Raw genomic sequence first — 72089 nt, 5'->3', positions numbered from 1 at the left:
CTAGGGTGTGGTGAGGGGGATATAGGGGGTAGGGATGAGGGGACTAGTTTGTGGATGATGGGACGAGGGGGCAAAGATAAGGTGGAGATGAAGGCACTAGGGGTGGGGATGAAGGGACTAGGGGTGGGTATGATGGGACTATGGGCAAAGATGAGGTGTAGATGAGGGCACTAGGGGGTGGGGATGAGGGACTAGGGGTGGGTATGAGGGACTAGGGTGGGTATGAAGGGACTAGGAGTGGGTATGAAGAGAGACTAGGGGTGGGTATGAAGAGACTATGAGAAGAGACTAGGGGTGGGTATGAGAGAGGACTAGGGGTGGAGTATGGGAAGAGACTAGGGGTGGGTATGAGGGGACTAGGGGTGGGTATGGGGGACTAGGGGTGGGTATGAAGAGACTAGGGGTGGGTATGAAGAGACTAGGGGGTGGGTATATGGAGGGACTAGGGGTGGGTATGAATAGACTAGAGGGGTGGGTATGGGGGACTAGGGGTGGGTATGAAGAGACTAGGGGTGGGTATGAAGAGACTAGGGGTGGGTATGAAGAGACTAGGGGTGGGAATGAAGAGACTAGGGGTGGGTATGGGGGACTATGGGCAAAGATGAGGTGTAGATGATGGCACTAGGGGTGGGGATGAAGAGACTAGGGGTGGGTATGAAGAGACTAGGGGGTGGGTATGAGGGGACTAGGGATGGGGATGAAGAGACTAGGGGTGGGTATGATGAGACTAGGGGTGGGTATGAGGGGACTAGGATGGGTATGAAGAGACTAGGGGTGGGTATGAAGAGACTAGGGGGTGGGGATGAGGGCACTAGGGGTGGGGATGAATAGACTAGGGGTGGGGATGAGGGGACTAGGGGTGGGTATGATGGGACTAATGGGCAAAGATGAGGGTAGATGAGGGCACTAGGGGTGGGGATGAAGAGACTAGGGTGGGGATGAAGGGACTAGGGGTGGGGATGAAGGGACTGTTGGGAGGGACTAGGGGTGGGGATGAGGGGACTGGGGTGGGGATGAGGGGACAAAGAGTTGGGATGAGGGACTAGGGTGGGGATGAGGGAACAAAGGGTGGGGAGGGGAACAAAGGGTGGGGATGAGGGGTACTAAGGGTGGGGATGAGGGACTAGGGGTGGGGATGAGGGAAACTAGGGGTGGGGATGAGGGGAACTAGGGGTGGGGATGAGGGAAACTAGGGGTGGGGATGAGGGAGACTAGGGTGGGGATGAGCGGAACTAGGGGGAGGGGGAAGGGCAGGGAGGAGGTTGCTGGGAGTGTTGATGATGGAAGGGGTGAGTGTTGTACATGGGAAAGTGACCTGTATAACAGTGAGAAGGAACAAGGAAGATATGACAACACCTGCAGACAAACACAAACCCGGGTGTGACCCAACCCGTCCCTTGCGCCGAGTGGCACCCTGGTGTGGTCAACATCCCCCTACCTGTGTATCTCCATCTCAACCGTGGACTCCTCTTGGTGGGGACATGCATCTGTATCTGTGCTGTAGCTACCTTCATGCTCCCAGGTTACTGTCACTACACACAGGGGATGCTGCAGTGATCACTTACAGATGAAGTCAAGGGGAGCAGGTCACATCACTGTGTCAAGTTTGTCATGTGTCTCCGGAGACAGATAGTATGTTGCAACATTCACTGTCACTGTTAATCTAATATTGCTGTATTTGAAATTGATTCAATTCCACCACAACACAGCAACTGCTGAGACACTTATACAAACTTCTCTCTGTGAAGAGCTTGAGGAAAAGAGTGGGATGACAAGTGAAAGACCCGGACTTGTACAGCAAGGATGTAGACACCAATGACCTCACCTTGACTGCACCCTTCTCATAATAGTGACAGAAACATCCCTTCAAATTCCCACAACATTCATAAAGCAGCTCAGAAACCAGAACACAAAGCCATGCCCTGGAGTTTCAATGCACACTGGAGTCCATTGAACTGCATCTCTGATTCAATGATGGAATAAGTCGGACTGAACGTTTCAAAAGACTGCTTTTCACATTTCTGTAGCTGATGTGATGAAGCTGTACCCTATCATCTTTCCTTTAAAAAAAGTCAGCTTGTAAAGTGACGTTCTCACCTTGGTTTATCTATTCAGAGAACAGTGCATCATACATATCCCATTTCAACGTCAGTTCATCCAGCTGTGTCTACAATGTCACAATGTCTGTTGTCCTCTGTATATTACACAAGTTTTTTTAGTTTTTTGTTTTCAATATTTCATCAGATCCACCCTAGTCCACATATAATAAGGCTTTCATCATCTCTTTCACCAAATGATCCATACATCCACAGTTTGAATCCCATCAACTCAGTTCCCCTTCTTCAACCGGTGTGTAATCTACAGTAAGAGGCATGTTTCTCCTGATCCACAGTTTGAATCCCGTCAACTCAGTTCCCCTTCTTCAACCGGTGTGTAATCTACAGCATGTTTCTCCTGATCACACCTGGAAGCACAAATGTCCAGTTTCTCAATCTTCCATCATTCTGCATCCCAGCAAGTCCCCTCCTAGTTCTTGTACAAACTTCCAGTTTATCTAATGAGAACAGTCCATACTGTATCTACAGTAAGCATCGACCTTCTTGTTCCGTTTCAAGTGTCCAGTTTCTCCAATCGGGCAATCTTCCTTCAACTGAATCTACTCTCCTCCTCTGGTACATATGTTCAATCTGTACACTATCTGACCCTCTGTCCTTTCCTCTGAGGATCTACACCCTGTCTGTGTCACCACCTAAAGTGCCCCGAGCCATCTACACTTCTCCTCTCATCACTCCCGACATCCTCACGCATCAGACGCCTGCTGGCAGCTCCAGGCTGAAGGCAGACATCATAAACTGTTATCAGTCTGACAGCAGCAGAAGCAGCAGATTCATATCCCTGACTCCAGTGACTTCCTTCACCCGACCAGAAGCTGCCTCAGGGTGTACTGTCATGATGCGTGCGCTCCCCCTAGCTGCCTTGGCCTCATCATCCTAATTCATCATCTTCCCTCCTCGTGCAACACCGACAACTTGGGCCGCTGCGTCTAGATTATCACCGGTACTCTGTGTACAAGCACTTCCTGCCTCTGACACGTAGTTCATACCCTCAGCATCGTAAACCCTACATCAGCTAACATACATTGCTGTCTGCAACACCAAACTGTCGCTTGCGTGTTTTGCCATGTCTGCTTTGAAACTTCCGTCAGGAGATGCATGCATCATGCTTCTAAATGCACATACCACGATAAAACACATCCTCCTGCATGAGCTCATCTCATTCAGCTGCTCACTTGGACATGGCTTTGGAGACAATGAATGTGTCACAAACTATAAAAGCCCCATTGTCGTCTTCAACTAATATGTAATTGCATTTTCATACATCTAATTTATTAAAATAAACCTGGTTGGCCACTTTTTCAGGGGAATGGAGGGGTGGGGGAGGAATGTCTCTGGAAGTAAAGAAGTTTGAATTTGCTGGATGACCATGTACAATTTTTTTCATGACCCTTCCTGAAAAGACATAATACAAAATCACTTTGTTTTGAATAAAATGTCCACTTTAACAGAACCCTCCACAAATATGGGAGTAATCTTTCATGTCCCTTACCAAGAGACCCATATTTTGTAGGGATCCTTCAAATTCCATCTGATCCCTTCACACAGTTATATAACTAGTCCTTAGTTTTTCCTACTACTGATTTGTCAAGACTATTTTCCTTCGCCTACTTCATATGGTAGTCTTTCTAAATGAACCTTTTCTTCAATTAGTCACACACTATGAAATATGTGAATATATTCTTTAAGGTTTTTGCTACATGCATCAGTAGGCTTAGGGCAAGTAGTCTCTTCACTGATTGTGTGAGGAATAGTTTTCTTAAGCTATCCCAGAGTTCAAACACTATTGAGCACTGATCATGTTGACAATTAACATGTGTGATGGTTTTGTGAGCATGCATTAATTAAACATACCTGTTATTGTATCAAGTATGTTAAGTCTCTTCCTTTACACACCAGTTACCAAGACCGAAACCACCCCTGAAGATGTATTGATTCGACCTGTTGGATAATGAATACTGTCTCAACTGTCTCGATGCTTGCTTGAAACATACCATGAAACACACCACAGAGCTACAGATAACTTTGAGTTATGAACTTGCCTGTGTTCATCTCAGTTGGGTATCCTAATTTTCTTTTGAGTAACCAAATACATTATACCCACGTCAATCTTTCTCTGTCTCTGTTTCTAATAATTGCTTGTGATGTAATTAGTTATTGTCAATATCTTACGAGAGGGGTTTCATAAGTTGTCAGAACTTGTCCCCGATCCTTTTCACATTGTGAATAAAATATGTTTAAACTAAACTCAAACTCAATTTGGTATTTTGCCATTTTCCATTAATTGTAAAAATATAATAAAGTATAAATGTTGGTTTATGCGTTTGTTATTTATATTTGATCTGTAATATGAGAAAGGTTAAGAAAGACTGCAAGTTGCCAAGTTCAGGTGCTGAAATGGACCTCTCAATATACCTCAGTTATTTTATCTATTTCAGGATGTCATCTTGCGGAAATATAAGCTAATAGTAACCATATCATCAGACACACCTAAGCATATATACTGCTTGTCAAATATCTGTTTTTTTGTGCGGATTTTCGTTTGTTGATAGATCAGTGTCAGCGGGGAAGAGAAAATCAATTTTGTAAGTCCCGCCAAACCCTAAATAGTAGCTGTTGTCTGATTGGTTAAATCCGTTTGGCAGTCTCACGTTTGATTGGACGGTCATAGGTCGCTCAAAGGTTAGCTGACATGACCTTCTACTAGGGTTTGTTAAGACTCAGTATAGCAGTGTAACGAATAATACTGAGCCTAAGTTTATTTAGAATGGTGGTCAGGCACACTGACTACATGGTCAATGCATTTCAACATATCCTACTGCATTGATCATGATGTCAATCACTGGATTGTCTGGTCCAGATTTGGTAATTTACAGACCGATGTCACAAAGATGGAATTTAGCTGTCTGTGGGGTTAAACAATCAATCATAACATGAATTTATACAATCATGAGGGTTCAATGTCTGAAAATTGGCTCAGATATGCACTGCATGAATTGTACCGAACTTCAGACTGAAGCCAAGGTAGGCTGCAGATGAGGCCATTCCCCTGGGCAATCAGAAAACTGAAAGCAGGGTTGCAAACATCTTGAGCACCACCAAATATAAGCTGTGAGCATTACGCAATACTAAGTAACATGTTGAGTACATGAGACAAGGAACAGTCACTAATGTTGTTTCTATATACCATTCAAACATTGAAGAAATTAATCGTAAATCCATGAAATGAACAACACAGCCATGCATGTGCCTGATCCATTTGTTTCTTCACGGTGACACATGTCGATATCAATCATGCTTAATACCTAGCTGTCTTAAAAACAAACGATCTTCACCATTCTCCTTCCGTGTAAACTCATCACATTAACTTATTAATAAACAATGAATCAATTCATCACTGGATTCGTAAATACGATACTGGTTCCTGGAATGGCTCTTTATGTACATTCAGTAAGTCAGTTGAATCAAGGAAGTTAAACACTTATTGTCTAATCTTATCTTGCTGATCGCCAAGCTGTGATCAGCTGACCACACTCATTACCCTGAGGTGACCAGCATTACCACATTGTTATGATTTCTTGTACGCCTTGAGGGTATCACAAGGGAAGACAATCTCCATGGCTAAACAAATGAGTGCAAAATATACTACTTTAAAGAAGCTACAAACACCTGATTTTTTCATATTTCTATTGTTTTTCTGTCATGTCATGGCAGATTATCTATAGTCAGATGAAATAAACGAGTTCTTCAATGTTTTTTGAGTAGAGTACAGAACATCCAGACGTCAGATATTTGTATATCGCTGAAGTTCAGTGATGCATCCTGAAACAGTACTTCCTGTTATGCCACACTCAAATCAAATGTAAATCAACTTTGATGTAGATTTCATCTCGACTGACTGCCTGACATAATCCATTCATGAAATGTTTAATCTTTAATCCTGCATCCCTACATTCATGTGGTGTTTGGAGGCGCCAGGCATATCATTATTGTTGTCCAGTCCCCTCTCCCCAACATCTCCCTCATTACCCACACACCCCATTACAGACACCCCCTCTTTCCCCCATTACCCCCTCTCCCCAACATCTCCCTCATTACCCACACATCCCATTACAGAAACCCCCTCTTTTCCCCATTACCCCCTCCCCTCTACCCTTCTCATTACCCACCCTCTCTCCCCTCCACCCTTCTCTCCCCACTCTCCATCTCCCCTATTACCACCCCTATCTCCTCCTCTCTCTCATTAACTATTACTACATCCCTATCATTACCCACCCCTCTCTTCTCACTACATCACCCCTACATCCCTTTTCATTACCACCCCTCTCCCCCACATCTCCTTTTCAGTAACCAAACATCCCCTTATTACCCACCCCTCTCCTTCTCTCTCAGTACCAAACCCCCTTATTACCCATCTCTTTCTTCTCTACCCACCCCTACATCTACTCACCCTGTCCCACCTCTCCCTTCTCATTACCCACCCTCTCCCTCAGTACCCACCAACCCTTATTACCCACCTCCTTCTTATTACCCACCCTGCATCTCCCTCCAATCCCTTTCTCCAACTACCCCTCTCATTATCCACATCCACCCTCTCCCCACCACTTCCCCCACCATTACCAATCCCTCTCCCCACCATTACCAATCCCTCTCCCCACCATTACCAATCCCTCTCCCCACCACAACCCTTCCCCACCATTACCAATCCCTCTCCCCACCACTTCCCCACCATTACCAATCCCTCCCCCCACCACCATTACCAATCCCTCTCCCACCATTACCAATCCCTCTCCCCACCATTACCACCATTACCAGTCCCTCTCCCCACCCATCCTCTCCCCACCATTACCATTACTAACCCTCTCCCCACCATTACCAATCCCTCTCCTCTCCCTTCACCACCATTACCAATCCTCTCCTCCCACCACCTTCCCCACCATTACTTAAATCCCTCTCCCCACCATTCTTCCCTCACCATTACCAATCCCTCTCCCCACCACTTCCCCACCATTACCAATCCTCTCCCCACCACTTCCCCACCATTACTAACTCTCTCCCCACCTCTCCCCACCATTACCAATCCCTCTCCCCACCACTTCCCACCACCATTACCAATCTCCTCTCCCCTCCATTACCCACCACTCTCCCCACCATTACCAATCCCTCTCCCCACCCACTTCCCCACCATTACCAATCCCTCTCCCCACCATTACCAATCCCTCTCCCCACCCAATCCCTCTCCCCACCATTACCAATCCCTCTCTCACCCTTCCCCACCATTACCAATCCTCTCCCCACCATTACCAATCCTCTCCCCACCATTACCAATCCTCCACATTACCAATCCCCTCTCCCCCACCACATTCAATCACCTCTACCAATCCTCTCCCCACCATTACCAATCCTCTCTCCCCACCATTACCATTCCCTCTCCCCACCTCTCCCCACCATTACCAATCCCCTCTCCCACCATTACCAATCCCCTCTCCCTCTCCCCACCACTTCCCCACCACCAATCCCTCTCCCCACCACCACCAATCCCTCTCCCCACCATTACCAATCCCTCTCCCCACCACTTCCCCACCATTACCAATCCCTCTCCCCACCATTACCAATCCCTCTCCCCACCACTTCCCCACCATTACCAATCCCTCTCCCCACCATTACCAATCCCTCCCCCCCACCATTACCAATCCCTCTCCCCACCCCAACCCCTCTCCCCACCATTACCAATCCTCTCCCCACCCACCCTTCCCCACCATTACCAATCCCTCTCCCAACCACTTCCCCACCATTACCAATCCCTCTCCCCACCATTACCAATCCCTCTCCCCACCACTTCCCCTTCAGATTTTACAAGTAATCGACCAGTAAGAACAGTTTCCTGAAACTTGATATTTCCTCAATGACGGTTACTGCATGTGATGCTCACCTTTGACCATAGCACATGCATTTCTACAATCATTGTATGGTGCACATGTGTATAGTATGTCAACAGTTCTATCAACCTTCAAAGTTACAGACCCAAACATACAAACATTGAGTTTCATTCCTATCTCCATGTTTCAGCTCTAGCAGCTATACACATCCCATCTCAGCTCTAAGAGCCTATACTCATCTGGGCACCTGCTGATATACTTTATATCTGAAGGTTCATGGAGGGTAGGGGCACCTGTTGATATACTATATATACTGAGGGAAACAAGTAAAAGATCAGATGAAAAGACAAGTGTTCCTTTAATTTTCTCAAAGGTTTCTTCACAAGCTTTGTATCGCATAGCTTGTGAAGAAACCTGGAAAAATATAAGGGAACACTTGTGCTTTCATGTGATCCCTATTTTTTCCCCTCAGTATATGTGAAGGTTCATGGAGGGTAGGGGCACCTGCTGATATACTATATATCTGAAGGTTCATGGAGGGTAGGGGCACCTGCTGATATACTATATATGTGAAGGTTCATGGAGGGTAGGGGCACCTGCTGATATACTATATATCTGAAGGTTCATGGAGGGTAGGGGCACCTGCTGATGATATACTATATATCTGAAGGTTCATGGAGGGTAGGGGCACCTGCTGATATACTATATATCTGAAGGTTCATGGAGGGTAGGGGCACCTGCTGATATACTATATATCTGAAGGTTCATGGAGGGTAGGGGCACCTGCTGATATACTATATATCTGAAGGTTCATGGAGAGTAGGGGCACCTGCTGATATACTATATATCTGAAGGTTCATGGAGGGTAGGGGCACCTGCTGATATACTATATATCTAAAGGTTTATGGAGGGTAGGGGCACCTGCTGATATACTATATACAGACACCCCTAGCAGTCCATACACATCTTCTTTTCACCTCTACTCATCACCTCTTCAGCTCTTGTAGCCATACTCTTCCCCTCTTCTGCTCCTTGAATTAAGAGACACTTAAGTGTTCCCTAATACCTTAGGGCTCCTTCTCACAATTATTTGTGTTCAACCTTATTTATGTGTAAGTTTATTTCCGGACAATATGTTAGTCTTACATAGCTGTTGCTGTAACAATTCACCGCTCTCATCCCAACATCACACCTATTCAGATCATCTCTCCTCCATTCAAAACTACCAAGACGTGTACCAGCCCGAACTGAAAAACTCACAGAGCGTGGGTCACTGCTCTTCTAGACTGTCAAGAGGATTAAGATGTCTGTGCGGAGCTAGACCCAGTGTCGTTAGTATTAAGTCATAACTTCCACACACCATCTCAGGCCTGAACGTTCAGCACTGTTTAAAATGTGGGGCCAATTTTAAAGCTTAGGACTTGGTGTAAATATAGCCTTGTCTGCAACTAGATAATTAATTGTCAGGTAGAGATACATTGTAGAGTTTGTGTTAGCTGTTGAATTCACCAATCTTAAACAACTTCAAATCAGCTGAGACTGCCACTTTGCTCAGCGTACTCTGTTGCAACAATGACACCACAAAATGCCTTTGTTGAACAGTGAACAAGAAAGGTTAAACCAGGTTCTTCCATTACTCATATTTTAAAATATGACTCTATTAGAGCCAAAACTGTCCACAAGTCCATCCAAGCAGGCCTGTATGTAGCAGTTGACAGCCTCCCATCACTTCATGCAGAAGCATCCAAGTGCAGAATCTACCCCAGCCCAGACTGCCTAAAGGCCTATCTGACCAGGAGATAGTTGAGCAAGACCTGTCTCACCCCCCTCCCCATCTATCCATCCATCTTCATTTGTCGTGTCTAGTCTCGCCTGAGCAGCCACCAGGTGGCAGGGTGCATCTCCACCATCTTGTAACTCACACTTGAGATGCTAACGGAGAAGGGCACACCAAGAGAAGCAAGATGTCTCCTCTGCCTCCATGCTGCACGCAAACAAAGATCAGAATCTCGGCACCCTGGACCTCCCAGGGTGGCTATTTGTCAAGACGGGGAATATATAATTCCTCTCTGTTGAATTATAGATTGAACTAGTGCATGCGCTTGTATGGATCAGAAAGTCATTAACCTTACCATCTGTGTGTGACGGTGGTAATGAAAATTTAAAGCTTCTACAAAACTGAAATAACAGTCTATACACATATTCATGTGTATCTTTGCAAAAAACATCTTCTTAATTTCATGTAAGTGGAAGCAGCACACGGAACACAGAAATCTCTTACAACATACAGGACAAAATTCAATAAAGTATAATCTCATCATTCATGTTCAGTGAATATAAGATCATGTTACAGAAAATAATTGTTCAGGCAAATCATGGTCAAAATGAAACCACTTTCAAACAAAATTAAGAATTTTTTTTTCCTTTATTTAAAAATCAACATGTCTAAAATTCCTCATATTCATGTTCTCATATCTTTCATTGCACAATAATAAAAGTAAGAACTTATAATAAGCCTACATAAATAAGCTCTACCGTGACAGAGAGGCAGCCAGGACAGCTGACAAGATGACAAAATTACACTCTGCTGTAAAATGGCATAGTTTTGTTTGTATACTCCTTCTGACAAGACCATTTCAACCCAAAGCAAGATATTTGACATTCTGTCTGTCCGCTTCATAATTTTAAAAAACCGACGCTCCATTGTCTCATTTCTACTTTTCAATCCTTGATCCATTCAATAATGACAAGAACGCAGCTGAATGCTTAAAACAAACCGCACACCCACCTCAATTGAAACTCAACCTTTGAAATATGGCTGAGGTTTTTTACTGAAGAAATCATCCTGAAGATAAGGACATAATTGCTGTCAGGCATGACAGGAGGGACGTACAGATAGCATGATACAAGTTAAATAATACGCAGGGATTTGTGATTTACTGATAACAAACAACTCCAGACCACCTTGATTAAAATGGGATTCATGAAACATCTAACTGTGACTCGAAAACCCATCTTTTTGTCGATGTGTACACAGCTCTGGCAGTAAAAACTTTATTCACCAGGCTGCGCTTTATATGAAAAGTCCCGTTACTTTTGTCAATGGGGAAATAAACCGCGAAGAAAACATCTTTGTTGTGGCGGTATTTATAGTGATTTCATGTTGAGGCTGGCTTTCTCATCGATGTAACTGCTACCCGGTTAACGGATCGCATTGTGCTCGCTGAAGCAAAACCGGCTTCCGTGGCCATGGAAAGATTATCTGCCCTGGGTAGAATGCAGCTCCCAGGCCTAATTGCCGTCATCATGGCTCGTCTGGGTGCTAGTATACACCACACATGCATGTGTATGCGATGAACCCGACCACGGCTTTGTTCCACCATACAACTGCCTCCTTAAGTTGGGGCACCTCCATCAATAGTCCGCCTTTCATTACCGTCTATTGAACATTTGCCAGTGCTGCCTGGAGACTCTGATAACAAGCCATCCCATGACAAAGAACCGTGTATGTAATATATTGTGTACGGTTAATCTTTGCTGATGGACATGGTAAAATCCTCTCAGCCTTCGTGTATAAGCTGAGGCCTACCCGACAGCCGCTTGCCAATACGCGTTGGGTCGGCGGGTAGACTTTGGCGAGCCCTAATCTCACGGTTCTAGATACAGCCTAGGCATGACTGGTTCAGACATCTTCCAACCAGGGTATTAAGTTCTGATCTCCCGGCTTCTCGCTGCCCTGCTATTTGTCCTAGTGACTGCTTCATATCCAGATAATATATCTCTACACGCTTGCTTCTTCAAAGACTCAATTATGGGGAAACAATGCATGTATGAAACTTTATAAAGTTTTTGTATCATGCTTTAGAACAAAGACGGTGGCTGGTGATTTGGCATACTTGTGAAACATAATGTTGGACATAGTTTGGGATGGAAATTCAGAATAGTGGTTTTAATAATCAATTTAATTGCTTTAAGAAACATGTTAACCACAGCTTGAACTGCAAAGAGAAAACTTCACAGAGGCTGCTATGCATGGTAACATTCAGAAAGTGACATCAGGGAGATTGATTTGTAAGTCAGCATATGCCTTTATACATGTTTATGTCACTGGCTAAAGATCTTCTCGGGTAAACAGTCCACCCCCTACTATCATCCTAACTCCACCCCCAATATCATCCAAACTCCACCCCTACTACCATCCAAACTCCACCCCTACTATCATCCAAACTCTACCCCCATACTATCATCCAAACTCCACTCCTCCCCAATATCATCCCAACTCCACCCTACTATCCCCTACTATCATCCAACTCCACCCCTATCATATCATCCATAAACTCCACCCCCAATATCATCCAAACTCCACCCCTACTATCATCCAAACTCCTTACCATCCAAACTCCACCATACTATCATCCAAACTCCACCCCTAATATCATCCTACTAACTCCACCCCTACTATCATCCAAACTCCACCCCCCCTACTATATATCATCCAAACTCCAATATCATCCAAACCCCCTACTATCATCCAAACTCCATCCCTACTATCATCCAAACTCCATCCCCCTACTAACATCTAAACTCCATCCCTACTATCATCCAAACCTAGACACATACCATTATCAGAACTTCTACCCTTTTCTCTCACAGCCCACCACACATCATTTCTATCATTCCCTAACCCTTTCTATCATAACAAATCTACTCTCTTCTATCATCAAAATCCAACCCCCTTCAATCACGTAAACCCCACCCCTTCAATCACGTAAACCCCACCCCTACTTTCATCCACCTCCACCTCCATCCATCATCCCAACCCCAAGCCCACCATCATCCCAACATCCACCCTCCTCTACCACCCCCACCCCACATGATTTTCATCCCCATCCCTTCTTCATCTCACTCTGACACCCTTTTTTTTCAATTCCGACCCTTTTCTATCACTCCCAACCCAACCTCCCATCCTCCACCCTCTTCTATCACTCCTACCCCCATCCTCAGCCCTCTTCTATCACTCCCACCCCAACCTCCCATCCTCCACCCTTATCTATCACTCCCACCCAAGCCTCCCATCCTCCACCCTTTTCTATCACTCCCACCCCAACCTCCCATTCTCCACCTCATTCTATCACTCCCACTCCTACCCCAACCTCCAATGTTCGACCCTCTTATATCACTCCTACTCCAACCTCCCATCCTCCAACCTTATCTATCACTCCCACCCAAGCCTCCCATCCTCCACCCTTTTCTATCACTCCCACCCCAACCTTCCATCCTCCACCTCATTCTATCACTCCCACCCCAACCTCCCATCCTCTTCTATCACTCCCACCCCAACCTCCCATCCTCCACCCTCTTCTATCACTACTATCGCTACCACCCCAACCTCCCATCCTCCATCCCCCTTCTATCACTCCCACCCCAACCTCCACCCTCTTCTATCACCACCACACCCAAACCCCCATTCCTCCACCCCCTTCTATCACTCCCACCCAAACCTTTGGATAAAGATGGCAGCCATGTAGAACAGCCCTGAGACAGAGGATCAAGTGTACTGTATGGCTCATGGACAGATTACATTTATCATGGGTGAGCATTGTACCCTTGCATCCTGAAATGGTCTTAGCTATGGGTTACCAAATGTCAGCTGACTGATTATAAGGCTCAGCCCTGAGAGATGTCTAGGCACGTTGGTCCCTGGTCCCCATCCCAACCTAAACTACCTAGTTATGTGAGGCTATAGCTAAAGATGTATTGAACTGGCAATATTTGCCCAGCTAGGTCCCGCAATAAATACATTCTCCCATCGCCCACCAAGCTTGCAGTCAACACAAGCACCGGTAAATAAAACCTGATCAAACACCCCACTCTAATAAAATCAGAGCTGACAGTAAGTTAAACTTGAAACTACATCCTGCATACCTGTTGTTAGGATACTCGACAAACACAAGACAATTTTCTCACAACCCTCTTGCTTCATACGCACGCAGAAAAGCCATCATAAATCGTCAAGCCCGCTCCTTGCTGGATAACCATGACCCCGACGCTTAAAAATCGCAGACATCATTACTCAAAATCGATTGATTTTTTTTTTTCAGCTGAGGGGTATCTAACGGGTAGTAAGCATTGATTCTGGATTGAACTTGTGACCCACGTTTTGCCGTGGTGCGGGTCCTGCTGGATGATCTGACAACACACATGATGTTTGAGGACGGACAGAGGACACAGGAGGACTTATCAGCTACAAGGCTGTCACTGCCAAATATCTGATGAAAGAAGCTTCACCCCAACCTACTCGCTTTCTATTCAGAACACAAGAGGATACGTTAGTCATTTGTGACTCTTGAGGGCAATGCGTAACTGCATTGACAAAACTTGCCATGGAATAACACAGACAGTTGTGTAGAGTATAGCATGAATAAACATGATAAATGGAAAATAAACATATATCATCCATTGAATATTGGAGTGCAGCTATCTCATTGTATGGAGTATCAGTTGCCACCAACATTTCTTTGTACTTCCCTACAAGGAGGTGTTCCAACAATGATGACTTTACGAGAGACGCTATTTTTTATCATTTAATGGCTTTTGACGTGTTAGTTTTGATTAGTTTAAACATGCTATGCTTGAGTTTATATCTAACAAGACAGAATCAGACGTATATAACATCACCTCTAATTATCTGTAAGCATTATCCATAGAGGAGTATCAATGGCCCTATATTCAACTTTATCTATAGAGACTCAGAATAAAAGTGTCAGGCTACAGAGAACAGACTGGGAGCATTCCTTGAGAAGGCCACAGCTATTGTTGATATATTAGATACAGGATTTACAAAGAGGTTGTTCAATTCTAAAAGATGCCATAAAGAGAATTTCACCCCTGTGTCTTTTGATATCAAATGATAATTATATCAATGAGTCATTTCAAGTTTCAAACACTAAGGAGCATAAAACTTTGCTGATATGTTTGACCTCAAAAGATGTGATCGTGTGTTTCTATTTATTCTTCCAACTTTGGTAGTTCACTAACAGTAATAACTTGTGACCTGAGTGTAAGAAACAGAGCTAACTGCCTCCCATGATGGACAAACAATGGCATTTGATTGTGACATTATAGAAACAGATGACGTCACAATGGTCTGGATGATGTCATACAGGTCTGCATAGCATTGTGATGCTACAAGGGAGATATCACTTGATGTCACTGTAAGATACCTTATCCAGAAGCCAGTTTTGAATAATAAAATAACCTATAGAGTGAGTGAGTGAGTACAAGGCTACCTCCCCCATGGGGTACCCCTCTTGTCTACTGGTGTCAATGAGTTCAAAACAAAACAAATATATACAGAAAGTCCATGTTAATTTGGACAAAATTAAAAAAAATCAGGATTAAAACTCAAGGAAAGAACAGAAGAACTGAACTCAAGGAATTGGCAAAAGGGGCATTCATGCAAGGGAAACCAGTTGTTATTGTGAAATGTTACAAAATTAATCAGGGACATTAACATTTGTTAAAGCTAACAAAATTTATTGTCCCAGTCCTTTTCCTTTTTGTTTGGCGTAGCTATCACAAAAGTCTGTGTTAACACAAAATCAAACAAATAAATTGTCTAAAAAAATTGACATATGACCAACTGATCAATGTTAAGAAAATAAACTCCACCCAATGAACTGATAAAAACTGTTGTGGAGTGGATGGGGAAGACATATGTACAACAGTCCTCTTCAACCCTCAATACCATCATGCAAATGCACTTCGATATATTGTGACCAAAGTCCAGGTGTATAACCAGCCAGACTTATAAGGGTGCACCAAGCATACTTCCTCAACCTGGGCTTGGTCTGCATGGAGCTACAACCCTGAATCCATAATCACCTTTCATCAATCTACCACAGTATAGTCCCTGGCAACCAACTGCCACACTATAGTCCCTGGCAACCAACAAAGTGTGCAGCCCAGTCACATCGTACAGCACGCGGTGACAAGCGGGTTTGCGGGTGGGTGGGTCTCCCCTCCCGATGGTACAGCAAGTCACTTCACGCACATCAGAGGCATTGTGGGAAGAGGACGGGAGTGAGAGAGGGCTCAGTTGTAGGGTACTACATGCACGAACCACTTCACCGGCTCTCAGCTGATAACACAACATAGTTTACTCTAATAACTGATAAACACATATGTCTTTTCCAGCAGTTGCAGGACAAACTAATAGTACATATATGGAATGTCTCTAAAAACATTTACAAAAATATATAAACTAATATATAGAACAGAACATATACTTCATGAAAAGTTTAAATTAATCATTCAGGATGCAAAGTAGAATAATATAAAAATTTAAAACATGTTTTGAAAGTCTAGGATTTACTGACAATTTATTGATACCATCTGGTGGTCAACAAGAGAACACAGTGGGGAATACACCCAGGTGATATGGCAACGTCATTTTAAATGAAATACTGGATTAAACGAGTTGGAGTAAATGAGATTCTTGAGATTCTCAAACTGCCTCAGCAGGACCAACATATTGGTCATCGAGGACTTAAATACCCGACATCAAACTGCCTCAGCAGGACCAGGAGATATGTCTGATGGCATCGAGAGGGATACAATGAGGCAGTACAGACACTGAAATGGTGTTAACCTGATGGCATCGAGAGGGATACAATGAGGCAGTACAGACACCCGAATGGGTGTTAACCTGATGGCATCGAGAGGGATACAATGAGGCAGTACAGACTGATGGCATCGAGAGGGAATGGTGTTAACCTCAGAATGGTGTTAACCTGGAGAGGGATACAATGAGGCAGTACAGACACTCGGAATGGTGTTAACCTGATGGCATCGAGAGGGATACAATGAGGCAGTACAGACACCCAAAATGGTGTTAACCTGATGGCATCGAGAGGGATACAATGAGGCAGTACAGACACTCGAAATGGTGTTAACCTGATGGCATCGAGAGGGATACAATGAGGCAGTACAGACACTCGAAATGGTGTTAACCTGATGGCATCGAGAGGGATACAATGAGGCAGTACAGACACTCGGAATGGTGTTAACCTGATGGCATCGAGAGGGATACAATGAGGCAGTACAGACACTAAATGGTGTTAACCTGATGGCATCGAGAGGGATACAATGAGGCAGTACAGACACTCGGAATGGTGTTAACCTGATGGCATCGAGAGGGATACAATGAGGCAGTAAAGACACTCGGAATGGTGTTAACCTGATGGCATCGAGAGGGATACAATGAGGCAGTACAGACACTCGGAATGGTGTTAACCTGATGACATCGAGAGGGATACAATGAGGCAGTAAAGACACTCGGAATGGTGTTAACCTGATGGCATCGAGAGGGATACAATGAGGCAGTACAGACACCGAAATGGTGTTAACCTGATCGCATTAATCAATGCTATCAATGTCCCTGATTTGATGTAACAATGACTCTACTTAAGGCAAACAGGTCAGAATGACAGTGGATCTATGTTGTTCATTACAGTACAGTGATCAACAGCATGAGCAGAGACTTAATTGGGATACAATGATGTGTGTCAACCAAATCAGCGAGCCTGACCACCCAATCCTGTTAGTCGTCTCTTACAACAAGCATTGGCTGCTGAAGATGCTAATCAAGATCCTCATGAGTTGTTAAATGAGTGAGTGAGTTGGGTTTTATTCTTCTTTGTGCAATATTCCAGTGATATGTTGACAGCTATAAACAAGGAGTGTGCTTCACCCAGTCGACCAAAGTGGGGAATCACACCATCAGTGTGATGGGCAAATGTTGATTTTGGGTGAATATAAATTTAATATGACATGGTATTTTTTAAATAGAGCTATTTTACAAGGCAGGAGGTATTTCCTGAAACAAAGCCTTGCTGATTATGTTGTCACTGCTCAAAAACACCTATCCTTACCTATAAAACTATGATACTTAAATCTGACAACAAAAATATCTCATCCTTGTTACATGTAAAATGATTGAAAAAATATTTTATCTAAAATATAGTAGCATTAGAAGCATGTGAACACTGAACTACTTGAACTCAATATATTTCTTTAAGACAATGTGTGTATGTCTGCGTGGTTGCTGGTTGAAATCTGAACCAGGCAATTCAGTGACCAACATTACAAGCAGTGATCAATGCTCTCATGGTACAATGATCAACCAAGTCCCAGATTCTGACATTCCAATACATTTGGCCACCTCTTGACAAGCACAGGCTACTGGGGACAAGTTCTAACCCAGAATCACCTTTGGGTCTGAAGATGACGTAATGTTCCTCGAGACAATGTAACAACATGGTGCTGATGGAACTCCATGGTCCAACATCAGCCCCTGCTCGTCTGATGGAACTCCATGGTCCAACATCAGCCCCTGCTCGTCTGATGGAACTCCATGGTCCAACATCAGCCCCTGCTCGTCTGATGGAACTCCATGGTCCAACATCAGCCCCTGCTCGCCTGATGGAGCTCCGTCCAACATGGAACTCCATGGTCCAACATCAGCCCCTGCTCGTCTGATGGAACTCCATGGTCCAACATCAGCCCCTGCTCGTCTGATGGAACTCCATGGTCCAACATCAGCCCCTGCTCGTCTGATGGAGCTCCATGGTCCAACATCAGCCCCTGCTCGTCTGGCACAACTGGTAACACCATACAGAGGAAATGTTATTGACCATCCATAAGATTTATCAACCACTCTTCTGTGAAGATCTGGATCAGAATCAGAATTCACCAACCCATGCTTCTCATAAGACTGATGGGGTCAGATGGTCAAGCTCCCTGACTTTGTTGTTGCACGTGTTGGTATCCTTGTCATGTGAAATGATCCCCGGGACATGTTGGGTTCAGGCTTGGTTGCTTACAGACCTCTGTCATTTCGCTGGAATACTGCTGGTGGTGATGGCACCATACAACAAACATCTAAACAACCTGATTCAATGGTTCACAGACTGATTGTTATCTGAACTGTGGTTCACAGGATTAAGTTTGAAGTGCTGGGATTGTCAAGGAGGATTTATTTTATGTGCATCAATAAAACGTTTAGGTTTGCAAAACTTGGTAACCCAGAAACCAACAACTTTTTCAGACGTTCTCTGCACAAACAGTGACAACACCTCATGTACCCCAAGCCAACCCACTAAACTGGGACTGGAATCAAGGACTTTAGGACCAGCTTTTGTCTCTCTCCATCAAGTTTGAAACAGGTGCTGGTTCATGGAACAGTGGTATAAAGAAACAGAAAACAAGACATAAAACAAACAGAAACATTTTATGATTGTCAGATTGTGAATAACAATGATAAATATCCGGATTCTAACCATTAATACCCTGACACTGAGAATGTTGGCCATACTGTACTACTCAAGGGAAGAACCTGAATTGTTTAATATGGTAGATTACAAACATATGATAAAAAATAGATGTTATAATAATAATAATAATAATAGGCCATTTATATAGCGCCTTTCCACATCACAGGGATATGCTCAAAGCACTTCCTTATCGTCTTTTGAGTAGCATATAGTATTTATTGTTTCACAAAATTATGCTCAAAATTGCTCAAAATCACTCACACTTGATTTTGCAAATTTTATGACTTTTACAGTAATGTAACATTTGTTTTCAATTATCTAAAGGACCATTCATAACTTATGGCTAGTGGGGGTGACGGTGTTTTTGGGGTGTGGGTGACGGTTTTTTGGGTGGGGTGTGGGTGGGGTGTGTGTGTCTCACTCATTTTGTTCAACAAATATTACATACATGTACATGGGGCCTTAAAGAAGCAATCAAAGTCCCTGTAATGTAGGGCCCTCCTTATTGAGGTCTTCCAATCAGCTGACTAGAATATACGCCCACTGAACAGTGTCTATACGGAATTATATCTATGAAAAACAACATAATTCCAGTTGGAAAATTAGTGCCTCATTGTGTTTATGAGTACAGGAGTGAGTTGGGTTTTATACTGCAAGCACCTTGCAGTACCTTAGGAGACCAACTGTCTCTGGAGTCTGTGTTAGGATAAACATACAGAAAAATACCAGGGGTTTTCAAATGTTCGGAAAAAAAGGTCTGTCAAAACCGTTAGCTTATAATTATATTTTAAAGAATCAATAATTGATGTTTACTGTCAGTCTTAAGATGTCTGGTTTATGATGATCAGCCAAAGTCACTAAAATAAACAGGTAACAACAAAACATTACCCATATTACCTGAAAACATTATGTCAATAACCCAGAACAGGAGACATTGGTTCTCAAGGTACAAAAAAGCAAAACTCATTTTAGCAATTTTAGAACTTATAACATATAAATGAAGCATGTTTTCACAAACAAAGGACAGCACATCTCAAATTGTGCCTTCTTTTCTCAAAAAGAGCGTGTGTGTTTTCAACACATTGTAGTAAAGAAGTTATGCTCTATCATATTCAATTCAAATCTATTAGTGTATGATGTTTCATGATCTTCAACTCTACCTGAATATAATTCAAGTAATATTTCAGAATAAAACATTGGTATTTTCTTTAAGCAATCATCGCTTTTAATTTAAACTATCTTAAGACACTAACCTTTGGCTTCTTCAAATACCATTTCACTCCGTAGGAATAAAATATGCTAATTATCTGAACAGAAAAATACCCTCTAGGATTTAAAAGAAGATCTTGGTATCTAGAAAACATTCCTACTGGCCTCCCATCACTGACATGCATGAACCTGATCAACAAGCAGTACAAACTCAGAGATGCCAAGTATCTAAGCCGTCAGTGTTAGGTAATAGCATATTGAAGTCACACTAAACAAGGTATGAATATAGGTGTAATTACCTGTAATCTCCACCAACACACCTGCAAACGAGCCTGGCATATATTTACATTCAATCCGACTTATCCTTTCTAAAAGGTAATCTTATAAGAATGTGACAAGGCATAGAAAATTAATTTTCAGGTAACTAGAATATTTCAGAATAACAGCTGAATGATCATAATAATATTTTCAGCAAAACATGATAATTCTGCCAAGATGAAAAAGGACTGGATCCCTGTGATCTTCTTGGTAGCAAAAACACATGAAGAAAGATGACTGTAGAGCACCATGATCTATGAGGTATTGACCATGTTATTTTTCCCCTTGACAATGTAACATATTGTTGTAGTTTTTACCCTCAATACTATTATACCAGGGAACATTAGGGGAACCAAAGGCCGTGGAGGACAATGTATCACAAACCCAGCTGTCATTGTAAATTATCATATTGATGTATTTGATAATATAGTATCAGTATTGACATTACCTTGTTGTATGGAGGAACAGCTATTCTATGGTGTGTTAAACTGATAGCACAATTGCAGAAACCATACCCATACAGATAAACGCCAAATCAATAAGAAATCACTGAATTAAGAAAGGCAATAATCAGTGCAATTACAATCTATTTCAGGCTGTAAATTATGATGCATGAAATGTGCCCGAGTTATGAAAATATAAAATATATGAAAATGTGAAATTTTGATTTGAAAGAAATTTGTATTTATGCAAGAAGTTTGTATGGAGTACAGTCGTACTGCACTTATGCAAGCACCAGAGTCTTATCAAATATTGTCCAGACACACAGATTTCTGAATATCCTAATCAGTTGTCAGTTTCCTTCACTACCAAAATTATACCCATGAAGATCCAGGCTACAACTGGCCTCAAACTCCCCATACATGTTGTTGGAGGCAACTACAGTCATCCCTCACCATAACGCGGGTCTTGGGATCCATGGATGACCCCCCGCGTTATAGTAACGATTACATAACGTGGAACAAAGGCCAAGTAAAATCGTATTTTCCATGGACATAACAAAACTGCTATTTTGTGTATTGTGCCCAGTCAAAACTATATCGTATTGTTGGAGGTGAAAAAGAAACAAAACTTTGTAAATGAAAATAGATGTATGTACATGAAACTTGCAATCAAACATCACAAGACATAATAATTCAATTGTTGTTCCTGTCATGCTACCTGTTATTCAACTAAGCCGGAAATAGCAACCAGCTGGGCACAGATCGGTGTTTTGGTCCAATGTACCAGTGATTCAGTTAAAAACAATCCGAAAATATAACATCAAAGAATTTCTTTTCCATTATCAGAATAATTTTTATGTCAAGCAGTTATTCTAACAGAGATCTTATATATTGCTATCGTATAAATATAATGCATGTTTTCTACGAACATATTTAACATAATAATTAGCATTGCTAAGCACTTTGGGTTACCTGGCTGGATACATTTTATGTAGGAGACATTTTACGTAGGAGACAGTTTGACAAGTCACCGCTGACTTCCCAGGGTACATGCCACTTTGATTGTAAAAAACAAAATGTTGGCAATTAATTGTCAAATATGACTTCAATGAGTCAATAACGCGGGTCTTGGGGTCAATGGATGACAAGGTTGTGATTGCAAGTGATTGCTGAGAAAAATGTGAAATTGGTGCTATCGCGGTAGGCGCGAAAAACGGACCCTCACGAATGTGGTAAGCGGGCGTTGTATGGAATGAGGTAATGCCATTTCACTCCGTTGTTATTGTAAACAGTTTAATGAATGAAAATGGGATTGAATTTAATCAAATAAAATGTGTTTTCTGACATCATACATTCTCGGATGGTGGTGTTTACCCGCGCAATTACGCGGTGTGTTGCATCATAGTAAACGTTGTAAGTACTCGGCTGATGACATGTCTTTATGATAAAGTTATTACAATGTTTCGCTGTTCATCTTTTATTATTGAAAAAAACCCTGCATGTTTTAAGCATCTGAAAAACCATGGATATGTGCGATAAACACTGTTAAATGCAATCCGCACTGAATTTCACTAGTTTCCAACGTGATTAACCAGAGCTCAACAGCGGATTTGTTGATGTGCTATTTTTGACAACGTGAATATGTGTGATCACATGGCCATTTTTTTTAATGGGAGCCACGGATTACCCCGTGGTTTAACCGAATCCGCGGTATCGCTAAGAGCGTTATTGCGAGGGATGACTGTACTGGGATCAGGTAATCAGGCTCACTGGTTCATGATCAGATGCTAATGATGAAGATCACTGCTCATGATGCCAATCACTGGATTATCTGGTTCAGACTTAATTACTGCCGCCTGTCTTGAAGCAGGAATATTACTGAATTGTTCAACAACAAATACACCAACCAAACGTTCACACATTCTCCAGAACAGCCACCCTCTATTGCATAATGCATATTATTCATGCATTATTCTCAGTCAAATCTACATTGTATCCCTTCAATGAGTTCATGTGAACCAAAGAGGGATAACAAACATACTCGGTATAAATTTGAAATTTGAGACAAAACTAAGCTGAAATGACCAATCAACTGGACATGTTTTCAACCAATCTACTGCTGATTAATTTGAAAAAAAAAATACTATAACACAACGATGTTCATCACAAGGGCTGATATACATTGTATCTGAAACAATTATATATATGTTAATGGAAATGAATAAAGGAACACACGAAAGTGCAAGTGTTCCTATACTGTTTTCCAGGTTTCTCGTCCTGCCTTATATTGCACTTTGGGTGAAAATCTGGAAATAAATGAAGGAACATTTGCTCTTTCATGTTTTCCCTTCTTCGTATCCATGACTATATCAGGAACATTATACTCCAATATCATGTTATTTTAGCTGTTTACTATGTCTATATAAAATATTAATAACTCTAGTGTACCATTTTGGTACAACTGATAGCTACTGCCGGATATACTTAGACATATAGCACAGCTTCATCAGACATCATTGTGATTTCCCTCGCCCCTGATGTTGTATCGCAAAAATGTTCCGTTGGAATACACTTTTCATGATTCTAATAATTTGACTCTCAATGAGTTAACGTATGACCTTTATGATTCATTTATCTGTTATCAACTAATGTTTGTTTCAAGGCAAAATAAAGGCAATATGCTAGTGGTTGGTGCAAAGGGTCGGGTCGATCAATCATGATTTCACCAAAATTAATACAAGCAATTTGGATTGAAATTTGAAATATATTAATAAAATAGATAACAAGTCTAAATCCAAGGTTTCCAGATATCTGGGGTGAGGATACATGCCATACATCTTAAAGTGTGTTATATTGTTGGTATCATATATGTATTTAATGTTGTTATGGTATACAATTTGTTTATTTGCTTGCTGTTCAATCTCTCAACAAACACCGAGCCATAACAAAAAAATGTATATTTAATTTTACTTATTTTAAATTTTTTTTATTATTTTATCTGTGAATAAGGCTAACTAGTGGTGTGTGAGTGAGGTTTTACTCTACTCCCTATACGTTGGTTGCCGATATCGTGACGCCAGTCAGAAGTCAGAACACTCAGAGAGTTCATGATGTACCAACTCCGTTTACACAGTCAACGACAGCATGTATAGCTCCACACTGTGAAAGGATGAAACCTACTGATGTATATATACGTGTTGGCTGATATTTACATTATGAGCGACGCAGTAATAAATGGGGGAGAGGAGGTCAAAGTTTCATCAGGCGCTGTTAACAACCAGTCCAGGCTAAGGTATTCAAGATCAATTCATCCACCCAAGATTGGATGACAGTATCGATTAGGAAAGGTATAGCAGTTGGCAGACTAAAAAACTTCCTTATTACAAAGTCAATATTTCTAAATACTGATGGGTTAGCTGGGAGAACAATGACGTGAAATACAACCCGTGAAATCACGCAAACACATCACTCATAGCCATATAAAGAGGAGGAAAACTGCTGAAAAAGGTTTTTCATCTCCTCCCAAAGAGTCGTATGTTGTTCAAAGCTGCTTTGTTAGCTACACGTTAAGGGATGATATTCATACATTAACATCAGATGCCTCACGCCAAGCAACCATAACAATAATACCCAACAGGTATTCTCCCCCACCCCTGATGACTCAATACAGATTATTTAACCATGCATCACAAAAGCATAATAGGAAGTGGAAGAAGGAATAATATGCTGAAAATCGCAGCCCAGCTTGCAAATCACCTTTAATTGATAACGGTAATCTTTTGTATAGCTTCCCTTTCAAAAGGGGTGGTGTCACAGTATGAGTTTCTAGTTCAACAAAGTACCGGTACATTATATGCCTTATTTGCATAGAAAGTTAATACTGTTACCCAAACAATGGGACAATGATGGATCAGGATGGTGTTTGACTCTTAATAACATGTCATGATAAAGGGGTGACCAGTTCAGAACACTGTTGTATCTCTCAGAAACTAATATGCATCCTAGGTACATATTTCCGTGTTTCACACTCATAAATTTTCCCAATTTTTTCCCCAAACATATACTCATGCAGTCATCACCCATAACTCAGTGACACTGTAGCCAGTGGTTTTCACAAAAGTTATTTCTGAAACTTTGATATTGTATATTTTTAAGTTACTTTCCTTAAAAAGCATTTTGATAGGAATGCTTTTACAACATATAAAGAAAATCCCATTTTGGTTGTAAAAACACATTTTTATCGGAACAGAAAGATTTATGCGAAAGAGTTACAAAACAAAGTTTCGACTTTCCTTTATGGAGAGGGAACTGGATTTGAGGTGTAATAACCTGATGCTTTACACCTGGAAAGTATATATAACCAGAGGCATGGTATAAATCCCTGCCAAATTTGGTACAACATGTGACACAGTGTTTCAGTGCTTGCATTTGATCCCTCTGTCAGTCAGTCTGTTGGTGGTTAATCTAATATATAAACTGGGGCATAAAAGAACTATGTTGCATATGTTCTTGGTTACATTTGTATCAATTTGTTACAAAGTGTGCTGATGAAGCATTAAGTGAGTGAGTGAGTTTAGTTTTATGCCACACTCAGCAACATTCCAGCCATATCCAGTCTGTAAATAATCAAGTCTCAACCAGACAATCCAGTGATCAACAGCATGAACATCGACCTACGCAAGTGGGATACGATAACATGTGTCAACCAAGTCAGCGAGCCTGACCACCAGATCCCGTTAGTTGTCTCTTACAACAAGCATATGCATGTGTAACTGAAGACCAATTCTAACCCGGATCTTCACGGGTGGCAGTTTTAAGTAATGATGGATGCCTTGTATGACTGACCAGCACCTGTTATCTTCTGACAACAACCAGAGAAAACATAAAACTCACAGTATTTGTTTTTTCCCATATAAAGCTGTTTCTTTATGAAGTCACAAGTGGGAAAAAACATCACAAAACTATCTTATCAAGCCTACCAGAAATGTTCAATTCAAACTACTGTCGACAGGTAGTATGTTTCGTAATCAAACAAACCAACATCTTTTTGAGAAATCTGGTGTAAAGTTTTTAAAGATTATTGTATTGTGTTCTTTGTTTTCTATCCATCAGTGAGTTTGGTCAGAGATAAATATATTATTGGAAGTTGACAAAATCTAGATGATGACTTTTTAAGAACTTTGGACTACTTGTCAATCCATAACTGAACATCATTTCATTCAGCTGAATCTGTACAGATCTGCATACAGCCTTTAAACAGACAGACGTCACTCTACAAAACATCTCCCATAACAATTCATCCCTTCCATCCAGGCTTACAGAAAGACAAGGTTTATTATATCCACTTGTCTGAGAACCAGCAACATGGGTCTGCCTCCTGGCTGTCTGACGAAGGACAAGATAGAGTTGATAGACGGCTGCAGCGTGTAGAGTCACAGATGTATGCGGTATTATCAGTCCCGCCACCAAGCATGATAAGCACACCCACGGCCAGGTGCTGTGTTCCACACAATCCCATCTCTCCGAGGCCATCTGCATCTATGTAGGACAACATCCTACAGCCGTCTATCTTGCCATAGATGGCCAACACTGGGAAGCAGCATAGTTCTAGGAATTTTACAGACAGATCGCAGTGGCCACAATATGGCCACTACATGCAGTAACTTCTACCTCCTTACATAAGCTGAAGACAGTGGTCTTCATAATTATGGATTCATTGAAGTGTTAGTATGGTAGTCATTTGATGCTCAGGGGTGAAAAATAACTTCAAAATTGCTAGTGTACTCCGGTACAACGGCACATGTAAAATCACTTGCCCTGATAATTTTTCCACTATACCGTCCGTTTTCTTGTTGATTTTTTACATAAACAACATAATTAGCGTTGGAAAGTCAACTGGACACCGGTACAGTGTAATATACAAATTTGCTTGCCCAACAGAAAAAAACACTGGACTCGGACGTCTGGTAATGGGTTTTTTCCACCCCTGATGCTAATTAAAAATGTTTAATTGTATATCTCAATATTATCATACACAGGCCTCAAAAGGTCATGCTTAATTTGCACATACTGATTTCACTTTATGTTGTAATTGTTGAATGAGTGAGTGAGTTGGATGTTTCAATGTTTCAACAATAAATCCTCCCAATGTTAATTGGAACTAGCTCCACACAGTGTCCATGTGGAATACAGGCCAGGAATAGAGGGCACTTAGTCAACCTATCCAAACATCTGGCCATCCTGGTCATAGTTTGCGGTGGGTTTTTGTTGATGGCTTGTTTTCTTTTCAAGAGGGTGAAGGTAGGGTAGAATGGGATGGAAACTGTTGTCTTCAGTGTCAGGGGATTAGGTGGAAGAGTTAATAAGTATTCATGGTAACTTATGTGTTTTGCAGAAATTCAGCCACTTGGTTAAAAGCATCCTTCAACCTGACTAACTGACATACTGGCTGATACGGCACACTGACATACTGTACATACTGACTGATACTGGCTGGACATACTGGCTGATACTGCATACTGTCTGATACAGCATACTGTCTGATACTGGCACACTGGCTGATACTGCATACTGTCTGATACAGCATACTGGCTGATACGGCACACTGGCTGATACGGCATACTGTCTGATACGGTATACTGGCTGATACAGCATACTGGCTGATACGGCATACTGACTGATATTGGATACTGTCTGATACAGCATACTGGCTGATACGACATACTGGCTGATATTGGATACTGGCTGATACGGCATACTGGCTGATACGGCACACTGGCTGATACGGCATACTGTCTGATATTGGATACTGGCTGATACAGCATACTGACTGATACAGCATACTGACTGATACTGCATATTGTCCAATATTGGATACTGGCTGAAAGTCTTTCGTGCAGCACTAGGCAGAGGCTACCCCACTAAAATGCATTATAAGATTGCATAGAAACCTAGTTCATAGTAAACATATCTGACATAACGGAGGTCAAATGAAATCACTAATTCTTTACTAAAGTCCTGCCATATGTTCATTCCAGCCTGACCAACGACTATTCCCAACTACCAGATTACATAATCTACTTCAAACACATCAAAGATGTTTATTCAGTGGTTTATCGATCAGCACACTCGGTGCACATTATTCAACTATATACAGCTGCCTTCTTCAACCACCCCCTACCCTGTCAGTCTACTCACCCCTCCACCACACCTTGTCAGACTTATCCCTCAACTAAAGCACTACTTCCTACCCCTCAACTCAACCCTCCATCACACCCTCTCAGCCCTACCGGCAACCAACATACTACCTAACATCCCATTAGCCTCCCCCTAACTCAACTCACTACCATCTGACCTTCTGCTCACCTACACCATCCATTAAACCTCCTACCCTACACACAACCTCCTCAACTTCTACCCTCTCTGCTCACCCCATCCCTTCCAACACACATCCCATCCTACCCAACCCGCTCCAATCCACATGCCACCCCATCAACCTACCCCACCCGCTTTAATCCACATCCCACCCCTGCCTACACACCACCCCTCCAATCCACATCCCACCCTATCAACCTACCCCACCCGCTATAATCCACATCCCACCCTCTCAACCTACACCACCCCTCCAATCCACATCCCACCCTATCAAGCTACCCCACCCGCTCCAATCCACATCCCACCCTCTCAACCTACCCCACCCCTCCAATCCACACCACCCTCTCAACTTACTCCACCCGGCCCAATCCACATCCCACCCTCTGAACCTACCCCACCCCTACAATCCACATCCCACCCTCTCAACCTACCCCACCCCTCCAATCCACACACCACCCTCTCAACTTACTCCCACCCCTCCAATCTACACACCACCCTGTCAACTTACTCCCACCCCTCCAATCCACACACCACCCTTCCAACCAACCCCTTCTAATCAACATCCCACCCTCTCAACCAACCCAACCTCTCAACCTACCCTATCGCTCCTATCCATATCCCACCCTCTCACCCCCCCCCCTCCTACCGATATCCCACCCTATGACCCACCCCTTCCAATCCACATCACACCCTCTCATCCACCTCTTCCAATTCACATCCCACTCTCACAACCCACATTAATGTCCTACCTGCCTACCATCTATTGCTGTAGCCTCCTCTTTTCCCACCTTCTGTCCTCAAACCCAGCTCGACACCCCAACAATTAATAACAATATTAACAGTATGCAAACCCACCCACTACCGCTATAACCCACCACAAGTACCATCTTCTGCCCTGACTAACAGCTTACCCCTCAGTGCACCCTCCCTGTCCTAAACCCCCCTCCCTTCTCATCCCAAAGCATATCCCAGCTTATGGTGGAGGCTAGACTTGGCCAAATCAAATGCAAACCTCCTTCTGATAATAAACTGCTTCATTATTGATTCTGATTGGCTGTTGCTAGGATACCAACAAACAGGGCATTCTCTGCTTCCTTGATGACTTGTGAAAGTAGATGAATAAAGGGTTTATAGGGGAGGAATTTTAAAAAACACTTCATTACTCCATTGCAAGATCAATAAAGCAAAGTCTGGATCACTAGAACGTAGGTCTTTTTTTCTCAAGAGAAGGTAATAGAATACTTAAAGTCAAATAAAAGCTCAAAACACAAACATCAATTGGGTCAAATACGTTCTGACTTAAGAAAAATGAACTGATAAAAAAATACTTAACTAAACTCCCCTCCATATTAGAAAATCATCTAGAATTATGTTCATGATTATCTGTGCCAGAAATAGACCTTTTTCTCAGTATTTCCAAGCATATATAAGCCTTGGCCTCTGAGCACAACCTTAGTGTTAGCCACATAAATTATATTTCTAATGGTGAATTTCAAGATGGAGGTTGGAGAGCAGAGGCGTGATGTTCAGCCATCTCGGGCTGAGCTTCTCTGGCCTCTATCAGCTGAGACAGGTCACATAAATCTCAGGTAGTTTTTATTGCAACCCAGAAACTGGTACTTGAAATGATTTAAAAGGATGAGGGTCAAACTCCATATCAGGTTACATCGGAACCATTTCTGTACATACTCAGAGTGGATTTGCAAAACCTAAATGCTTGCACACTATGCATATACATGTGTAAACAACACAGAGATGTGTCAGCATCCGGGGTCGAGAGGTATGTTTGGAGAGACCGGGAGATCGTATCATATCACCACAGCATCTTAATCTCAAATTTATTTCTGGTCTGATCAAATCATTTATCTGGCCTAAATATTTCTGTTATATTTATTTTTCACAAATCTTTATAGCTAATAGATGAATAAAAAAATACTTACAATATTAATATTTACAAAAAATCACATCTATTACAAAGATTTAGGAAAATTTAATTCTTACAGGAAATTCAATGTAACATCATGTTTGACAAAAGTTCAACAATTTGATTTCCTGCATGAAAGAAAAAATGTTCAAAGATTTGCTTTTTATATTATACAACAATTCATTTTATAAATATAAAGCAATCAAATATTTCATCAATATTGTTTTACAACAAAAACAATTACAAAGAAAACAAAATTAACAATAACAGCTATGTGAAGCCCCACATTTGAGAAGATTGAAGAACATATTCATGGCAGCCTTGAAGATCATGATGACATGATAAAGAGCCCTAGAGAAAAGGCCTAGTGCGGAGTCAGTCATTGGCTCACGAAATGCATCTATAGCCATCCACGCCTGGTAGACACCATTATACAAAAGGTAAAATCTGGACACATGCCAAGATTGTCATAGCTTCCTGAAATAACTTGTCTGTGAGATAGAAGCTCACATCATTACCCAGTCCATATCAGGGTGGCCCGCAAATAAAAAACTAATCACGTTCCCAACTCAATATTAGGTATGTCGACTTTTATTAAAAGTTTTATTTAAAAAAGCATCTTAGCAAATCTTAATTTTGTTTGACTCAGTCTGATAAGATGGAGCCAGAAGATGGATAGCGTATATTGCACTGAAATATGAATCAGGGCAGTGCATGGCGCGATGAAAGGGCCCGTCACTCAAAGCACAGGAAATTAAGGAGGATGCAAACATCGTAAAAGTGGGGAGCCCCGATCTGGGTATTGTAATATGGCGATGTGAATATTGACTTTGTGCTTTACGTGAAAAGTGATAAATGGTACTGACCGCAAAGGCCAAACCCATACATCACATCCCTGAGAACTGCCGGGGTGGGCGGGGTGCATACCCAACCCGGCCGACTGAGAGTTGATATCACCTTGGCAACGCGACACCGCTCACCTTCGTTCACACATCCATGCTCGGGATGCTTCGACATAGACGTGATCATCATTTTCATCGCAAATAACATTCACACTCTCCATCAATCAATCACTTCATGAACAAATCCATTCATAAATCACTTTGAAGAAACTTTGTGACAAGTTCAGTCCGTCTACCTGACTTCGGAGGCCAGTTCTGGCCTGTACCCAAAGATGTTCACACATCAACTTCCCTATGAAATGAATCAACGAATCGAACGACCTGTCTACCCACATCATCAACAAAAACATCATCTCGGATAAATTCAACAACAATCGTAAAAATATGACACACCTGAATAAAACACATTACCTGACTTGACAGGCCTCGGGTTGGCCTGCTTACGCCTCGACATGATGCTGTCGGCAAATGCTAGCTTCGACTGTCTATCAGTTTCATTCCTCGTTACCTCTGGGCATGCGCAACATCTCCCAGCATGCAATTTCCTTACCTATAGCAGCCGACAGGTAAGGGGATCAGACGAGAAGCAGATTTGGGGTGCTTGACGCATTTGAAAACAGTGACTTATATTTCATGTATATCAAAGACAGGCCGAATCTTTTGATGCTGGAAGTTTTAAATGTATATTTTGTAGGGAATGTCATTTCAGGTTTATAGGTAAATTATCAGTACACTCATCACAACAAAACTCGGAAAGGACCAAGTATATATAATTCGGGGAAATAAGAGACAACCTACATATTTATCATTAATGGCATAAGCAGCCGTCATATAAATGTACTCGAACAGTGAAGCTGTAATCCAAGACATCTCTTGTCTCGTGGGGATAATTGAAATGTTAAGTAAGGATGCTTTTTAATTATTAATTTTCTAATTCAATCATCAAATCGATTACTAGCTCAGAAACAAAGGTTGCATTTAATTATACCTTTCTGCATACTGATTTGTATTAACCGTGAAGGACATCATCCCTTGAAGTCTCGGCGCCGACATAACGGCTTTACTTAAATGTTGAGAGCACATATTATTATTAGTTACTGACGGGGATATTAACACACTTAATTCACACCACTGATGGCCGGGACGGTGCAGATGAGGATGTTGATGAGTAGTAGTTGTTTGTAGTAACAGCACTGCCAGCATCACTACTACTACTACTACTACTACTACTACTACTACTACCAGTACTTATAATGTTACTAGTACTGCTGCTACTACGACCACTACCCCTACTACCACTACCACTGCTACTACTACTACTACTACTACTACTACTACTACTACCATTTCTAATAATGTTACTAGTACTGCTGCTACTACGACCACTACCCCTACTACCACTACCAATTGTACTACTACTATTACGACGACGACTACTACCACTACTACTAAATTTATCACCAGGAAGCGAAACTGACTTGCGAATAGAGAGGTAACTGGTTTCATGAATTCCACGAAATGCACAGGGTCTGCATGGGGTGGGACGGGGGAAACACAATCATGGAACAAGGGGTGGGACGGGGGAAACACAATCATGGAACAAAACTCTCTCTCTCTCTCTCTCTCTCTCTCTCTCTCTCTCTCTCTCTCTCTCTCTCTCTCTCTCTCTCTCTCTCTCTCTCTCTCTCTCTCTCTCTCTCTCTCTCTCTCTCTCTCTGACGTAACGTTTTGTGCATTTATGAACATTTTACTACTGATTCCAATTTGTGTTTACAAGTTTCCAGCTGCTGGTCAAATTGAACAGAGTCAGCCAAGTAACATGGCTCTTCCCTCACCTATGTGACTGAACATAATTATCGACAAGTGATCTGTACCCAGACCGCTATCGGTGTCAACCAGCTCTGTCCCATGCAGCGCGCTCAGGTCTGCGCGTCGCAACACGCGCTCCAACCGGTGATGGTGCGACAAAGGGAATGGGGTACCCCAATATGGTAGCCTGTAGGTTTATTCAAGAATAGAACAAAACGCTTTGTGGAATTTGTTTGGAATGCTGATGGATAAAACGGGAAGCCTAACAGTGTATTGGGTGCCGAGGGTAATTAAGGTGACTCGCTTGATGCTGGTACTTACCTGTGTTGTTTGTTGCCGGGGCAACAACGCTCACAAACATTGACGCGCGATAGAAAGTTTTGAAACTGATATCGATGCGCTTTGGGTATCATGGCCTTATCTCTGTATAATTCTGAAATGAATTGTCGCTGTTGAAAAAAATAGAAAGTGAATTTATTTTCATATGCAAATCGGATACCTGAGATAACATAAAGGGATGGGTTTATACGCGACAGACATCGCTCTTGCAAAATTGTTATCGGGAAAATACAAATATGTTAATAATCCAGGTTTTTTTTATAGTTTTGGAAAGGAAATATGCGTGTAAAATGTGCCTTTATTCGGGGGGAGTAGTTTCCTTAAATGAACTTCATGAAATTGAAAACATATTTTTTTATGTCCATTTCTTGTGATATTTCATGGGGCAATGGGGCAACGTTTGAGGAAAGAGACCTCCCAATCCCTCCAAACTCCAACCATATCAACACCCAGCTGTAATGTCCGATAGAAGAAGTTACTGTCATCATGTGGTGTATGTGATGTGTGATGAATAACACGACATAACTGTATACTTGTAATACACTTGTATATCATATCATAAGGTAAAAAACACAACATGGTTATGTCAATAAATATTAAACACAAAATACAGACACCTCACATCACATAAGTCTGTCCTAATGTTATATTTGACGATCAGTTTTCCCGATTATTCAATGATTAAATGTGAAATAAAGGGTCAGTCATATATAATCATATCTCACAGTGTCTTCTTGAAGATTTGATAGACAATCAGTTTTCAACCGACATGACAAAAACCCGCTCTCTGATACCACCATCTCCCGTGGTTCGCGTGTTCATCAAACATTGAAAGGATGACACGCTGTACCGTTAGTTAACAGAGGAGGAAGAGAATATGACACCAGACCCAGTGAAGCAAATGAGAAATTAGCCAAGCGAAGCAGGTTGTTGCGGGAGTTAGGAAACCAACTTCCAGTTATGTCCTGGTTGAAGCTCCACTTTCCACATGCATGAATCATCGTCACATCTCACACCGCTATCCTTTTGTCACGTACGCTGTGGGGAGCTGTAACGGGGTAGTGCATTGGTTAATGCGCTTTATTATTACGAGGACGATTCCGGTTTGATTCCTTTTGTTTACATAACTTATGTATTCTGACTACCAGGCCTCTATCGTGCCCGTATCATGCCTATCTATGCCCCTTTCATGCCACTCTATGCCTCTCTACGAACTGAGTTTTGAAGGTTATATATAGGGTTTACGCGTCTCGAAATAAATTCAAATATAATCTTGAAAAACATATTTCTATGAACAACCCTCAATTATTAAGGAACCACCAAGTGCCATAATTTTAGGTCCTGGGGCTGAAAAGGGGCATGGCATTAGCCGCTGTTGATGAGAGGTAGAGGCGTCAGTAAGGGGGTGATTATTAAGCAAGTGCATGAGTGAGTGGGATTTTACGGCGCTTTTCCTTCTATCCCAGCAAAATAACACAGGGCTACCCAGCCACAGTACACGTGAATGGAATGGGCGCTGTTGTTTACCATGTACATGCATCATTATCTGTGTGATAATGCTACAGTAGTCTTGAAAGCAGCCCACTCTCACACCTCGCTCTATTCTCGTCTATCTGGAGCATTATATCTATTTTCTTGAGGAATAACACCACGAATTCTTTCGCTACTTTGGCATTGCCGAGTCACACTCTTATCGCACAACTCTTCGTTTATACCCCACCTGTGTGAGAGATTTCAGATTAGCATACTCGTGACGTCATATTCCAAACGCAGCGTATATCAAGAATCCACAGAATGGCGACCTGCCGTCATGTTCTGTTCCTTGTGAATACAGGAGAATCCCCTACTCCTCCCAGGGAATGTGACGGTGTTTCACGGTATAATCCTTTTGGCTCAAAGTAGGGGATGCCTTTCAAAGACTCTAAACATAAAATACTCAATGAAACACTGATCATAATCAAAACGGCAGACCAACTCTGTGATTTGTTTGCAGAATTTATGTCCTAAAAATAAAAAAGTTGTTTCACAAACTATCATTAAAATATTGACTGACACAGTTCACTATTTGTTACGAGGGAGGAGTGCAGAGAAAGGGACAGCCAGGTGTGCGAAAAAGGATGGAGACAGCACAGGTTAATGAATCAATAACTTCGTCGGCACTTGTGCACGTGCTTCTCTGAACACCTGGCTGTCCCTTTCTCTGCACTCCTCCCCTCGTGACAAATAGTGAACTGTGTCAATATTTTAATGATAGTTTGTTAAACAACTTTTATAATTTTAGGACATAAATTCTGCAAACAAATCACAGAGTTGGTCTGATGTTTTGATTATGATCAGCGTTTCATTGAGTATTATGATTATGTTTATTAGTTTTCGAGTTATATAGCAATTCATCGGTACGCTTTTAAGCCAAACGCACTATATGTGTGAACACCGCATACAGTTACTATTCACCTTCTATTTAGGTTAGGTGGCGCTCATGGTCACATAAACCTTCTAATATACAATTACAGTGATTTTGTACGTGAGTATGGTCGTTTGTATATGTAACCCATAACTTACATCTTCTGGAGTACTCCTTGTTTTAGTTCTTTTCGTTTTTGTGTGGGTTTTTTGCTACCATAAGATTGTATCCAGCATAAAGCGAAAACATAAACTTTGCTTTTCAGTTGGATCCCTTGAGGTGGTCTTGAGTTTACTTCCATTACAAAGCACATGAAACAACTAATGTGTGTCCGTGAAGGAAATAATTACCGGTCGTTATGAATTATTTATTGTTGTAAGCAAAATGTATTATACGCCATTGTAAGGTAATATATCCCGAACACATTTGTTGAGGCGCTACACATTTCTTAAGTGTACTGATGATTATAAAGATAATAGCGACAAAACCCTTTCCATAATCACAAGAAATCTCTCTTAAAGAAGAGTATTTTGCATGATGACGACTACATCATGATCATGTGTTTAAATGAACAATATATATTGTTTATTTAATCAGTGACGTGAGACAATATTGTAGACAGCATTCGAAATCAGTGCCATGCTTATCGCGTAAAGCATCAATGTGTGTCTGAGTTAGGTTTTACGCCCCCTTTAGCAATATTCCAGCAATATCACAGCGGGGGAGCAGGAAATGGGCTTCACATATTGTACTTGTGTGGGGAATCGAATCCGGGCCTTCGGCGTGACGAGCGAACGTTTTAACCACTGGGCTACCCGACTGCCCCACTTACTGCATCCGACGTCCACTCTGTTATTAGCCAAACGAGAACCAGTGCAAACCGATAGTGGGCTTAGGCTATATTTTAGGTACATGAATAATTAACAGATCATGACATTATTGAAGAATAATGTCTTGCAAGTCCAAATACTGACTTGCCCTCAGTAACTGATTCAAGACGTTTCCCCATTCCTTGGATCAATCTCCGGATTTGATTCATAGGAATCCTGTTCCAAATGCAAAGCAGCAGGTATTCATTGAGTTGCTGTGTGGGAGGAAGGCTCTGCATCAACTTGATCTTGTGGCCGTGGCAGAACTTCTCTTGTCGCTGTTCGTTGACTATGTACACTGATGTAGTGCTGTCAGACATGATGCATGTGAATAGCTCAAGTGATGAAAACACCTCTGAGTCTTTGTCCACAGGTTGGAATGGATGCTGTGCAGGAAAAGGAAATTTCTCAGTCACATCCTCATGGTATATCCAAGTATTCCAAGCAGTTTTCTTGCCCTGTCCACTGAACTGTGAAGTTGTGTCAGAACCAGTGAATGCATGGGGAAAAGGGAAGCGCCACTCATCTACGACAACCAAGATCTTGGAATAGTCTGTTTATGTGATAATATCTGAAGTTTTTCCCTTTTCCAAATGACACCTACAGCTGAACAGCAGACTTCAGTTCAACCAGTTTCGACTACTAACCATGATGTTTGTAGCACCTTTTTGCAAAGCATCTTTGACACGAAGGCAGATTCTTGTATCCGCCTCTTCCTGATTAGTGCACTGCATATCCTCTTCACTTCCTACTGTCACCACTGACTCCACAGCTGTTATGAAGACCATCTTTCCTGGTTGGTAAAAGCTGCTAGACACACTATCTGTTAAGAATGCAAAGAGTTCTTCTTTGTCCTTTGATTCTTTTAGAAAAGAGTGAGTGAGTGAGTTTAGTTTTACGCCGCACTTAGCAATATTCAAGCTATATGGCGGCGGTCTGTAAATAATCGAGTCTGGACCAGACAATCCAGTTATCAACAGCATGAACATCGATCTGCGCAATTGGGAACCGATGACAAGTGTCAACCAAGTCAGTGGCCTGACCATCCGATCCCGTTAGTCGCCTCTTACGACAAGCATGGGTTACTGAAGGTTCATTCTAACCCGTACCTTCACGGGTTTTTAGAAAAGAAGCAAAGATTAAAGGTAGTCTAGTGTGACGGGAAACCTTTCTTCTACTGCCTTGTCTTCGCTTTTCTTATGTTGTCTCAAAGAACAGAGTCATACCCAGGTGATGCAAGACAATCTAAGTGCTCTGATTTGCAGTTTGGTAAATGAAATTTTCCATGAATTGATATGGATGGTGGCCACGGGTGGTTATCATGAGAAAAGATTTGATTTAAATCAGATTGACGTACCTGACAATCAATGAACATCTGACTGAAGAGACTGTAGTCATTTTTCAGGTCATTCGTTTGCTGTTTGATTTAGACTGAGGTTTTGTTTGTGGTCGCTTGAAAAAAAGGGAGGTGATTTTTCTTGATGGGCTTGTGAATTGACTCTGTAATTTCCACAAAAACATCCTTTACAAACTTCTCATATTTGTCTTTTCCTGTTTTCTCCATTGATTTCATAGATGCTACGACAGCTTCACCAACACAGTGATGCGCGTCAAGGGTCATCAGTTCAGGTGACACTTCCAGGAAGGGATTTCCCATCGAAGCAACTGTGCCACAAAAGTTGTTGACTTTAGTCTTAAATTTCTGCTGCGTAGCAAAATCTTGTTCATTCCTTCTTGCATCCACCTTGTCATGTTGCTTCTGAAACACTTGCAGAATTCTTGTTTGTTCTGGTCCAGATGTCAAGGCAACATTTTCTGTTAATCCAACTGCACCATCTGAGTGTTTTACATCTTTGCTGCTTTGTTCACGAGCTTGATCCAAAAGCATGGCAGAAAATGTGTTTGTTGTTTTTTTTGAAAACCCAACCTCTCTGAAGGGACTCTCTTCTGTCAACAGGAAGGGCTTTCATATCTCTGATGTGAACTGGCAGCCAGCGTGCATAGTCGGTGTGATCAAGAGCAAAGAACCAAGGAACAATTTGTTCCATTATCTGGGTTTACAGAGACATGGTTCTTTCGCGATGGGACCTCACAAAGATTGGTAGCATTCTGTCGAGATGAAGAATCAAATCCCAGTATTTGAATGTTGGACTCTTTTCTGACATCCAATTTGTGGAGCCAGTTTTCAAATGATTGTTGAACATACGGTTCCAGTGAGGACATGTAAGCATAACTTTGAAGCTTTGCTAGTGATATGGCAGCTATTTGATGAGTATATCTTTGTAACATGAGACGCTGAAATAAAAGATTTAGCTGTTCCACTTGAGGCAATACCTGTTTCTGTTAGTGCTGAAGTCCACCCAGAATCTTCTAACAAGTCTCCAACCATTTTCCATTAGGCTATTTCAATGTGAAGACCTCCTTGCACGATAGTTTACACGTCTTCACCAACCACATTATGTCATCTCCATTGAACATATTTTGCTAGAGCAAACAGATGCTCAGTGGGACTGAGATCTGTAATTTCTTTATTGGACTCGTGGCAGGCCATAGGATGGTGTCAACAGCATTCTGGTGCACTGGATGACAGCACGTGCTCTAGGATGTCTGACATTGTCATCCATATAGATGGGTCTTGTAGCTAGAGGATGGTTATCAAAAAGTGAAACAACAGCCCTCTCAAGGATCTCCTGTCGATGTCGAGTCCCATTAAGGTTACCTTATGGTGGTAAGGTCTATCTTGCAACCCAAGGAAATGCATCCCCATACCATGATTGACAAATCCCGAAAGGGAACCGTCTCCTGGATATTGCGGTGAACCATAGCTGTGTACCTTTGTCTGTACCTACCACATGAAGTAAGAAACGACTCTCATCGGAAACGTGAACCCTCCGCCATGACGGAATGTTCCAGCGAACACGTTGATTACACCTGACTCGTCGTGCTGCTTTGTGAGCTGGGGACAGGTTTATACGCTTGATGTGTCTTCGGCCCTGATGGTCCTGCAGGAAATGGCTCTCCCTTGTAACCACTGTTGCCTTTATGATAGGCTTGTTGCCTTTATGATAGGCTTGAGTCCCATGAACGGCGCCTAACAAGTCTCAACGATGCCCTGTCCATTCTTATTGTTGTCTCGCGGGGTCTGCCGGGTCTTGGAAGATCTTTAACATCATTGGTAACCCAGTGTTTGTTCAAGAGTCTTGAAATGGTGGAAGGATTGCGCCCAACTTGATGTCGAATTTGTCTAAGAGACATTCCTGCATTTTTCATGACAATAGTTTGCCACAATGTAGCCTCTGACAATTTACTACGTGCCATAACAATTATGGTGCTGAATATTCAATCCAAACTGAAAGGAGTGAGTGTGACATGTTATCAGTACAACCTTGATTTCAACGATGTTATGGGTATGGCAGTTCACGTGCATTGCACGCGGTTGCATGTGCATTGATATGTCCACAAAAAATCATGGTATACAGCAAGATATAAAATGTTTAATTCAGAAAATATCTGTGTTTTTAATTCACAGAATAATAGGTGTTGCTTAATTAATTTCCATATATGTTAAAGTTACCACACCGCCATCCGAGTTATTGCTCACTTTCGATGATCGAAATCACACCATCGAAAGTGTGCGAGCAACCAAAGAGGTAGCAGGGCCTAGATTTTCGAAGCTCTCTGAGCGCTAAGATAGTCGTAAGTGCTATACATTAACATTAACTTACGACTATCTTAGCGCTAAGAGAGCTTCGAAAATCTAGGCCCTGAGTGTTAGTGTCCAGCAACTATCACGACATCATATCGCGTGTATTATCTGTTGAGGCGGAACACCATATTACGGTGGCAATGACCCGGATGAGTCACCATACCATAGGAACTACATGCAATTATGAAGATTTATTATCCATACGGTGAAACATAACCAGTGTCATATATATCATATGTGCACATGTGCACGTATCACTTTTGCCCAGCAGCCATTGTTTCTGTATTTCGTCGTCTGTGACGTCATTAAACAATTGAACGTGATGTCAATGAACAGGGCTGTCACACTTACTTTCCGTGTTTTACTGCAAAAATGTACAAGAAGAAAATGGAAAATAAAGAAATTATTACACTCGCAAATGTGCCACACGACTTATATGGAATTCGTGCAAAATTATACGGAATCGTGCCTAAATATCGGTATATCCCTCGCGCTCGGATAATACCAACATTTAGGCACTCGTGTCGTAAACAGTGTGACATGGGCACTCATTTATATCATTGAATTTTCTATCCCTTTTGACAGCAACGTGATTGGCAAGATTCAGTAAAAACACGGACAAAATACGGACAACGCCTGTGAAATGTCTCGCTTGCACCCCAAGTACCAAGTTGACTGACTCCCCATTGTTCACCGTGCCCTTGGTTTCGTACCTCCAGATAGCTTGGCGCAGAATGCCCGGGTTCTCCACCATAAGCACAGCTCTTCTGACACTCAGGGTAATGCAGAATTCTGCAGTGTTTGGAGGTCTCCACATTCTCAGGAAAGTTCTTGGTGGGTTCGACTGGGCATCGCCTCCTGGGAGAAGTCCCATTCGGTGTCTGGGCTTCGTGTAGAGGGACAAGGGTACCTGAGCCTGATGTTGCGCCCTGCCAGCCTCACTGTGCCAGGTCCACCCAACCCCTCTCTACTGCATTTCATTTTAATCAGTAAGACATAATTGTCTCTAGTCTCTATGAGGTGTCAGGATGATCTGTCCAAAGAAAATGTATGTTTTTTTCTGCTCTTCTTGATCAACAATATTGCAGCTATTCGTGGCGATGTCAAAGAAGTCTGTCACTCCATGAAGCTCGGCACGTGCCCAGCGGAAAACAACATGCAGTCGTTCTAACAGGTTCCACGGGCAGTCCATCACATCCGACAATGGGACGACTGCATGTGGATCAAGTAAGATCCAATCTCGCCAGGTGGTTAGTCGCCTTCTATTCAGTCGGCGAGACACAATATGTATGTTAGATGTAGTGCTCTGTCTTTGTGATGTTTACAGTAGAAGGTAACTAAATGTTAGATACACGATATGAACAACGAAACAACTGCGTGATGTTAATTTGTTTGTGTTGTTAATGGGGAAACCCACCTGGTAATATCCGATAATATATATATGTATGTCCTGTTTTCACGTACAGCTTATCAGTTTATACCGACCAACTTTATGAACTTGTATTTCCTGAGTGACATCATAGGCTCAGTGGTAGGTGGGATAGATAGGTTTATGCCAGAGACTACGGCGGGGCCCTACAAAAGGGCTTCGCAGAATCGAACCCGGTACTTGGAAACCATTAACCACGTGGCAGGCCCGCCTCCCCGATCTTCATAATAAGGAGAAGACGTGGATGACGATGATGACGTTTGCGAACGCAACATGGACCCCGTAACGTGTGTGCGGGTATACAAACCTATGGAACAAACACTGTGTTCGGTAATTATAACAACCAGTACGTATGTACGTCCCTGTGTTCGGTATTTATAACAACCAATACATATATTTATTCCTGTGTTCGGTAGTTATAACAACCAATACGTATATATGTTCCTGTGTTCTGTAATTATAACAACCAATTCGTATATATGTTCCTGTGTTCTATACGTATAACCAATCCGTAATATACCAATACGTATGTAGGTACCTTGTGTTCGGTAATTATAACAACCAATACGTATATATGTTCCTGTGTTCTGTAATTATAACAACCAATACGTATATATGTTCCTGTGTTCTGTAATTATAACAACCAATACGTATATATGTTCCTGTGTTCTGTAATTATAACAACCAATACGTATATATGTTCCTGTGTTCTGTAATTATAACAACCAATACGTATATAGGTTCCCTGTGTTCTGTAATTATAACAACCAATACGTATATAGGTCCTTGTGTTCTGTAATTATAACAACCAATACGTATATATGTTCCTGTGTTCGGTAATTATAACAACCAATACGTATATATGTTCCTGTGTTCGGTAATTATAACAACCAATACGTATATATATTCCTGTGTTCTGTAACTATAACAACCAATACATATGTAGGGCCCTGTGTTCTGTAACTATAACAACCAATACATATGTAGGGCCCTGTGTTCTGTAACTATAACAACCAATACGTATATAGGGCCCTGTGTTCTGTAATTATAACAACCAATACGTATATAGGTCCCTGTGTTCGGTAATTATAACAACCAATACGTATATATGTTCCTGTGTTCGGTAATTATAACAACCAATACGTATATATGTTCCTGTGTTCGGTAATTATAACAACCAATACGTATATATGTTCCTGTGTTCTGTAATTATAACAACCAATACGTATATATGTTCCTGTGTTCTGTGTAACAAATTATAACAACCAATACGTATATATGTTCCTGTGTTCTGTAATTATAACAACCAATACGTATATATGTTCCTGTGTTCGGTAATTATAACAACCAATACTCCCTGTGTTCTGTAATTATAACAACCAATACGTATATATATTCCTGTGTTCGGTAATTATAACAACCAATACGTATATATGTTCCTGTGTTCGGTAATTATAACAACCAATACGTATATATGTTCCTGTGTTCGGTAATTATAACAACCAATACGTATATATGTTCCTGTGTTCGGTAATTATAACAACCAATACGTATATATGTTCCTGTGTTCTGTAATTATAACAACCAATACGTATATATGTTCCTGTGTTCTGTAACTATAACAACCAATACGTATATAGGTTCCTGTGTTCTGTAATTATAACAACCAATACGTATATAGGTTCCTGTGTTCTGTAATTATAACAACCAATACGTATATATGTTCCTGTGTTCGGTAATTATAACAACCAATACGTATATATGTTCCTGTGTTCGGTAACTATAACAACCAATACGTATATATGTTCCTGTGTTCGGTAACTATAACAACCAATACATATGTAGGGCCCTGTGTTCTGTAACTATAACAACCAATACATATGTAGGGCCCTGTGTTGGGTAACTATAACAACCAATACGTATATAGGGCCCTGTGTTCTGTAATTATAACAACCAATACGTATATAAGTCCCTGTGATCTGTAATTATAACAACCAATACGTATATAGGTCCTTGTGTTCTGTAACTATAACAACCAATACGTATATATGTTCCTGTGTTCGGTAATTATAACAACCAATACGTATATATGTTCCTGTGTTCTGTAATTATAACAACCAATACATATGTAGGGCCCCGTGTTCTGTAACTATAACAACCAATACATATGTAGGGCCCTGTGTTCTGTAACCAATAATGTAGGGCCCTGTGTTCTGTAACTATAACAACCAATACATATGTAGGGCCCTGTGTTCTGTAATTATAACAACCAATACATATGTAGGGCCCTGTGTTCTGTAATTATAACAACCAATACATATGTAGGGCCCTGTGTTCTGTAACTATAACAACCAATACGTATATAGGTCCCTGTGTTCTGTAATTATAACAACCAATACGTATATAGGTCCCTGTGTTCTGTAATTATAACAACCAATACGTATATAGGGCCCTGTGTTCTGTAATTATAACAACCAATACGTATATAGGTCCCTGTGTTTTGTAATTATAACAATCAATACGTATATAGTGCCCTGTGTTCTGTAACTATTACAACCAATACGTATGTGTTCTGTAATTATAACAGCGCATGTCTATATCGTCCCTATGCTCTGACGTCTACGCTCTACACTCACGTCCACTGTCCCACCACCCTTGTGTCTGTATTCTGTCTACACCCACTCTCTATGTACAGAGGTACATATATGTATACCGGGAGCATGTGCGTGTGCAGGGGTGTAGGTATTCAGGGGAGCGCACGCGTGTGTATAGGGTGGTAGGTTTGTGTCAGCACAGCGGTGTTTGTGGGGGGTGCGATGATAGCGAGTGTACAATAATATAATATAAATGTATCATAATAGTCCGCTGAATCCAGTCACAATTAAAGTGAGTTTTGAAAGCCTGCATTTATCGATGAAGTTTCACAAGTGCTGTTTATAGCAAGATCAGAGGAAGACTTGACAAAACCCGGTAAATGTCCCTATTGTTGAAAGACAATAATATTTTAATAGCGCCATCATAAAGTTTTCGAATCAGTTTATTCCAGACTCTTACCCGGAAAGTAGGCTTCTTTACGATGAACTGACGCTATAAATGGCACTTGTTCCTTACAATGTGGGACCTTCCTCCAACATGAACCAGTTCTGTACGGTGCCCCAGTTACAGGCGTGGGGATGGGAGGAAAGGAAGTGATTCCTGGAATGTTTCCTCCGGTGTTTCCTCAGACACGTATACAGAAAGATGAAACACCCGGATTGTGTTCAGAGACTGTGAGGCAATCAATGTAGGAGTTAACCTTGCAATTGTCTGATACTGAGAAATGTATTAGTGTCTGTGATTGCGTGTTAGGTGCTTCCTGGTGTTTTGCTCCGTTGCCGAAACGTTGACATTTCTACAGTGTGACTGCAGGAAGGAAATATTGTCTTGGACATAGTGTCTGTATTGGTGAAATTGGCGTAACATAGCAACACATTCCATAAAATGTCAGCCAGCACTGAGCACCGATCTTCAAAATGTGAAAGATCATATTTTGCCAAATCTAATGACTGTTGTGGTCATATTAAAAGATTCCTTTGTGAAATCGTTACAGCGGTGCAGATATCCCAGCGAAATCCATCCAACAAGCCGGGGGTTAAGAGGTCAAAGTGATGATTATCATTAATGAAATTGGCCGTTTATGGATTTGTGAAAACTTGATGCGGAATACCTGAGCCTGTCAACACGGAAAACAATACAGATCTGGAAATAATATACTCTCCCCAAAAAGAAACGCATCGTGAAAATAGCAATTTCATGTAGCAATGAATTAAAACGTGATTCATTTTACAAAAGGAGTCCTATGGTGTTTATATTTTGAAACATCACAACAAAACGCACCATCCGTAAAATACCCGTATTTAACAGCATGATGTGTCACAGAATACACAATTCACATGCAAAGCACGTGAAAGTTGGGGATCAGATATTCTCAATGATGGGTATAAAAGGTTGATCGCTGTCTGTCGATTATTCACTGTATTTGGAATATTGTTGACGAACGCAAAATGCCACGTCTAAGTGAAGCCAACCGTTATATCGCCATTGGTTTGCTTGAAGCTGGCCAGTCTCAACGTGCAGTTGCCCGACGCATGAATTTCACCAAAGCACCATTTCACGGCTCTGGGAGAGATATCGCCGGCAGAATTCGGTAGCAGATGCCCCTCGTAGTGAGCGACCTCGAGCGACCACTGTGGCGAGGATCGCTACATCCGGGTACATCACCTGCGTCATCGAACAGCTACGGCGACCAGTACCGCTCTACAAATACCCGGATTGAGGAGGCTTTCTGCACAGATCGTCAAGAACAGGTTGAGAGAGGCTGGTTTACGTGCCAGAAGACCTTATTTTGGCCGTGCGCTTCGACAACAACATCGTCGACATCAAGTTCAATGGTGCACCAACGTTCAGGCCTGCAACCTACCGAATTGGCGTAGAATCTGGTTCAGTAATGAATCACGATTTCTATTGAAACGACGCGATGGAAGAATGCGGGTGTACAGACGTCGACGTGAACGTTCCGCCGACGCTTGCGTTTCCCAGGTGGACAGATTCTGCCGGGGCAGTGTTATGATGTGGGGAGCGATCACCTGCTGTAGGAGAAGTGTTTTGGTGATGATCCAGGGCAACCTGACAGCTCAACGGTACTGTGACGAAATCCTACGCCCACACCTCCTTCCAATTATTGATCGCCAGAGGGAGTTGTTTTAACAGGACAATGCCAGAACCCACACAGCACGTCACACTAGAGACTTCCTCCAGAACCACAACATCAATGTGCTCCCCTGGCCCTCAAGATCACAGGACTTAAACCCGATCGAACATCTGTGGGATGCCCTGGACAGACGGGTGCGACGCCGTAACCCTCAGCCCCAGACACTTCAGCAACTCGCGCAGGCACTACAGGCAGAGTGGGCTGCGATTGGGCAACACGAGATCCTGAGACGTATTCGTTCGATGCCGAGGCGATGCCGTGCAGTTCTGGATGCCCACGGTGGTCACACGAGGTATTGACTCCAGCGCCACCACACGTCTCCATGTGACACTCAAACTGACTTTCCTCGAGTTGGTGCCAGAGACAGATAAGTCTGCATTCCCAGTGTGCAATTTCGCTATATTTCATTGACTCATAAAGCCTACAAGATGTTTCAAAATATACATAAAAATACAGTTGAAATTCCTATATGCGTTTCTTTTTTGGGAGAGTATATATATCATTTTGCCCCGTTTTATTAAGCACAATGTTAATCAGTATACAGGAGATCGGTATGCCTGTGATCACGGGGCCTCATTTGGATTGTAGTTATTACACCATTTTATAACATTTATCCATACGCAAAGTATGTAAATATGGTCATATCGGAGTATATCTGCATGATTTGACTATTTAAACATGTACTGATCACCCTGCGTTCTTCTGATCGTTATTACTAGCAAGTAATACAGAACCAAGAGAAATATAGAGATGATCATATGTGCCCATATATATGTACGTTACATGCATCAATTAAACGTTTCATATAATCCGATTATATTGGCTGTGTTCAGCTGGTAAAGAAATATAATATCTGCGATTGATTCACCGGGTTTCATATTTCTGGAGCTGGTCAAAGGGCGTTAATAAAAGCTATATGTTTAAAGAAGCGCCTGTAAAATATCTACATCACAGTAAGTCATCACATTTCAAAAATGACTATCGCCGGGAAGGCCACGTTTCAATTACATGGCTGTAGCCGGTAAAGCCACATTTCCAATAGATTAATTAATGGATTACCGTAACCGGTAAAACAGTGTCCCATGTATAATAATATATTCACTAGAAACGAATAATCGTTCCTACTCACAAGCGTGGTGTTTAGCAGTACCGGTAAAAGACTGTTCCTACACTAAACGCCAAAAGAAACGTTACCCTCCTACCTTTATGAATTACTTAAAACTATCAAAGATATGTTAGAAGGCATTAGCTTACAAGAGAGCTTAACAACACAGCTTTATGAAAATCACGAACCAAATTCTCCAACGCATTCATTTTTATGTGAAATGCATCTTTTTCAGAAGCGTTAAATTGTCCAATTTTCGACCATGCCGAAATAAACCAATAACAGTGATTTAGATGTCCACAAGAAAGGTTGAAATAAAATTCTGCTTTGAAACAGAGATAAAAAAATTAAAGTCACCATATTTCAATTATTAAAACAAAAAACAACTGTTGTAGAGTGTGTACAATTGTAAAAGAATCATTTCTATGATTTCAGTCTTTTAAAACATTTTCTGCTGATTTGCATTAGTGAAAACAAGTAAAACGTGTCTTTGATATTGTGAAAAAGTGTTTAGGAACACCTAAAATGATCTTTGTTAACATTTTTGCTTGCGAAGTAACATTTTTCCATTTTCTGTTTACACACTGCAATATCAATCGCCAAAACGTAGCAATATTCAAGCAGTATTTGCATCAATACATATAACCATTGACGCTCGTATTGCATCACTGAAGACCAAGCTTCTGAACCAACACCTGAGTGACATGGAATATACGGACCATGTGGGCGACCTCCTTCATCTACAGTAGGGGTGTAAAAAAGAATGTTTTTAAATGATGTTTTGTGGTCTTACGCCATTTTATCTGTTTGTACACATGGCAACAAACTAAACCATTATCGTTATTGTTATGTTTTACGGATTAAGATTTATTATTATTATGTGATAATATTATATATAAAATATTGTGCTAATTATAGAAATAAAATCTGTAGTGATCTGAATAAAAGTATGAGGAAACATGTCTTGTTTTGTTAAATACGGTAACCTGTTTGGATCACTAAGCATGTTTTGAGGACATGTTTGTATTGTATTCACTTCCATTAATTTACACTATCACCTATAAAGGTTTCCCTTATGATTTATCTTTTTGTTGCGCAATAAATTTCCCCCTGAAAAAAATAACTGCATTTTCAAGTATATTTCACACCTAATTGTAATAATTATCCTCTCTGATAAACAATATCATTTTACAGGCACTATTTAAAAATAATTTAAATATATTGATCTAGAAATGAACACGACAGAGTAACTATAATCGGAAATTAGCACTGTTCCTATGCAACCTTTGGAAGAAGTGAAGAATAAGGTCTTGAACGAAGACTAAATTCAGTTGGTTATGATGAAAGCGCCATGTCATTGAATCGACTCTGGATCAGACAATCCGGTGACTGGTAGTAGTGATCCTCGCCATCTAGGTAGGGTGACAAAACACCGAGCCTGACCACCTGAGGCATTGGCGGATCGGGTGTTACGCCTCCTCCAACCCCCCACCCCTCTTTTGCACACTCTTGAGAAAGGGGTGGGGTGGGGGTTGGGTTTGCACACTTCATTTTCACCCGTTTTCAATGGTCAATTTTAATATTTTCAGGACGAAGTGGGAAGTAGGGGTGCGCATCCTGCAAACCACCCCACACCCACCCCCCTCCCCTCTGGATCCGCCTATGCTGATATGTATAACCAGGGATCGAGACTATATGATCATCGTTGTTGTAGATTATCCCTCGTATAACTAGCCATGCATGATCTGAATTATGCGAGTGTCACAATTCCTGTATTTAACTGAAAATTTTCAGCCCATATGTTCCGTGCTTTTGAACACCGTGCATACTTTTGTGAAATGGGGGTTAGTTTCCTCCAAAATCTTCAGAGTCAGAAACACACATTTCAAACAATGATGTTGCTGGACACGATATATTAAACAACATTTGGTGCCATAGATTAGTTTGATCCAGAATATATCTCACATGTAATCATTTAATCTGCTGAAGAGACATAAAGCGACCCATGTTCCTACAATCCTTGTCTGAAGGTTTCATGTGACTCTTTTGTCAATTAAAATTTACATCACAACAAACATAATTCTAATGTGGCTCTTTTCCCGTTCATATTTGCGCAGCGTCTAAATGTGACTGCTAGACGGAGCCCAGTGAAATCCGGAAGTGTGGCAGAACGGGTCACGTTGTTATCATGTGACTTGTCAAGTATGGCGACTTCCAGTGAACGATAAACAGAGTTCCGCCCGTGTGATACAGAATTGTGAGAAGAGCAGGGAAGGGTGCACACCTCTGGATGATTTGAATGATCTCCCGGCATAACGATGAGTGTGTTAGAGAGTATCAAGGGTACTTTCCACAGTGTACAGCAGGATATATTTGACGGGTAAAGTTTCTGTCGTGTACTGATGTAGTTCACTTAGTAAACATGGTTGATGAAGACGTTGACGAAGACACATTAGGTGCTATTGTCATCTGATCTTGGGTATCGTATCTTGGGTTAAGAGATAACATCGAAACATACTTTTATGTACTCATTTACTTGCAAATAATCAATACAGTATTATTTCCTACTGCATTGCGTGTGTCGTAGAGTCGCAGTTTCTGTAGTGTAATTATTCCCGTGGGCACCATAGCAGACACCCATATTTCTCAAGGGAAATTATTCCATTGGTACAGTTTCTAGTTGGAAGATCTTTGCATGATACATTTACATTTGCAATATTTGCTCATGGAACTAACTCTATGTGAATCAGATCGTCTTAGCCTCACTAACACCAGCTGTCACTGTTTGTAATACCACCCTTGAGGTCACTCCATTATCCTTAGTGTAGGCATTCCGTGAAAGGAACATGAAACTAGTGTTCAGAGTGCTGTCTCTATGTGGCTTTAAACGTACAAGTGCAGATTTCCAAGGTGCAAAACTATTTGTATGTACATAAAGTGAAGTTGATGTATGAAATATGACAATATTACATGTTTATTATTACATGTAGTGCTAGGGATCTGGGGTCAGTTGCAGTAGTAGCGACATCGGTGTAGATCCTAACCACGTTATCAAGCAAATGATGCTTGATATGCTTGAAGGGAAAGTCATTTGCTTGATAACAGTGTTAGGATCTACACCGAAACGTCATAACTACTACTGCAACAAAGAAGTTGTCTATCCATAAAAGTGTTCCACTTCATCATACCAGCTTCTAAATGCCACTTAAGGAAGCTATTGTTGTGCTTTGAGAACTGAACAATGTGAAGGTGTGATGTCATAGTTGGGAATACTTGTCATGTTGTCCTTATTATTGGCTTGTGAACTATTTGGTCATGAAAACAAACATTTGGTCATGTTCACAAATCAGTGTCCTATCTGAATACAGCGTTTTCTCTATTTACAGGCATTTGTTAAACTGTACATATGTTACAAGACAAATCTTATGGACATACATGTATTGTCAGACATGTGAATTTGTAACAAACATGGCAGGTTTGCTGAAAGTTTACTTTGTTTCTTTGTTATAAGTATGAACACAGGTGACTTTTTCAACACCACCTGCATTGTGAGAACAAGATTGAGTGATTCTACCAAAAGTAGCAATATTGACACATGCTTTCAGTATGTTCACCACAAATATTTGTTGGCACTATTAATGTCGTGTATGTTAATCAACATTTACGAAAACAATACTTAGCTGCACAGTTTGGCACAATATTAATTTATACAAAACATAAGCAATCAGCATCAATTGTCACAATCATAAAAACTATTTTTATTGTTTCATATATCCTGTTGATAGTGTCAAAACACAAAAGTGATAATTGTGTATTTATTATATGTCTTGTATTCTCATTTGGAATCTGACAATGGACTAATCCATTTTACCACTTTGGTAACCATGGTAACAAGTAGGAGAACGAAAGGGTATCTGACTAAGAAGATGAGACCATGGTGGGAAAGGGGTTTGTGCATGCATGATTAACACCAGGTTCCCACTAGATTTCTTGACTTTCATACGTAAATGCAGAGGTTAAAAAATCCCGACGCCCAGGACAAGTCAGTTTTCATTTCGGGCAATCAAATAATGGTATCTTACTTGTCCATGGGCTACTAGATAATTTCCACTAATGGTTTCAAACTGCAAATAAACTTGGATTTAATTTCAAATCTGCTCAAAATGTAGCTATTACATTTCGCAATGATAATGAAGTAGAGTTATCTTTCTTTGCTATTTATCACTTTTCAATAAATAGTCCAGTAAACATTAACATCAAATACCATGTTGATTTCTTCTTTCATAATTATGTCATAAAATCAGGGCAAGTGGAAAATTAGTCAGGACAAGTTACTTCTTAAAGCCCTGTGGCAAGTGGCTTTTAAAAAAAAAATTGAACCCCTGGTAAATGTTTGATAATGTTCAACACTGTTCTACTCTCTGCCTACTTAAGTCTGAAGGCACTGACGTCACTGGATGCTCAGCCTCGACAGGATATCCTCAAGCGATTGCGATCAGATGGAGTCAGTCTCGATGCAGGGGCAGATTTGCTCAACAAGTAAGTTTATTATGTCTATTGCTGCTTATGTATGAGTTTAAGAAGCTAACTGTCATGCATGAATGTTTTGCTGATAAATCACATGCACTGACCCATGGTACATTGTATACTGGTACACGGTACCCTGGGATATTAGTGTGATGAGCACAATTAGAACAGGCCTTTACTGCTAAACTGGCCTAAAGGTTTTAGCAATTCATGCTCGTCGTAAGAGATGAACCATGTGTGGTAGTCAGGCTTGCTGAATTGGTCAGTCACTGGATTGTATGGTCAAGATTTGATTATTTGCAGAGTAGGACATTAACAAGAAATGTCTAAAGAAACATGGTACATTGACACATGGCATTCTCATACATGGTTCACTGGTACTCTAGTGGTACATGGTACAGTGATACATGTATCACCAGTACATGGTACACCAATATGTGGTACACTAGTACATGTTACAGTAATATACTCCTCACAAAAAGTTAAGCAATAATATTTTCTTCATGGGTATATGAAGTTATTACTTGGCATATAAGCCATGCAGAGAACCCTACGATTGATGAACTTAAAGCATTTCCCATATTGTTTTCTGATAACATTGTTAGCACAGCCTGCATAACTGTAAACACCTCAAAACTCACATGCAAAATGCATGGAAAACATAATGCTATACACGTAGCACATGCGTTCTGATTGGGCGTTAAAACTGCCAACAGCGACAAATTGTTGACAGTAACATTTGAGAAATGGCTAAAGGCGTCTTGACACCAATTGAAGTTGCTCAAATTGTTGGAATGGTGCAGGGGTCAGACCCAGAGTGCTGTTGCCAACCATTTCAATGTTCATCGAGCGTCATCTCCAGAGCGATCACTCGTCACCAACAGACCGGATTGATGACTGAGAGACCACGCTCAGGTCGATCCAAGGGTGACAACTCCCAGAGAGGACCGATGCTTGGCCACCTAGCCCGGCCCGGAACAGGTTCACCACAGCCAGATCTCTCCAGAATGACCTCCAGAGAGTTGCTGGGAACAGAATCTCACACACAGACAGTGAGGAACAGACTCCATGCTGAAGGTCTCAGGTCGAAGACCAGTGCAAGCGTATCCACTGCCTGCACACCATCGTCAACAGAGACTGAATTGGGCTAACCAGCAGCGTAACTGGAGAGTCAATGCGCTGGCGTAATGTTCTCTTCACAGATGAGTCAAGATTCTGTCTGGACTTCAATGATGGTAGGGCTTCGTGTGTGGAGAAACCGTAACGAGCGATACATGGCTAATGCGATTGCTGAACATGATCCAGTATGGAGGTGGGAGTTTGATGATCTGGGCAGGAATCCAAGTTGGACGCATCGAACTGATCTTGTGGTCATCAGGCGAGGTACCATGACAGGGTGTGAGGTGCGAGGCGAAATTGTCACACCTGTGATCATTCCGTGGGCTCAGCAAGCGGGTCCTAACTTCATCTTCATGGATGACAATGCCCGTCCACATCGAGCAAGAGTTGTCACTGATGTTCTTCAGACCAACAACATCACCCATATGGACTGGCCTGCAAAGGTCTCCTGACCTGAATCCCATTGAACATGCTTGGGACATCCTCGGAAAGGCGTGTAATGCGGCCTCACGTTAGATCCTCAGACTCTGGATCAGCTTGAACAGGCATTGCGCGGAAGAATGGCAGAACATTCCACAACAGACTCTAGACAGACTCATCTGGTCAATGCCTAGAGCGTCTTGGAAGCGTGTATTCAGGTCAATGGTAATTTATTACTGCGTTATTAAACTTTGGATCAGTGCTCAAAACTGACAGTAAAAGTGTTTTTCAGACATTTTTCACCCTGATGCAGCACATTTTGCACGGCTTTTTCAGTGACACTGTTTTTGATGATTTGCAAGTCAGTTATTGTTCAATGAATTTTGATTTCTTTGTTGGAAAAGTGTGTGGATATGCTTTATCTTTGTTATGTTTGATTAAGTTGTAATGATCATGAGTAAAGGCATATGTACTGACCAAAAATACACTTGTTGCTTAATTTTTTGTGAGGAGTATAGATGGTACATTGATACATGTAGTACACAGTATATCGTACGTGATATGTGGTACACTTACACATGGTACATGGCGGGGTGCTCGACACCTTCTTTACCCTTCATGGCACTGGCACCATCAACAATTAGTTTTATTTCTATCAGTATTGACCTCAGAGCAGGTATGACTAAATCTCTGCAGAAGTGTGCACATGCTTGTCTATCATGCTTTATTACATAAAGATGGACAGTTTCACAGTTGATGTGTTTGACTTGTGACCCTGATGTTGCAGATATCAGAGGACATGGAAGGAGCTTCAGACGTACACCTCTCGTACAGCCAAGAAAGCCGAGGTGAGTATTTAACACGCCCAGTCAGTTCATGTTTAAGAATAAACTGTTATTTTATGTGACTTGTAGACATGTGTGAAAGCCTAATGGCGCGACTTTGGTAGCATAACCTTATTATTTGTTCTGGGTTGTTTTATTTTTGACAACAATATTATATAATGGTATATGTTGAAATAAGAGAAAATTATTGGGAATTGGTGAAAAACTAGAAATTTGATAAATGAATATATTTATACCAATATTAAAAATAATGAGTGAAAAATGAGAGTAATTGCTGAATAAATGAGAAGATAATCGAAATTTTGCTACCAAAGGGGCACCATTATGCCTTTCTGGAAAACATATTCAGCTACAGCCAAATGAGTCTTGATATGAAACCACCAAACTTTGTTGAGTGTTGTGTTATGAATTATTGCTGTGACATGCTCATCTGACCATGATGCAGGAGGTGGACAGCGAGATCGGTCAGCTGTACAGCAATTGGAACAAACAGGTGGACATGGTCAGTCAGATGGAAGAGGAGGTCGCTGAACTGCCGGACGTTGTCACACTCGTCAAGAAACTGACCACGGATCTGGGTAGGTGTCCCCCAAATTGTGTGAGTGCCCAAAATACTGGCTGTGGCAAAAACTGGAACCTACCAGTGGCGGGATACAAGTTCCTCATGCTTGTTGTCATTTGCTCTTCAAGCTGAAGTGTAGCATCTTTACTGAAGAGTGTTGAGACAACAGTGTTATATTGCAAAGTCAGCAATACTGACAGGGTTGTATTAACTAATATGTTCCTACGTGGACCTAAGGTTGATAAATGATCTACCACCATCACTGTGTGAGCGTTATGTGACACATTCAGGCAGGTCACAACCACCCAACTTGTAGCCATCCTCTGTCGACCAGTGTGTTACCTAACATGCTAGTATAAATACCCTGGACAAGTCACCAGTTGACAAGAAAAGTCGGGAGTATAATTGTGCTTGGTCTTGTTAGCTCAGATTGTATTAAGTGGCCTTCACACGACAAACTAAAGTTTGAAAACCAGCTATTCCATCAAACATTTGGTGTTGTCAAACTCAAGTTTGTCGTGTGAAGTGTTGTCAAACTCGTGTTATTCAGAAACAACTAATTGCAGTCAACTTAATTGTCACGTGACCACACCGATAGAGACATGGCTTTCAAATGACACGAAAGTTTGACAGCATGTGTTTGACGTGTGAAAACCCGAGTTTGATAGCTTTTAAAATTTTAACAGCATGTGTTGTCAAACTATAGTTTGCCATGTGAAGGCTACTTTAGACCGCATAATATACCTAAAATCTACGGAAAATGATGCTAAAACCCACGTTTTGCCATGATATAAAACTTTGTCATCCCAAACTGTGTTCCACAGGAAATATTTCTAGTGTGAAATCAAACGATATCTCCTAGGAGATATCATTTTGACAGAAGATTTTGTACAGTGCCCTGACAATGCTATGACGTCATGAACTTGATGATGTCACAATGCTATGACATCGCTGCACTGCAAGTCTAATAGCAGAACCGTGTTCAGAGATGTACATTTTTCATTGAAAACTAATGAAGAGTGATTTTTGATGATAAATAGAATCTCACCCTCGTGTCTTCTGTATATCAATACTTGTTGATAAAAGTAAAAATACCCTCGCAACCCTCGGATATTTGTAACTTTATCAACTCGTGGTGATATATTTGATATCAAAAGACACTCGGGTGAGATTCTCTATGAATATTATACACTGATAATCAGGGATAATCATGGGATGACAGTGAGCCATGTTTGACTGTCTCCAGGGTACATCAAGCGGGACTGTGAGGTCGTGGAGGGGGCCCTGGAGAGGTTGGAGAATGTTGTTGAGGAACTGGAGCATCAGAAGAACAAGAAAGCTCACCTGGTTCAGCTTGCAACTTACAAAAAGAAAAAGATGGAAGAGGTGGAGAAGGTCAAAGGTCAGTTGGAAACATTAATCACAATTATGGTTGTTAGAGCCTGTGTGAGATCAGATCATGCCTTATCATAGCTGATAAATATTGCTGTGAGATATTACTGAAAATATTACTGTGAGACATTGCTCTTGCTATGAGATATTGCTGAAAACATTGCTGTGAGGTGTTTTTGTGAAGTTTTCTGCAAGAGTAAAATGAAATAAGAGGGTTTTACAAAATGCTCTTCCTGCATACATAATTTCACGTCCCACGCTATGATATTGCTGGAATATTGCAATAAGCGGCGTGAAACTAAACTCACACATAACTAAATTCCAGATTCTTCAGGAAATGTATCAGTTGATTTTATCATTGATTTGCAAAGACCCAGTTTTGTGTAAGTACTGAGTATATTATAATCAATACTGGTTGAGTTGCACCATATCATAACGAAAAACATTAGGTCTGAAGTGTCACTGTGTAGTATGGTTGGACCATCTGAAATCCTTGAGACAAAACAAACAGACAAATGTGGTGGAACCAAGTGGTGCATATCCTGATACATGTATCATGTTTCTCACATTGTTCCTGATTATGGCTGCTTGGTCTGCGTGTCTAGGCTGATGTAATGTTACAGTGTTTTCCAATATTAACTAATATACTTGACTTCTGCAGTTCAAATGGTTGAGAGTCACATGATTTTCCTTCTGCAGATTGAATGGTAGAGAATGGCTAAGATTTTATACAAATGGCTAAGAGTCATGCAAGGGCAATGCAGGATTGTGATCGGCGGCGCCAAGCGAGCCTGAAGGAGAGACAGGAAGCCTTCAGCGAGGCCTTCACGGAAGACATGGACTTCTACAAGACACACGGCCACACAGAACGTAAGTCAGACGTCACAGATTGGCAGGTGCCACTGAAGTTCCCTTCTTTGTTGTATGAGAAACACAATGTCCTCCATGTTGTCGTGTACCGATTACAGTGATACTCTCCTGTATCCCTCACAATGCTGACAGTACAACACATCGATTGATACGTGAATGGTATCAGACTTTTAAAGATAGACAAAAGTGTTCAAACTCAAATTTTGATTGACAACAACACAACTTTCATGAACCACTTTCCTTTCTTTCATCGCTGAAATAAAACAAACATCAGAGATTCATAAATCATATTAACTCAGGAAATGTTTTGACGTAGACAGATGGAGGTGTAGGCATAACAATAAGGTTGGGTAGTGATACGATGCATATCCTGATACCATGGATGCATTACGATTCCTATCTCAACACAGTACTTGTATTTCATCAGTTAATACTTCCCCAGGTGAATCTTAACACATAAAAGTTGTTGTTTCTCCACAAAATGTCGCACACGTACCAGCTTTGTAAAGTTTTGCCGTTTGCAGTCATTGGATGTTGAATTACATTGATTCAAGACTTTGCTAAGTGATGTACAGTCGCATCAGAAACTAAAAGACTGTTGAATATTGCCTCATGATACCTCAGTCCTGTGGAGAGGTGGTGGTGTCACTACGTGTTGTCGAATATTATAACTTGAGTAAACCGAGTCAACTGAAATTACATCCTTTTGCTCCAGAGTTGAAGGTGTCTGACATTCCGATGCCCAAGGTGAGCAGTTTGAGTGACATCACGATAGATGACGATCAGATGGTCATTAACAGCTTCCTGGCTTCCACAGAAACAACTCCGTCGAAGGAGCGAGCAGCCGGTAAGACAAGCACCATATAGGTTCAACACAGCTGTCTTTATATTCCTTGTATTCTAAGTGGAACATGGATTCAGACACAGTTTGAATTGTGGATCCAGAGGCTGGGTGTTGTCCATCAACAAACTTCTTTTATTAAACTTAGTGTACCGGTACTTAGACTTTGTACATTTAGAAGTTGTACAAGTGATCTTTTGTTTGAAACTCACCAACCAGCGATATAACATTGGACAATATATGTTTGATTGAAAAAAATCATGAATGTGAGGGAGCATTCATTGAGTAAAAGTCTGATTGTGATGCATGTTTTACAGAAGACATAGGTGATGATTTGAGGGAGCATTCATTGAGTAAAAGTCTGATTGTGATGCATGTTTTACAGAAGACATAGGTGATGATTTGAGGGAGCATTCATTGAGTAAAAGTCTGATTGTGATGCATGTTTTACAGAAGACATAGGTGATGATTTGAGGGAGCATTCATTGAGTAAAAGTCTGATTGTGATGCATGTTTTACAGAAGACATAGGTACTCTTTTAACCAATATATATGAAAAATTTGTGGTTAGTCTTATGCGGAACACCAAATTCATTCTTAAAAAACTTGTTAATTTATGTATATGATTGACGACCATAAAGATTTTCCATGACACAACTTGTAACATAATGATTTCTTCCTCGGAAGCGAGGTTGTGGTCGAAAGTAACAATAATATTGTAAGTAGTATTATATTGACACCAACCTCGCTTCCACGAGAGAAATTGTTATGTTATGAGCTAAGTCATGCAAAATCTTATTGGCCATCAATCAAATACATAATTTACTACCAGTAGAAAGTAGTTTTGATTTTGTAACTCGGTGAAAACAAACCTAAATAGCATTTATCCTCAGACTGGGGGATGTTCGCAACAGTGTGCTGTCATTTTTGAAAATCGTAAAGTCACAGGCTAAATTCTGTTAGATTTAATGAGATCATGGTTTGTTTTCATCAAGTTAGAAAATCAAAACTACTTTCTACTCGTAGTTACATATGTATTTGAAATGACCAAAAGGATTTTGCATGACACAACTTGTAACATAACGATTTCTTCCACGGAAGCGAGGTGGGGGTCGAAGTGACAATATTGAGCGATAAAGTTCTTGCTACATTCACGTGGTTAACGTCCACTCACCAGTATGTAGATACTAGTCAATGTACGTCTTTATATTTGGTCTTATAATCCTAAAGTCTGATTGTGATGCATGTTTTACAGATGACCTAGCTGAAGATTGTGAGGAAGCATTCATTGAGTAAAAGTCTATTTGTGATGCTTGTTTTACAGATGACATAGGTGATGATTCTGAGGGAGCATTCTTCGAAGATGATTACACGGCAGAGTATAACGTACAGGACGATGAAGACCTTTTGGAGGATGATATCGATGAGATGTCACATGAACCTGTGGAGAGAGAGGAACTTGTGGAAACTGGCAGTGTGAATACAGACTCTGACGATGCAAACATCCCTCCTACAGAGGGGAAGGAGGGAGAAGAGAACAGCGCTGTACCAGACGTCCCTCCAACAGAAAAGAGTCCTATAGAAGAGAACAAAGAAGAAAGTGGTGCAGAAAAATCTGATAAGCCGTCAGAACCTCCCAATAATGTCGCTGACCATGAGCACTCTACAGAGGACGCACAATGTAGTTGAGAACACTTAAGATTAACTACACAGTGAACAAGCTATGTCTTGGACAGTATCAGTGATATACAAACTGCAGATTGTCTCTCTCATCATGTGATTAATATATAATTGAAATCTGTTTAGTTTAAAATATCCATCATGCCTATGTTTTATCTTAGGGATTGCCTGACAGGCCAGTGCTTGTTAACTGGCTACATTGTACATACTGCAAATACTCATGGCTCTGTGGTTTCATGGTGGCCCGACAGATACATACATGTGTTTACATAGTGTATACAAATATATATGCAACAAACATTGATACAAGGTGATGTCTCAGATCCAAGAACTGTACATTCATTGATCGTGTTCATCATCATGTAAGTATATTTACAGTCAGAGGCCCAGATAAGCTGCCTATCCGGGTAAAATAAGCATAGAAAATTTCCAATGAAGCATTGAAAAATAATTCTTGTGTACCAATTACACATTTAAAATGTTAGATACGCAAAAAGTTTAAAACAAATGCGTACGGAATATATTTATAAAAATCGCTTACGTTATGAAAAAGACATTGATTACTATCAAGTTGTACTGTTAGTATAGGACAAGTGTTGTACTGTCAGTATAGGATGAGTGATTTTTTATGAAATCATTTCCATTATAGTTAAGTTGGTTTTGATTAGGTATGACATAAGGCAGAACATACCTGCTTAGTAAACTTACTCAATGACATAATACTTAGGTGAGTAAAATGACTGAAATACGCACATATTTGAAAGCAGTGGGTAACGGAAAATGAAATACCCACTCAACATTCATAATACCCACTCCAAAAAAAATACAGTGGGTACAGTACCCACATGAGCTAAATCTTATCAGGAGCTCTGTACAGTGCTGCTGACCTAGTGACAGTATCTGTGGCATCCAGGAAACCCAGAGGTTCGGGACTTGAAATTCATGATAGTCCTCTAGCCCAGCACTATTACTTGTGCTGTGGACTAATCCAATGATGGTGGCTCTCTAGGATGGCAGTTCTTGTTGGGTATCAATGAGACACAGATGTTCTGCTCACTGCTGTCCGTGTCGGGAATTCATGGTTCAACAAACCAGTGGCACTGTACAGGAATACAAGTACATGTGTATCAGGAAAGATAAATCCATGTGAGGGTATCCAAGTGGTTAATGCGTTTGCTCATCACGCTGAAGTCCTGGGTTCGATTCCCCACATGGGTACTATGTGTGAACACATTTCTGGTGTCCCTCGCTGCGATATTGCTGGAATATTGCTAAAAGCGGCGTAAAACTTAAGACAGTCACTCACTATAAGTCCATGTGTACTTGTATAAGGCCAAAGTAAATAAATTACTATATTTACATCCCGATTTGGAAAAAATGTTAAAGACGGAGGATTATATTTTGGGTATTATTTTTTGCTTTTAATATTCAAGACACTTAGTCAGCTGTTGTGTTTGAAAGGAAACAGGAACAGTTGGTAGGAATGTGTAGTTGAAGAGAGAAAGTTACACAAATATGGGTACTGTCTATATCTGTGGGGACTGGGGAACAACGGAAATATGTGAGGCGGGGTGCTTGGTACTGATGCAGGCAGGCTGGGAATGTAATAATTAGTTTATTGTGGCCTAATAACAACAAGCGATATGGTTAACATTAACTTTATCTTCTGACAACATGTTCAAATGTTCTTAAACCATTATTTATATGTCTAGTAATCTGAAGTTTACTGAACATTAGCTTGGGTCTCTGATCTGCTCTTTTGAGGGTGCAGCACCTACACACAAGAGGTGTTTAATGTCATGGAGCTAAAGTCAGTAGACAATTTATGATGATCAATCAGTAAATTGTAATATACTGAGAGAAACAAATAAAAGATCACAGGAAAATTCAAGCTTCCTTTATTATTTTCCAGTTTTCATCACCACAGCGTTTTCTGGTGATGAAAACTGGAAAATATGAAAGGAACGCTTGACTTTTCCTGTGATCCTTTATTTGTTTCTCTCAGTATATATTTAGGTATGACCTAACCTAATGGGTGGAACAGGTTGTCTAGGATTCCAGGACCCAAACTGCAGTTTTCTTGATTGCGAAACATTTATTTGGTACAAATATTGGGTAACCATGGTAACAATAGAAGATTATTTGTTTCATGAGAAGCCATAATGACACTCATCTGGGATGCACTCACAGATTCTTGACAAACTGGACCTCATATATCCAGACATCTGTAAACTATGTCTGGATAACTGAATATCATGTGGACCTGCCCTGGTTCTGACTCATCTGAGTGGTTAAAATCTTCACTTTATAGGTAGATAATATCTGTTGATACTGATCTGTTACCTGTGTGATACAGCATGATACAGGAGTCAGCAGCTGGGTGTTAATACTTGACACCTGATGATAATGGAGTTTCATAGCTCTTCATAATGTAATGCATTTATTTCTTTATACATTTGCATAGACGTGATGCATCTGTGTAGATATATGTTATGCAGCTTTTTAGACTTGATGCATGTGGGTAGACATGATGCAGTTGTGTTGATGTGATGCATCTGTGTAAACATGATGCAATTCGACTCATGATTCTTGATATATTACCTCTTGTACCTCCGGACTTGAATGTAGGTAACCTCAAGAACATGGCAATAAGGACAGAGTGAGGAAGTTCCCACCTTCAGAATGTGTGTATTGTAGTGCTTGGGGTGCAAAATGCTCACAGAGTTTTGTTTAAATCATTAGATGAGTTGATGTGCTTTCCATAAATTTCAGCTGTGAAGGTATCACTTTAATGTTTGTAGGATCACAGATTGTTTTTCCGCTCAAACAGAAAGTTGGAAGAGGAAAAGAATAGTTTATACCTGGTCAGAAAACATAAACAGATAGAAAGCTTTGTGGTTATTAGGTTTGTTACGAAGATGGAAGAGCAGTTCTCCATGGTGCCATCGTCGTTGGTCTTCCCCCTGCTGTGATGTTGCCAGAATAATGCCAAATGCGTCATGCGTGATTGTGTGATGTGTCCACAAAGATGCAATAGAATTAGTTGTATTTTTTAGATGAGGTGAGCAGATGTCTGATGCCCAACTATAACCCTCCCTACACAAGGGATAGCAAGCCACCAGTGTTTGACGTGTTCTCTCACAGATGTGTTTGATTGCCCATGTGGGTGCAAGCTGTGAACACTATTCTGCGGGTCTCTGCTGCCATATATGTTTCCGCTTCAAGCTGACCTTGAACAACACTGTTCAATGTATGTTACATGGAGTTTGTTTATATCATTGACGATATTTTATGTTGTTTCAGGAAAGGGATTTTATGACACTGTTATTTTATTTTGATACGATACATATCGATGTGTGTTAACACTTGTATGTACCAACTATTTCACAATGACGATCCCAGTTATTTCACTCCAGAGATCACTGTTATAACACGTGATGGATCCAAGTTATTACACATTGTGGATCTACATCTATGTCTGACGGTGCATGGTTCTACGTCTGTAGCTGCACAGTTCTAAATCTGTAGGTGCGTATCTGTAGGGCACAATTCTACGTCTGTTGGGCACCATTCTACACCTGTAGGTGCATGTCTGTTGAGCACAATTCTACGTCTGTAGGGCACAGTTCTACGTCTGACCTGTGAAGATCCGGGTTAGAATTGATCTTCAGTAACCCATGTTTGTTGTAAGAGGTGACTAATGGCACCGGCTGGTCAGGCTCGCTGGCTTGGTTGACGCATGTTATCGTATCCCAATTGCATAGATCAATGCTTATGCTGTTGATCACTAGATTGCCTGGTCCAGACTCGATTATTTTACAGACCGCCGCCATATAGCTGGAATATTGCTAAGTGCAGTGTGAAACTAAACTCACTCACTCACTCACTTGTTCTAAGTCTGTAGGTGCACGTCTGTATGGCACAGTTCTACGTCTGACATCGATAAACTTTTCTTTTCAAACTGTCATGTCAAGACAAATCAATGAAATCAACAATTCTTTCATTTTAACCTGTTGAACACTGGAGATAAAAGTTGGTCTGACATAAGGAGAAAGTGGCATGGTGTATATTTGGCTTATGTGACCAGTTCAATTCAGTCCAATACAACACCAGTTCACGTTGTATGTTGTATGGGTATTAAGAAGTAGAATGCATAACAAAAAACAGATTTATGGATGTCAACTTCTGTATAACACAATGTGTCGGAGTGTATGCTTGCTCCTTCATCCTTCAGCATGTATACACTCTGAAACGTCGTGCTATGTACAATAAAGAAGTTGACATCCATAAATCCTGCTTTTCTTGGACTTACAGGGTGAACCTGACTTGTCTGTATCAGTCTTTACTTTGTTATATGTACCTGCTGCTTGTAAATAGGAAATATCGGATGTGGTGCTTTGACACCGTGTGCTACTGTGATGTCCTACATTGGGGATTACAAGAAGCTATGTTAGATATGTCAAACATATTTTTTGATTAATTTGATTGTTGAAACTGCAGTTATTTTATGCAAAAATATAATAAACCAATTCCATTAATCATTGGTCATGTGGTGAATGTATGGAAGATGCACATGCTGGCATGCTCATGATGATTCTCAGATAAATTCAGTAAAGTAACCCTTTCATCAGATTCGTCTCAAGAACTTACTGCAAAAGATGGAGTGGAGTGAATACAGCTCTGTATATAGAGCCTTGGCCTGTGTGACTGTACCATCTATGGTGGAGTGAATACAGTTCTGTAGAGAGCCTTGGCTGTGTGACTGTACCATCTATGGTGGAGTGAATACAGCTCTGTAGAGAGAGCCTTGGCCTGTGTGACTGTACCATCTATGGTGGAGTAGAATACACTGTACCATCTGTAGAGAGAGCCTTGGCCTGTGTGACTGTACCATCTATGGTGGAGTGAATACAGCTCTGTAGAGAGAGCCTTGGCCTGTGTGACTGTACCATCTATGGTGGAGTGAATACAGCTCTGTAGAGAGAGCCTTGGCCTGTGTGACTGTACCATCTATGGTGGAGTGAATACAGCTCTGTAGAGAGAGCCTTGGCCTGTGTGACTGTACCATCTATGGTGGAGTGAATACAGCTCTGTAGAGAGAGCCTTGGCCTGTGTGACTGTACCATCTATGGTGGAGTGAATACAGCTCTGTAGAGAGAGCCTTGGCCTGTGTGACTGTACCATCTATGGTGGAGTGAATACAGCTCTGTAGAGAGAGCCTTGGCCTGTGTGACTGTACCATCTATGGTGGAGTGAATACAGCTCTGTAGAGAGAGCCTTGGCCTGTGTGACTGTACCATCTATGGTGGAGTGAATACAGCTCTGTAGAGAGAGCCTTGGCCTGTGTGACTGTACCATCTATGGTGGAGTGAATACAGTAGAGAGAGCCTTGGCCTGTGTGACTGTACCATCTATGGTGGAGTGAATACAGCTCTGTAGAGAGAGCCTTGGCCTGTGTGACTGTACCATCTATGGTGGAGTGAATACAGCTCTGTAGAGAGAGCCTTGGCCTGTGTGACTGTACCATCTATGGTGGAGTGAATACAGTTCTGTAGAGAGAGCCTTGGCCTGTGTGACTGTACCATCTATGGTGGAGTGAATACAGTTCTGTAGAGAGAGCCTTGGCCTGTGTGACTGTACCATCTATGGTGGAGTGAATACAGCTCTGTAGAGAGAGCCTTGGCCTGTGTGACTGTACCATCTATGGTGGAGTGAATACAGCTCTGTAGAGAGAGCCTTGGCCTGTGTGACTGTACCATCTATGGTGGAGTGAATACAGCTCTGTAGAGAGAGCCTTGGCCTGTGTGACTGTACCATCTATGGTGGAGTGAATACAGCTCTGTAGAGAGAGCCTTGGCCTGTGTGACTGTACCATCTATGGTGGAGTGAATACAGCTCTGTAGAGAGAGCCATCTATGGTGGCCTGTGTGACTGTACCATCTATGGTGGAGTGAATACAGTTCTGTAGAGAGAGCCTTGGCCTGTGTGACTGTACCATCTATGGTGGAGTGAATACAGCTCTGTAGAGAGAGCCTTGGCCTGTGTGACTGTACCATCTATGGTGGAGTGAATACAGCTCTGTAGAGAGAGCCTTGGCCTGTGTGACTGTACCATCTATGGTGGAGTGAATACAGCTCTGTAGAGAGAGCCTTGGCCTGTGTGACTGTACCATCTATGGTGGAGTGAATACAGCTCTGTAGAGAGAGCCTTGGCCTGTGTGACTGTACCATCTATGGTGGAGTGAATACAGCTCTGTAGAGAGAGCCTTGGCCTGTGTGACTGTACCATCTATGGTGGAGTGAATACAGCTCTGTAGAGAGAGCCTTGGCCTGTGTGACTGTACCATCTATGGTGGAGTGGAGTGAATACAGTTCTGTAGAGAGAGCCTTGGCCTGTGTGGACTGTACCATCTATGGTGGAGTGAATACAGCTCTGTAGAGAGAGCCTTGGCCTGTGTGACTGTACCATCTATGGTGGAGTGAATACAGCTCTGTAGAGAGAGCCTTGGCCTGTGTGACTGTACCATCTATGGTGGAGGAATACAGCTCTGTAGAGAGAGCCTTGGCCTGTGTGACTGTACCATCTATGGTGGAGTGAATACAGCTCTGTAGAGAGAGCCTTGGCCTGTGTGACTGTACCATCTATGGTGGAGTGAATACAGCTCTGTAGAGAGAGCCTTGGCCTGTGTGACTGTACCATCTATGGTGGAGGAATACAGCTCTGTAGAGAGAGCCTTGGCCTGTGTGACTGTACCATCTATGGTGGAGTGAATACAGCTCTGTAGAGAGAGCCTTGGCCTGTGTGACTGTACCATCTATGGTGGAGTGAATACAGTTCTGTAGAGAGAGCCTTGGCCTGTGTGACTGTACCATCTATGGTGGAGTGAATACAGCTCTGTAGAGAGAGCCTTGGCCTGTGTGACTGTACCATCTATGGTGGAGTGAATACAGCTCTGTAGAGAGAGCCTTGGCCTGTGTGACTGTACCATCTATGGTGGAGTGAATACAGCTCTGTAGAGAGCCCTTGGCCTGTGTGACTGTACCATCTATGGTGGAGGAATACAGCTCTGTAGAGAGAGCCTTGGCCTGTGTGACTGTACCATCTATGGTGGAGTGAATACAGAGCTCTGTAGAGAGCCTTGGCCTGTGTGAATACAGCTCTGTACCATCTATGTGTGGACTGACCATCTATGGTGGAGGAATACAGCTCTGTAGAGAGAGCCTTGGCCTGTGTGACTGTACCATCTATGGTGGAGTGAATACAGCTCTGTGTAGAGAGCCTTGGCCTGTGTGGACTGTACCATCTATGGTGGAGTGAATACAGTTCTGTAGAGAGAGCCTTGGCCTGTGTGACTGTACCATCTATGGTGGAGTGAATACAGCTCTGTAGAGAGAGCCTTGGCCTGTGTGACTGTACCATCTATGGTGGAGTGAATACAGCTCTGTAGAGAGAGCCTTGGCCTGTGTGACTGTACCATCTATGGTGGAGTGAATACAGCTCTGTAGAGAGCCTTGGCCTGTGTGACTGTACCATCTATGGTGGAGTGAATACAGCTCTGTAGTAGAGAGCCTTGGCCTGTGTGACTGTACCATCTATGGTGGAGTGAATACAGCTCTCTTTAGAGAGCCTTGGCCTGTGTGACTGTACCATCTATGGTGGAGTGAATACAGCTCTGTAGAGAGAGCCTTGGCCTGTGTGACTGTACCATCTATGGTGGAGTGAATACAGCTCTGTAGAGAGAGCCTTGGCCTGTGTGACTGTACCATCTATGGTGGAGTGAATACAGTTCTGTAGAGAGCCTTGGCCTGTGTGACTGTACCATCTATGGTGGAGTGAATACAGCTCTGTAGAGAGAGCCTTGGCCTGTGTGACTGTACCATCTATGGTGGAGGAATACAGCTCTGTAGAGAGAGCCTTGGCCTGTGTGACTGTACCATCTATGGTGGAGTGAATACAGTTCTGTAGAGAGAGCCTTGGCCTGTGTGACTGTACCATCTATGGTGGAGTGAATACAGCTCTGTAGAGAGAGCCTTGGCCTGTGTGACTGTACCATCTATGGTGGAGTGAATACAGCTCTGTAGAGAGAGCCTTGGCCTGTGTGACTGTACCATCTATGGTGGAGTGAATACAGCTCTGTAGAGAGAGCCTTGGCCTGTGTGACTGTACCATCTATGGTGGAGTGAATACAGCTCTGTAGAGAGAGCCTTGGCCTGTGTGACTGTACCATCTATGGTGGAGTGAATACAGCTCTGTAGAGAGAGCCTTGGCCTGTGTGACTGTACCATCTATGGTGGAGTGAATACAGCTCTGTAGAGAGAGCCTTGGCCTGTGTGACTGTACCATCTATGGTGGAGTGAATACAGCTCTGTAGAGAGAGCCTTGGCCTGTGTGACTGTACCATCTATGGTGGAGTGAATACAGAGCCTCTGTGTGAGAGAGCCTTGGCCTGTAGAGAGAGCCTTGGTGGACTGTACCATCTATGGTGGAGTGAATACAGCTCTGTAGAGAGAGCCTTGGCCTGTGTGACTGTACCATCTATGGTGGAGTGAATACAGCTCTGTAGAGAGCCTTGGCCTGTGTGACTGTACCATCTATGGTGGAGTGAATACAGCTCTGTAGAGAGAGCCTTGCCTGTGTGCCTGTGACTGTACCATCTATGGTGGAGTGAATACAGTTCTGTAGAGAGAGCCTTGGCCTGTGTGACTGTACCATCTATGGTGGAGTGAATACAGCTCTGTAGAGAGAGCCTTGGCCTGTGTGACTGTGCCACCATCTATGGTGGAGTGAATACAGCTCTGTAGAGAGAGCCTTGGCCTGTGTGGACTGTACCATCTATGGTGGAGTGAATACAGCATCTGTAGAGAGAGCCTTGGCCTGTGTGACTGTACCATCTATGGTGGAGTGAATACAGTTCTGTAGAGAGAGCCTTGGCCTGTGTGACTGTACCATCTATGGTGGAGTGAATACAGCTCTGTAGAGAGAGCCTTGGCCTGTGTGACTGTACCATCTATGGTGGAGTGAATACAGCTCTGTAGAGAGAGAGCCTTGGCCTGTGTGACTGTACCATCTATGGTGGAGTGAATACAGCTCTGTAGAGAGAGCCTTGGCCTGTGTGACTGTACCATCTATGGTGGAGTGAATACAGCTCTGTAGAGAGAGCCTTGGCCTGTGTGACTGTACCATCTATGGTGGAGTGAATACAGTTCTGTAGAGAGCCTTGGCCTGTGTGACTGTACCATCTATGGTGGAGTGAATACAGCTCTGTAGAGAGAGCCTTGGCCTGTGTGACTGTACCATCTATGGTGGAGTGAATACAGCTCTGTAGAGAGAGCCTTGGCCTGTGTGACTGTACCATCTATGGTGGAGTGAATACAGCTCTGTAGAGAGCCTTGGCCTGTGTGACTGTACCATCTATGGTGGAGTGAATACAGTTCTGTAGAGAGCCTTGGCCTGTGTGACTGTACCATCTATGGTGGAGTGAATACAGCTCTGTAGAGAGAGCCTTGGCCTGTGTGACTGTACCATCTATGGTGGAGTGAATACAGCTCTGTAGAGAGCCTTGGCCTGACTGTGTGACTGCCTTACCATCTATGGTGGAGTGAATACAGCTCTGTAGAGAGAGCCTTGGCCTGTGTGACTGTACCATCTATGGTGGAGTGAATACAGCTCTGTAGAGAGCCTTGGCCTGTGTGACTGTACCATCTATGGTGGAGTGAATACAGCTCTGTAGAGAGAACCTTGGCCTGTGTGACTGTACCATCTCTATGGTGGAGTGAATACAGCTCTGTAGAGAGAGCCTTGGCCTGTGTGACTGTACCATCTATGGTGGAGTGAATACAGCTCTGTAGAGAGCCTTGGCCTGTGTGACTGTACCATCTATGGTGGAGTGAATACAGCTCTGTAGAGAGACCCTTGGCCTGTGTGACTGTACCATCTATGGTGGAGTGAATACAGTTCTGTACAGAGAGCCTTGGTCTGTGTGACTGTACCATCTATGGTGGAGTGAATACAGCTCTGTAGAGAGAGCCCTTGGCCTGTGTGACTGTACCATCTATGGTGGAGTGAATACAGCTCTGTAGAGAGCTTGGCCTGTGTGGCCTGTGAGGTGGAGTGACTGTACCATCTATGGTGGAGTGAATACAGCTCTGTAGAGAGAGCCTTGGCCTGTGTGACTGTACCATCTATGGTGGAGTGAATACAGCTCTGTAGAGAGAGCCTTGGCCTGTGTGGGACTGTACCATCTATGGTGGAGTGAATACAGCTCTGTAGAGAGCCTTGGCCTGTGTGACTGTAGCCATCTATGGTGGAGTGAATACAGCTCTGTAGAGAGAGCCTTGGCCTGTGTGACTGCCCACCATCTATGGTGGAGTGAATACAGCTCTGTAGAGAGAGCCTTGGCCTGTGTGACTGTACCATCTATGGTGGAGTGAATACAGCTCTGTAGAGAGCCTTGGCCTGTGTGACTGTACCATCTATGGTGGAGTGAATACAGCTCTGTAGAGAGCCTTGGCCTGTGTGACTGTACCATCTATGGTGGAGTGAATACAGCTCTGTATATAGAGCCTTGGCCTGTGTGACTGTACCATCTATGGTGGAGTGAATACAGCTCTGTAGAGAGAGCCTTGGCCTGTGTGACTGTACCATCTATGGTGGAGTGAATACAGCTCTGTAGAGAGAGCCTTGGCCTGTGTGACTGTACCATCTATGGTGGAGTGAATACAGCTCTGTAGAGAGAGCCTTGGCCTGTGTGACTGTACCATCTATGGTGGAGTGAATACAGTTCTGTAGAGAGAGCCTTGGCCTGTGTGACTGTACCATCTATGGTGGAGTGAATACAGCTCTGTAGAGAGAGCCTTGGCCTGTGTGACTGTACCATCTATGGTGGAGTGAATACAGTTCTGTAGAGAGCCTTGGCCTGTGTGACTGTACCATCTATGGTGGAGTGAATACAGCTCTGTAGAGAGAGCCTTGGCCTGTGTGACTGTACCATCTATGGTGGAGTGAATACAGCTCTGTAGAGAGAGCCTTGGCCTGTGTGACTGTACCATCTATGGTGGAGTGAATACAGTTCTGTAGAGAGCCTTGGCCTGTGTGACTGTACCATCTATGGTGGAGTGAATACAGCTCTGTAGAGAGACCCTTGGCCTGTGTGACTGTACCATCTATGTGTGACTGTACCATCTATGGTGGAGTGAATACAGCTCTGTAGAGAGAGCCTTGGCCTGTGTGGACTGTACCATCTATGGTGGAGTGAATACAGCTCTGTAGAGAGAGCCTTGGCCTGTGTGACTGTACCATCTATGGTGGAGTGAATACAGTTCTGTAGAGAGCCTTGGCCTGTGTGACTGTACCATCTATGGTGGAGTGAATACAGCTCTGTAGAGAGAGCCTTGGCCTGTGTGACTGTACCATCTATGGTGGAGTGAATACAGCCTCTGTAGAGAGCCTTGGCCTGTGTGACTGTAGCCACCATCTATGGTGGAGTGAATACAGTTCTGTAGAGAGCCTTGGCCTGTGTGACTGTACCATCTATGGTGGAGTGAATACACTCTCTGTAGAGAGCCTTGGCCTGTGTGACTGTACCATCTATGGTGGACATCTATGGTGAATCGCTTTATGTAGAGGCGGCGGCGCGGTGACTGGCGTCTATGGTGGAATGACTGGCTTTCTGTGAAGAGCCGTAACTGTGTTTATTGCCATTATGGTGGAGTTAATCCGGTTCTGTAGAAACATGACGCCGATTGTATATCTATCGGTGATGCAACTTTATGTGAAGACATGACTGTGTTCTTTTCATCCGTAGTTGGAATGATTCTGTACGAAGCCGTGACGTCGATGACGATACCATCTATGGTGAATGAAGGCGCTGACACCGGTGTGACATCTATGGTGGTGGCGCTAATGAGAGCCTTGGCCTGTGTGTTTCA

General features: G+C 42.0%; 2 protein-coding genes and 1 long non-coding RNA gene across 3 annotated transcripts; 2 read left to right on the top strand and 1 right to left on the bottom strand.

The window, feature by feature from the left end:
• Positions 1 to 27179: 27179 nt before the first annotated feature.
• LOC124253842 lies at positions 27180 to 37420 on the bottom strand. Its single transcript, XR_006892307.1, has 3 exons — positions 37408 to 37420; positions 34790 to 34794; positions 27180 to 27288 (listed from the first exon to the last, which is right to left on the bottom strand). It is a non-coding gene; the product is annotated as an uncharacterized LOC124253842 (long non-coding RNA).
• Positions 37421 to 50146: 12726 nt separating this feature from the next.
• On the top strand, positions 50147 to 56868 carry LOC124253833 (dysbindin-A-like). The gene is made up of 5 exons (XM_046687680.1): positions 50147 to 50287; positions 52342 to 52446; positions 54761 to 54821; positions 55264 to 55396; positions 56627 to 56868. Exons 1-5 carry the CDS (start codon positions 50226 to 50228, stop codon positions 56851 to 56853), a joined length of 588 nt encoding a protein of 195 aa, XP_046543636.1. The 5' UTR covers positions 50147 to 50225; the 3' UTR covers positions 56854 to 56868.
• A 639-nt stretch (positions 56869 to 57507) lies between these two features.
• LOC124253836 (nuclear-pore anchor-like) lies at positions 57508 to 60616 on the top strand. Its single transcript, XM_046687684.1, has 3 exons — positions 57508 to 57642; positions 58358 to 58489; positions 59807 to 60616. The coding sequence occupies exons 1-3, from the start codon at positions 57531 to 57533 to the stop codon at positions 60169 to 60171; spliced, it is 609 nt and encodes a 202-aa protein (XP_046543640.1). The 5' UTR covers positions 57508 to 57530; the 3' UTR covers positions 60172 to 60616.
• Positions 60617 to 72089: the final 11473 nt, after the last annotated feature.

This window comes from Haliotis rubra, unplaced genomic scaffold (assembly GCF_003918875.1).
Source record: "Haliotis rubra isolate DU_JTF1 unplaced genomic scaffold, ASM391887v1 Scf555, whole genome shotgun sequence".
Classification (NCBI taxonomy): Eukaryota; Metazoa; Mollusca; class Gastropoda; order Lepetellida; family Haliotidae; genus Haliotis; species Haliotis rubra.
The sequence above is the reverse complement of the archived record's forward strand: the minus strand, read 5'-3'. Positions and strand labels throughout refer to the sequence as shown.

Excerpts from the sequence above, each read along its gene's own strand:
- LOC124253833 (XM_046687680.1), top strand. The coding sequence starts at position 50,226 with ATGAGTGTGTTAGAGAGTATCAAGGGTACTTTCCACAGTGTACAGCAG. Across the intron at positions 50,288-52,341 it reads CAGCAGGATATATTTGACGG|TCTGAAGGCACTGACGTCAC; the intron begins GTAAAGTTTCTG and ends TGCCTACTTAAG. Across the intron at positions 52,447-54,760 it reads GGGGCAGATTTGCTCAACAA|ATATCAGAGGACATGGAAGG; the intron begins GTAAGTTTATTA and ends CTGATGTTGCAG.
- LOC124253836 (XM_046687684.1), top strand. The coding sequence starts at position 57,531 with ATGCAGGATTGTGATCGGCGGCGCCAAGCGAGCCTGAAGGAGAGACAG. Across the intron at positions 57,643-58,357 it reads GACACACGGCCACACAGAAC|AGTTGAAGGTGTCTGACATT; the intron begins GTAAGTCAGACG and ends CTTTTGCTCCAG. Across the intron at positions 58,490-59,806 it reads GTCGAAGGAGCGAGCAGCCG|ATGACATAGGTGATGATTCT; the intron begins GTAAGACAAGCA and ends CTTGTTTTACAG.